This window comes from Moschus berezovskii, chromosome X (assembly GCF_049115385.1).
Source record: "Moschus berezovskii isolate FMDL1 chromosome X, NW_MosBer_1.0, whole genome shotgun sequence".
NCBI classification, from domain to species: Eukaryota; Metazoa; Chordata; class Mammalia; order Artiodactyla; family Moschidae; genus Moschus; species Moschus berezovskii.
The window spans coordinates 43,723,755-43,795,843 of record NC_142488.1 but is presented as its reverse complement, the minus strand read 5'-3'; the positions used below and the strand labels follow the sequence as shown (position 1 = coordinate 43,795,843).

The 72,089-nt window shown below is 39.4% G+C and overlaps 1 long non-coding RNA gene across 1 annotated transcript; it reads left to right on the top strand.

Moving 5' to 3' along the window:
* The first annotated feature begins 12,715 nt into the window (after positions 1-12,715).
* LOC129564436 (uncharacterized) lies at positions 12,716-41,996 on the top strand. Its single transcript, XR_008687489.2, has 3 exons — positions 12,716-13,761; positions 13,900-14,068; positions 35,452-41,996. It is a non-coding gene; the product is annotated as an uncharacterized LOC129564436 (long non-coding RNA).
* Positions 41,997-72,089: the final 30,093 nt, after the last annotated feature.

Sequence of the window (72,089 nt, the reverse complement as noted above, 5' to 3'; positions counted from 1 at the left end):
GTTGGGAAGATCCCCTGGGGAAGGGCATGGCAACCCACTCAAATGTTCCCCTTAAGTTTCGGAAGAGAATACTAAACTCAGACCATGGAGGATGAAAAGTCCTGAGGCGAGCAGACATATAATTTATTGATTAAGTCTCTGCCTTATCCTAAAATGTCAAGGTTGTATTTCAATCTTCACTAGATGTCTGTGTTTCCAAATTAAAACAATTTAAAAATTATTTTTGCTGAGTTACATTATTTATTGTCCTCAAATTTTGGAGTACAGTTGATGTCTCTGGTTTTGCAAATTCCCGAGAGGGTCCTCATATTACTTCTAATTTTTTTGTTGTTCAGTTTTAAATTCCAAGATTGAGATGATGACTTTGTAGTAAACATTGCACATAGCAATTCACTTTACCCTCCCAGTAACCCTATGAAATAGGTACTGTTGGTTCCCTTCAATTTACAGACAAGAAAGCAGACATAGGGATGTTCAATGAATTGCCCAAAGTTACCCAGTCTGTAAATGGTGGAGCTGAGACTTGGCCCCGGGCAGTGTGGCTCCGAAGTCTGTGGTCTTAACCTCATTCTGCTGTCCGTCTCTAGAGGCAGTTAATTCAGGTAAACCAATTAATTTTTTAAAAGTTGTTGATAATGGAATTGATAATGGAATTTTGGTGCTGCTTTTCACAGCCACTACCTGACTCACAGCTTTTTTGCAATAAACTTTAGTGTCATTTGCGGATAACTAATTTTTCTAGAGCTCCAGAAGTTCAATGGTTGGGCTTAATGTCTTCTGTTACCAAGAACTTGGTCAGCCTCAGTTTATGGCCACAGAGAGACTCTATCTGATGACTACCAACTCGTCAGCTTGTGAGAGATGCTACACAGCTAGTACCTCAAATTGGGGTGATCGGTGTTGCTGAGCACACAACTGAGCACACATGCACACATCCCCTTCCAGCCACTGTGCCATTTTCTTTGAAAGTGTTGTCCTTATTTGCTACTGCAAATACCTCTCTTTCCGTGCTCCATTGTCTCCACTCCAGCTACACTTCGTGTCCCTACCCACTGTAGCCCCAAAATGGCTCCCATCAAGCGCTCCCAGACCTCTTCATTTCAAATTCACTGATGAGTCCCCACTCATCTTCTTCAGCCTGCCAGCAGGATTTGACCCAGCTGCTCCTGCCATCTTCCTTGAAATCATTCCCTTCCCTTGGCTTCCCTGAGGCCACACTTGGTGCTCTGCCTTCCCAAAGGGTGCTCCTTGCCAGTCTTCTTTGCTGAATCCTTCTAGCATCGCTCCAACCGCTTCTTATTCAAGTGCCTCAGTTCTACCACTTCTCTGTCTGTCCTCACTCCCAGAGTCAAATTAATCTCTTGGCTTTCAGTACCACTTAAACGCAAATGATTTCATCTTGGAACTCTTCACTCAATTTCAGATTCATTTCTGCTTGGATGTCTACTCGGCATCTCAAACCTAGCATATCTAAAACCCAACTCTTTATCCCCCTCTCCACACCTCCCTAACCCCAGCCATACCCAGCCTGCCTCTTTTGGGGAAATAGCAGTTTTGTTCTTTCAATTGTCCAGGCCAGAAACCCTGGAGTACTCAGTGACTCCTCTCTTTAGCCCATCAGTGGGCTTCCCTGGTGGCTCAGACAGTAAAGAATCCTCCCGCAATGTGAGAGACCTGGTTTCAATCCCTGGATCGGGAAGACCCGCTGGAGGAGGCCATGGCAACCCACTCCAGCATTTTGGAGAATCCCATGGACAGAGGAACCTGGTGGGCTACATAGGGTCGCAAAGTGTCGGACATGACTGAAGCAACTTAGCTTGCACGCCCCCATCAGCAAATCCTGTCTGCTCTTCCTTTAAAATGTATCCAGAATCTGACCGGTCACCTTTATCTCCCACCGATATCACTTAGGCCAGGCCGCTGGCATCTCATCTGGGTTAATCAACTAAAGCACTCTGTTCCATCCTTGCCTCAGGTGGTACCTCTTCGATCTTTCCACTCTTCCCGATCCAAAGCCTCCCAGGTATTTATTTTTCTCAGACTAAAGACCATAGTCCTTGAAAGATAATGGCCTAGAAAGCTCTATGTCATCTGCTCCCCTCATTCCTGCTCATCTGAATCAGTGTCATCTCCTTTCTCCCTTGCCCATTCTGCTGTAATGCCATGGCCTCTTTGCTATCCCTTAACTGACCAGGTATAATCCTATATCAGTGACCTTGTTCAAGTTCTCTCCTCTGCCTTGCCCTCTCTTCTGTTGCTTAGGTCTCCATGGAACCCACTTCTTCCCTTTGCTCAGAACTTTGTTCAAATGCCTGCTTGATCTGAGAGGACTTTATTCACTGATCACCCTAAACAAAATAAGAGTCACCCACACACTCCCACCCCCACCTGCACCCCAGGATTGTTGGTCCTCTGTATCCTACCAGAGATCTCATCACCTGCTGGCATATTTTGCATTTATTTGATTGTCTGTTCTTTTCCTCTGGGCTGGAAACTCTGCAAGGTCAGAGACTTTTTCTCATGTTAATTGCTGTCCCTTGAACCTAGCCCAGTACCTGGAAGTTGAGTACTCAATAAGTTTTTTTTTTAATGAGCAAGTGAATTAATAATCTGAACAAGGTGGTCAGAAACAGGCTATGGGAAATGAGGATTTTCCCAGGCTGGAAGGAGACTGACAGCATCTACAAAATTTTATGTGTTCTAAGAGACCCCCTCTACCTACCTATCCTTCATATTTGACTGTTTCTAAAACTGTGCCATCTGCCATGCAGTGGTTATGATGCAGTTACTGTTGCCCACACATTTACAAAGTTGGCCATAGCTGTTCACATGGCCAACAACTTAGTTGAGTTGTCTTGTATATTGTTGGCTCTATATATGGCTGAGGGTACCTGTCATCTAATGCCCTTTCAATAAGAGTACACTTATTGTCCTTCAGATAAATGGATAAAGATGTACAATGGAATATTACTCAGTCATAAAAAAGAATGAGATGGTGCCATCTGCAGCAACATGGATGGACCTAGAGATTATCATACTAAGAGAAGTAAGCCAGAGGAAGACAAATGCTGTTTGTTATCACATACAATGATATATGTGGAATCTAAAAAATAAAACAAACTAGTGAGTATAACAAAAGGAAATAGACTCACCAATATAGAGAACAACTAGTAGTGTTTACTAGTGGGGAGAAGGACAGGGGAGAGGGGCAACATAGAGGTAGAGCATTAGGTACAAACTACTTTGTATAAAATAAATAAGCTACAGGGATACATTGTACAGCACGGGGAATATGGCCAGTATTTTAAAACAACGATAAATGGGGTATAACCTTTACATATTGTGAATCACTATGCTGAACACCAGAAACTTAACACATCAACCATGCCTCAAAAAGGAGGTTACACTTAATAAAATAAAATGTTATTGGCACTGAAACAAAATGTTATTGTGTACCCAGAAAGAAAAGGCATGAGAACAGCAGGGAGTAAATTTGATATTAGTGAAGCAAATGTTCATTGTTGGATAAATGACTGAAATCCCACATTTTCTTTCAAAGCAGCAACTAGGAAAATACAAGTAGTTGAAGCTGTGTTATTTGTTGCTGAGATCCATGCAGGAGGACTGCCAGTTACACGCCAAGCAGTGTAACTGAAGGCAGAAGAAATCGCCAAACCTCACAGAACAAAGCAATGAAAAGCTAGTTTGACTGTCACTCAGGACTGTGTTTAAGGGATTGTGTCATAGTTAATTGACAAAGTTTGTTTCTTACATAATAATGCATAGAAGAATTGAGTGTCTTACAATCAACGGCATGTCAGGTTGGATGAAATAGAGTGGGTCTGTTTTCTAGATCTTCAGTTTACAAAACCAATTTTTCTTTCTTTTGTCATTTATAGTTATTAGTTTACATTTTAGATTTTATGATGCCAAATTTACTCTTCCATATACATTAAACAAAAAGGGAGAAGCTTGGCTAGAAACGTGTTTTGGTTTCCTGGTTTTCCCCCTGAATGTTTTTTCTCCAGCATTAAGTAGAGAGCTAGCATCATTGGGAACAATTATCCAGAAATGAAATTTGACTTTGCTTGGTTATGATTGGCTTGGAGATAAATTTTTTCAGACAGTTGCATGTTTCTGGTTTTCAACTTTTTCATTTGAATTAATTACAAGCTCCCAAGAAGATAGAAAAATAATAGAGAGAGGGTTCTGAGTGTCTATCACCCAACTTCTTACCATGGTGACATCTTAGTTATCGTAACTATAGCATCAGTCAGTCAGTTCAGTCGCTCAGTCGTGTCCGACTCTCTGCGACCCCATGAATCACAGCACGCCAGGCCTCCCTGTCCATCACCAACTCCCGGAGTTAGTTCACTCAAACTCATCTCCATCGAGTTGGTGATGCTATCCAGCCATCTCATTCTCTGTCGTCCCCTTCTCCTACCGCCCCCAATCCTTCCAAGATCAGAGTCTTTTCCAGTGAGTCAACTTGGCGCATGAGGTGGCCAAAGTATTGGAGTTTCAGCTTTAGCATCGGTCCTTCCAATGAACACCCAAACTATAGCATAGCTACAGTTAAAACAAAATTGTTTTTATTTTATATTGAAGTATAGTTGATTAACAGTGTTGTGTTATTTTCAAGTGTACAGCAAAGTGATTCATTTATATGTACCCATTCTTTTTCAAATTCTTTTCCCATTTAGATTATTACAGAATATTGAGTTCCCTGTGCTATACAGTAGGTCCTCGTTGGTTATTTATTTTAAGTATATCTGTGTGTACACGTCAGTCCCAAACTCCCAATCTGTTCCTTCCTCTTCACCTTCCCCCCAGACCCAGAACCATAAGTTCATTCTTTAAGTCTGTTAGTCTGTTTCTGTTTTGTAAATAAATTCACTTTTGTCATTGTTTCAGATTCTATGCATAAGTGACATCATGTGATATTTGTCTTTCTCTGTCTGACTTACTTCATTTACTATGAGAATCTCCAGGTTCATCAATGTTGCTGTTAATGGCATTATTTCAATTCTTTTTAATGCACAGCCACATTTTTTAATGGATCATCTTGCACTCTTCCAGTGATCTGCTGGGGAAGGAAAAGAGAGGAAAAGTAGCTTTGTCATACTGTACAACCACTTAAGGAGTGGTCCTGGTCACAGGAGGTGAGACCGGAGGAGCAATGTTCTAGAGAGAGTCATACATTGATGATTACCTCGTAGAGGAAGTCATCAGGTTAAATTAATTTGTGAGCTAAAACTCTCCAACAGAGAAGGTCATCATCAATTTGTTTTATTTTCAGTGCAAGGTTTCTTTTACGGAAATTGTTTTAAAGCAATTTAAAATGCTCTATAAAACTCTTGAAAGAGCAACTTGGAATTCTAGAATCAGTCAGAAGGGACTTCTGGTCACCCACTGACTGGTTAAGTAAGGTGACTTCCCCTTTACCATCCCTGACAGGTTCCTAGTCCAGCTCTTCTGAAGGCTTCTTTCTGCTTAGGGCCTCCTTCCAGCTTCCATATGATAGGGCTTTATTTTTTTTAGGACACATCACACCACAGACAGTTACTTCAGTGCTTTCTCTCCTTCCTTCCGCTTAATCAGCCTCAATCCTTTAATACTGGAGTAGTTTAAGCAGTTTCCCTCATTACCCTTCACAGGCTGCAGTTTTTTGAGAGCTTGGCCACATCCTGGAGAGAAGATGATGATGGAACAGATAAATTAGAGCTAAGAGATTCATTTTTGGAAAAATAACGACAAAGAGGATTTAGTACTAGATTGGAAACAAAAGCTCACTATTAAAATCATGCTTTTCACATAAAACGGTGTCCTCCTTTTCTTGTTTCTCTTTCCCATGTCTATTATTTGTTCCTCTTTCACAAGCTAGGGGGTCGTCTGCAGTTTGAGGGGTCCCAACAGCCCCTTCTCCCCAGCCTGAGCCTCCTACTCACTTCCTGTTTTCTGCCTCACTGACTCCGTGACCTTATCACCTCCCAGTCAAGACCACCACCAGCACCTTCACCTCCACCTCCACCTCCACCCCTGACCTTGCCTGGATGCCTGACTTCCAAGTTTATTTCAGTGCTGTTTTTCGTTTTTCTTCCCTATTGTTAGATGAGAACCAGGTCACCTCAGTATAGTTGATGATTGATTTACAAAGTCTTAAGTTCACTTACCGGAGAAGGCAATGGCAAGCCACTCCAGTACTATTGCCTAGAAAATCCCATGGACGGAGGAGCCTGGTAGGCTGCAGTCCGTGGGGTCGCTGAGGGCCGGACATGACTGAGCGACTTCACTTTCACTTTTCACCTTGACACATTGGAGAAGGAAATGGCAACCCACTCCAGTGTTCTTGCCTGGAGAATCCCAGGGAAGGGGGAGCCTGGTGGGCTTCCGTCTATGGGGTCACACAGAGTCGGACACGACTGAAGTGACTTAGCAGCAGCAGTAGCAGCAAGTTCACTTACACTTAGCATCAATTATGCCTTTGAAAATTGTTTCTTTCCATGAAAAACATCAGAATAGTAACCACCCCATCTCCAGTCTCACCCCAAACATTTTGGTATATTAAGGAGCAGAAAAAACCCATGTAGAGTACTCCAAGGACTCTTCTTTTCAGAGGACTGAAACTCTGAGAATTAATAGGACCTCTTTTTCAATGTCTTCTCCTGCAATTACTGTGTGTGTTCAGTCGCTCAGTCATGTCTGACCTTTTGTGACCCCCATGGATTATAGCCCGCCAGGCTCCTCTGTCCATGGGATTCTCCAGGCAAGTATACTGGAGTGGGTTACCTTTTCCTCCTCCAGGGGATCTTCCTGACTCAGGGATCGAACCTGTGTCTCAAGTGTCTCCTGCATTGCAGGTGGATTCTTTACCACTTGAGCCATCAGAGAAGCCCTGATCAGTTACTATTTAGATCATTTAAAGAGAGAGGACTAAAATATGAATTGGCAGTTTATGGACACTTTTTCCCTTGCAATAGACACAGGTCAGGGTGTGAGAAAACTAGATTTGGGAATATTATTTCTACTACATGAGAAAGTAAAGATTTTAATTAGGAACAGTACTGACTTGAAAGTCAAATACTGCGACATAGTGAGCTTGACTGGAGTCAGGTGGCAGGGAACTTGAAGGCCGAGGAGTAGAAAGCCAAGTCACCAAGTCTGAAAACCAATCTAGCTCAGTTTATATTGACCCAGTGTTGATATATTTTTGTAGATATGTAAATAGACCTAGAATAAAATCTCTAAAATGCTCCTTTATATAAACAGATTTGGAGATACGTAAAATTGGGCATACCAACTGTCATCCCTAAAGAGTTTGTCATTACAGATGAAAATTTCCAAATTGAGAAACACATAGACATGGAAAAGTTATTAATAAAAGCTTTTGCCTATTCAGAGTGGTCCTGAAAGAATTTATTTGGTGACCTTATGAAAGGTTGTGCTAGAACAAAAACACTGTCCCATAAATAGAAATGAACTTTGGAAAACTTGACAGTGTGATAAAGACACTGCTCTCCTTGAGCTCCTGTGTGTGGAATATTCTATAAAGGTCCTAAATCCATTGGGAGCATTTGCCTATCTACAGAATGTCCATACCTATGTTTAAAAGGGGGGAAAAAACCCACCATGGATAGATAACCCAAAGGAACAATGCATTTTAGCTCATTGTTGTAGGAAAATATGTAAATTTGTCAGTAAAGTTCAAAATATGCCCGCTTGACTTCCTAAAGCATAGACCTACCCTGGAATAGGAAATATTCGATCACTGGAGCCTTTTTTTTTTTTTTTTTAGGTAGGCAATTTTCCCCATGGTAATATTTATATTCCACAAATTACTAAACAGATTGGGTTAAAAATATGGCAGAAAAGGAAGTGCCTTTCTTGTAAGTCTGGTTAGATATGCACCCTGATTGTAAATAGCTGAGCTATGTCCTTACTCTCCATGTAAATTAAAAAAAAAAAAAGCAACCTGATTTCATATGTTTCCATCAGCCTTCTTCTCCATATCACTCTTAATAAATTCTTACAAGGATGAGGATCCACTTATTTCAGCATAGGACAGTTTGGAAGTTTCATATGACAACTCTTTTCTCACCAAAAAGTAGTATTATGAAAGGAATGCCCACTTTGCCCCACAGGTTTGTTGTTGCTTACAGCCTTCCCATCGGTGTGCTCTTGAAAGGTTAAACTCACGTCTGAGTGATTGTTTTCATAAACTCAGAATTTTGCTTCCAGTCCTCGTGGCTCGATAGTATGTAACCTGGTCTCTACTCAGTATTAGCCACGTTGTTTTCACGTTTATCTCTAAGGGCCAAAGATTATCTCACAGAAGCTCCGAAATAATTCCTGTGTCTGCAATGCATGTGTAAAAGGAAATTTTTCAAGGGAAGAGGGTGAGAATCAAGTTCAAACTCTTGAGAAATTTTGTGAAGGATTATATTGATTAGCAAAAGCTCTCCGGCATCTTCTGGTAGACATGTGAGAGAAAGCAGTGATTGTAATTAATTTTTAGTGAGTGCTGCATATTTGATAATTGCTCTGATTCATGCTATTATATTCCTCTTCCTTCACCCACAGCAAAACAAGCTTAATTTGATTCATACCCTTAGGAAGAGGAAAAAAAAGCCTGAGATTACTCACATGGCTGTGATTCAGCTCTTGGCTCTTACCCCCACCTCCCCCTCCACCTCCCCTCTTTCTCCCACCCTGCCCACTCCCATATTCACTCCCACCCAGTGGCGTTGCCATCAAAAACTGAGTCAGTTCATTCTTTAAAATGGGTGGGGAAAAGAAGACAACTAATGAAAACTTTTCTGAGCAAAGTGTACTGCTTAGATCTGAAATCATTGCAGGAAGACGGGCAGAGTGGCTGCTTATATAATAGGAAAAGCATGGAACAAAGGGCAACTCTCATAAAGAAATGTTAAGAGTGTCTTATATAATTCTAGACATAGTTCACGTGCATGTTAGTAGAAGTAGACACATCGCCACATAGGCAGGCATCTATGAACATTTTCTTATTTTGGGAATTTTATATACACTGGGTATAAAACTGATCTTCTCATCTCAAAGTATATTTCTTTGCTATAATCAAAAAGTGAATCTAGCCATTATCCAAAGATTTTTCTAAATTGAAGTATAGTTGATTTACAAGGTTGTATTAATTTCTGCTGTAAAGTGATTCAGTTATGCATGTATATATACATTCTTTTTTTATATTCTTTTCCATTATGGCTTATCACAGGATATAGAATATATAGTTCCCTGCGCTATCCAGTAGGTCCTTGTTATTTATCCCAAAGATTTATTTTTAATTGAAGGATAATTGCTTTACAGTATTGTGTTGGTTTCTGCCAGATATGAACATGAATCTAAAGATATTTGATCATTGTAAAACATAAGTTAGAAAGTCATTTTGTCAGCCTTCAAATGAACAGTGTGACTTAGAATCCTAAGATTGTTGAGTTCCCTCCCAACTGAGGAGTTGGAAGATTGGCACTGGGGGTGATAAGCTCCCCTTTAGTGAGCTGATGATTATGGCACATATTACGGATGCAGTGATTTCTGTTCCTTCCTCGTATTTTCTCAGTTATTCCCATTCTCCAGATGAAACCAAAGCTGTGAGAAAAATGAAATCACTTTCCTAAGTCCCCACAGGTTATAGTCCCAGAGCCAGTATTAGAACTCAGGCTGTCTGGCTGCATCCTGACCTGTAGTTCCAGTTTGTGGGTATCTGACACAATTAGATCATTTGGTGTTTTAGAGATTGCCTGGTGATAGGAGCAGTGACCAAGAGGAAGCTCTGTGCCCGAGCTCCAAACCTGGCCTTAACTAAACTGTTGAATCAGGTCTCTGTGTGTCTTCCTCCATGGAGGGGAATGGAATCAAGCCTTCCCCCAAACACTCATTTGTAATCCTAATCACCTTCTCTCCATTTTTGCTGGCTTTCCCCCCATTCTGTTACCATCTGTCTCAGAAACACTGCCTGGATAAAGACAAGTCTAAGCAGTTGCTCACCCTCCAACAAAACATAGAATTATTTCTCTTTTCCCCCAGAGCAGTGCCGAACACCATATTTGAGGAGTTCCATATTTATAAAACTTGCCTGCATCTCAGCGATGTCTGGTTGCTGTCCATTTTATCATTCTTCAAATATGTTCTATGCTGGCTGGAAACGATTAGCTTTGTTACTGGAGGGTTTGTGGGATGCTTGAATTTCTTCACAGAGTTTTCAGATGGAAATCCATGTAGTTTTCTCCTTTAAGAAATGAAATTCCTTAATAAAAGACAGCATGGGAGAGAGTGCATGCTGAGGTTTCTTTTTGAACCCCCCACACACCCTCACCCCTTGGTTTCCCTGAGGGTAACTATGGTGGAGTCTTATGTCATGACCCTGCGGAGAGAATAAACAGTGAATCTCTTTTTCCTGGGTCTGAAACCACTTCCTTATGCCTCTGTTTGGGGGCCCTTTTTTGATGCCAAGGGTGGTGCTCCACGCCCACAGGACTGTAGTATTTCCCCATCTTTGACCCATTCACCTTCTTTCCTGGCCGATGAGTTTCCATGTCTTGACCCATCTGGGCTGACTGGAATGGAAATTCTTCTTGAATGTCCTTCCCAGCAGGTCCCAGCCTGATTCTGCACTGGCTTTTGGAAACTCCAAAACGTTTGGACAGAAAGGTCCCAGCAGATGTCAAATGTAAAACCAGACAAGTATTAAAATCACTGAAACTTTGGGAGGAAAATATGGATTGGCTAGGTGTTTGTCAAATGATTCTTTTAAGAGAAGTTATGGAATTGTATTTTTCTCATGCAGAAATGTTAAAATGACTATGTATTACTCTAAAATGATGGTGCGTAGAGGGCTGTTAAAGCGTAGCGATTGGATGACAATGATAACAAAACAGCCAATCCTTACATAGTACATACTGTCTGTCAGGCACTGTCCTCCGCTTGTACATGTATTTTTAACCCAGGTATCACAGCTAGGTATCAGCAGAGCCAGGATTCAAACCTTAGCAAGTCTGGCTCTAGGCTTTAAAAATATTATGGATTCTTTTGGTGCCCAAATTTTAGGCGTTCAATTTTATTAATATACTGTTTTCATAGTCTGTATTTATTTCCATTGAAAACCATGTAATTATATATTTTATGGTCTTTATATATTGTAGGAAGATAACTTTCTTTAAACCAATAAAATATTACTCAAAAAAAAAAGTCAGTGGCTAGATTAATACATCCCTATGGAAGTATAAGTTTTAAGAACCAAATGAGAAATATGTGCATATATTTAAAATAGAAAGGTTTCAAAAGTACAATTTGGAAATGTAATTTTAAATTGTTTTGTGTGGATTTGACTTCCGAAAGTCAGTTCTATCTATAAATTTAGTGTGGGATTTATTCCAGTAAAAGAGTACAGGGACTCTTTCTGTAATGTGAATAGTCAGCTCCTGAATCAACTGGATTTACAGGGAATACACCTTTTCTCTGCCTTCCTCTACCAATTTGAAAATGAGATATTTGATTATAACAAAATTAGTTCTCCATCAAGGCATAATCAGCAATGCATGTCAAGCCTTGGTCAGAAGAGTCTGACCAAGTCTGACCAACTCTGTCAGGCTTAAAGGAAGTATGCTGAAAGTAGATAACTGAAGTTAAACTGCTCAGACCGAGGCTTCCAGATTTTTTGTGTGGGGACTTGCACTCCTTATTACTGCATTCTTCCTGTCTGTGTAATACCTGGGAACAATTTAGTCCATGTAATCCCACCCCCATCTTGGTAGTAAACTTTTTTTTTTTTTGCTGAAGAGGAAGACTTTCAGGTATGCCAATGTATTTAATCAGAATTTTCTCAGATGACATTGGAAGATCTTCAGGTTTTTATTTTGCAGCTTGTAGGCAGGTGTGTGTGTGAGAGAGAGAGATGTGGTTATCTGCATATGTGTGTGAGTGGCTCAGATTAGAACGGGAACTGTAGTAAATGCAAAAGTGAAAGTTGTAACATGGCTCTCATGCCCCTAGCCACTTCCGAAAGAACATGCCACGTGGGCTGCAGACTTACAGACTTAAACATGGATCCACAGGACAAAAAGAGTCCTAGTCCTCCATGATAAAAGCTTCCAATAGATCTAAAATTATAAAACCTGTTTACTGCTGTTCGTGTGAACTCAAACGCTCAGTTGCCTCAGTTGCAAAATTTTCAACAAATAATTAGGATGGTTTAAATATTTGGGACTAGAACCAGAGCCTCACCATACCTTCAAAATAATCTTGCAACTTTCTCCTTTACATAATCCAGTTCTTTGAAACCATTTATAATCTGCCTTGTGGTCCTGAAATGTACAAGTTATAAAAGAAAAAAATGTGAGCTTGTCAGATTAACTACAATCACCAGTCTAATAAAACTGAGTCATATCCAAATGGGCTGCACTTACGCTACCCTCCCATTCTAGGGAAAACGTGGCTGGGGGAGGCAGTCTGAGTCATCACCTGGTTTGTTTGACATACGCTTCCTTCCATAAATTGGGAATGGCAAGCAGCACAGTGTTCCCGGCTTGCCTCAGAGAAGGAGCTCTTGCAGCCTTGCACAATCAAAATAGGGCCTTTTAGGTTTGAAGGTTGAAGCTCTGTCCATATTTTGGCTTCAGATGTCTAGGGGAGAGGGAGAAACCGGACAGGCCCAAACAAAGAACAAATGTAAGTACCATTTTGAGTGGGGGATAATAAAATGGTAGGGTGTCCACTGTTGAATGTTTCCTAGGATATAAAAAATAATTGAGAACTACATTGGGGGTGTTAGATAAATTAGTAGCTGGCTCACTAAGCGGGGGGGCTCATTTACTTAACGAGAATGTTCTCAATGTGAACAGTCCAAAATGATTACATGAGAGACAGTGAGAGAAAGAAAGGGGTGGGGGGAGACTGATGATTTGGTCGTTACGGTACAAATTGGTCCTGACGGTGTTTAATTTTGCCTGAACTATGCAACCATTTTGAGATAAATGTATTTAAGAAACTTTTTCACAGCAGACTTTGAATCTCCTTTAGTGGTATTTGGAGGGGCTGAAAAGCGCCGGGGCTCTTGTGTCTCACCCATTTTTCCTGCAGCCGCTGTGCGGAAGCTCACCGGAGCTTTTTAGAATAAAGAAGTTAAGAATGCAAAATCGTTGGGGAGACTGAAGAGGAAGGGGAAGGAGGAGTAGATTTATAGCTGAAGTGGGTTTGTAAACTCAGCCTCAGCTTAGGGATTATTTTTTAATATGTGCCAGGCACTCCTCTGATTTCCATCCTGGCTTGCTGGTGGCTTTTTGTCTGTCTGTGTGAGGCTCGGGTGTTCCCTATTTTAAAGCCGGAGTTGTCACAGCCTGGGCGTTTTCTGTTTCGGCTTATGGCTTTTTTTTCCCCCTTTTTTCCTGAATGAGTGTCCTTTGTGTAACCCCAGTAATTCAGAAATCCTGCAGTCATAGGGACTGCCCTGTCATGTGACTTAGGTACTAGGTGCTGCCTGCGATTGGTCAGCAGCTAATTGGCGGTCCCTATAAGAAGTCCCGCTTTGGGCGACCAGTCACTCTCCTGCCTGGGCTGCTGCTCAACAGGGGCTGGGGGTGGGAGGGGAGGAGAGTGGGTGGTGACGGGTGTCCAGTGATTCAGCCACATGTGATAGATGACCGAGGGACCACTTCCTTGGGGTCTGTACATCAGTGGAAGACACCCAAATTGGTTGTGGCTGCCTTGATCAAACTCTGGCTCCCTGAACTGGTAACTGTCACTTTAATGTAGCTTACTGATTAAACTCAGAAAAATGCAGCTAAAAATCTTTGCCAGGAACTTGTGTGGACTTACTCCCTGTTCCCCCCCCCACCCCCCACCCCCTTGTTCTTATTCGTTTTGTCACAGGAATGAAATGCAGATAACTCTTTAGACAACTTTCATAGGAAAAAAGCGCCTCGTGTGATCTGGAACAAAGACATTTTCTAATCAGATTTATCAAGCTGTGAAGAGGGAGTTTTAGCGAACGGAAGCAGCAGCATTCTGTCACCAGGAAATACTGCTTTATCCAGAATTGGTAAGTGAAAAGTGGCATTGCTCCCTAATAGATATCATATGCTGTGTGTGGGAATTGTAAAATTGTTCACAGACCCCTAACAACTGTGTTGAACTAAAGAACATATAAACAGAGTGAGGAAATCTAAAAAGGAACAGCTCGAGAATATAGCATAAAGGCTGAGATGAAGCCAGGTAATTAACAAAGATGAGCTGAGCATTACCAGTTTAGCCAAATATGAGAGAAAAGAAAATAAAAACGAATTCTTTGGTAGAATTGTGGCATTAGCATTCCATGGATATAGATTTCCATTTAGTCTGAACAGTATATGTGATAGATACTTGAAGAGATGCTTTCAGAATTAGTCAACTTGCCCTCCTTCTACCCCAGGATGTCCAGAATTTAGTTAGAATTCTATAAAATTAAAGTTTAAGTAATGCATTCAAAAAATTTCCTGCAGATTATGAAGGGCAGATGGTAATAGATTTTTTTTTACATTTGTGTCATGAATTTTAAGACTGTTTCATTTGATTACATTAATACAGTGAAAGAGTGGTTATTTCTATGTGGTTTATTTTTGAGAGACGTTTTTGAGAAATCATGATTAGCAGTTCTTACTGGTGTGCCTGTGTCTCTCTCTGAAACTTCAAATTCACTTTTCTAATCTTAAACCTGAGTGGCCCTTATGTTTAAATTTCCAGAGAAATACAATAATGCTTTGAATAACTATTTATACACAATAGTTTCTTGTTCATGAACCATAAGGAAACACAATTTTACATTAAGCCTGAGTGTCTAGGTTCTTGATTTGGCTTCTTAGGATGACTCTGTTGGAAAAGTTGAATAAAATAAGAAAATAAATCCAGAATGGTTGGTGGCTCTCTGATTTTACCTGTTTCTTATTGGTCAATAGAAGTAATCATGTGGTGTCCACTTATAGAATCAGATGGAAAAAAATTTTGTCCTTTAACTGCCAGTAAACATGTAGGTTATTTTGGTGATCTCCCTTTATGAATGTGAATATGTATAATAAAACTATTAGTGACAGAATTGTAAGTTTGGGGTTATAGAGAATACAATATTATTAATTTACTTCTCAAAAATACCTTATTTCAAAATGAAAATTGAATCTGCATTTCTGACTTTGGGTTTTCACCTTCAAAATCTTGAAATCCTTTCAAAGGGGGAAAATGTGTAATAAAAAGCAGGATAGCAGTTCTGCAGTTTCTCTTGTTGGCACTAGAGTGAGGTGAGAGTGGAAGGGAGAAGGATGAATCTAATGGGATCTGTTAATTGGTCTTTTTTTTTTTCCTGCTAATACTTTAAGGGTTTTTAAGATCATTTTTCTCAGACTAGTAGCTCTCAAGACTTCTGTAGAAGTATTTTCAAAGAAATAGAAAAGGCAAGGTAAGCGTGGTCATTAAGGGCAGGTCTTCCAATAAATCAGACTGCTGATCCAAACTTGTTAATATTACAGCTTATTTGACTTAATTAAAGTGTGGTTGAGGATATGGAAAAATGCTACTGCTTCTCTTGAAGTACATGGATTTGTAGGTTTCAAAGTCTTGGAGACAGAGAAGTGGTGACAAGACATTAAGATATTTACAGGTAATTTATATCTGACTGCTAGCTTGTGTTTAATGATTCACAATTATTTTCAGCTCTGTGTTTCATGTAAACACTTGGAAGAAACATGATGATTTAATAATCTGTCTAAATACTGCTGTGCTTAATGGAAAGAAAGCCTCTATATAATTTTTAGGTTTTACTCATCCATTTAGAAGCCATTGTTTTGAATGACAAAAATATGACAGAAGCAGGTTGAAACAGTAAATGCTAGAAAGTGTATTCAGAATCTTTTCTTTAAATTTTCATGTTTTTAATTCTGTGTGCTCTTCTCTGTTAGCATTTATTAATTTTAAAAAATACATGTAAAATAAATAACAGAACATTGCCCTGAATTCTCTGCTGGGATTATGGAGAGTATTAAAATTTTTGTATATCTTGTTAAAAGATATTAATTGTACACACATGTCTCTTTGTGGGTATGTGAAGTTGTAAACTGAAGGGATTCAGGTCAAGGGACAGACTTCAAGATAGTTTCTCTCAAATAGTATTGATATTTGCAAATCCAGGAATATAAACTCTTTCCCTTTCGGCTTGTATTTTACATTTTTGGTGTGGTATACAGTCCTACCCAACTTAATGTTTTGAGGTATGAATATGTATGTGTGTATATATTTGATTGGAGGGGGGGAACTTTAATCACTAGCAGAACAAGTGACTGTTTGTCAGAACCTAGATAAGCCTCATAGTGTTGTTCCTATGACAACTGAGGGGCTGGGTGTTGAAATGTAACTTTTAAGTTCTCGGTTTGCAAATGTCATTCAGACCTCCCACTACAGTCTATCTGAGTAGGAGGATAATGAGAAGGGGGAAAAAACATGAAGCAACATAAGTATCTCCGTTCGTTCCATGTCTTCCTGACTTGCCTTTGTGTACCGATCGCCATGGGAGTGGTAAACAGAAGTCTTGAACAAAGCAATACTTGAGTATAAAATAAGTGGAAAAGGGTCAGAGAAGTTGGGAAGGATAAATAACAACATATGGGGGTAACAAAGAGGCAAGAGAAACCAGTTTCCATGCGTTTGTGCAAATCCTTTTTCCAGTGCTGACCAGCAGTGGGAACATCTTGAACCAGTTATCGTATAGCTCTTCAAGAGCTGCAAATATTTCTTTAAATGCAACGTGGAGAAAATTCCTTTGGTAGCAGGATAGTTTACCTCTTTGGTGTAACGTTTACTCGTTTCCCCTAGACTAACTACAGAGCATCCTGTAGTCTTTGAAGGTCTCTGTTTTTAAGTCAGTTTTTAAAATCATTTAATAGCTTTCCTTTTTTCCATAGGAAAGATAGGGTTGTACTATTAAAATAGTGGTAAAATGTAAGTATATTAACCTAAGCCCAAGACCTGTTGTTTGTGGAAATAAATTGGTTGACAGAGAAGCTTATGGCACACTCTGTTGGAGGGGTGAAAGATTGTTTAGATTATATTTCAGTTCAGTTCAGTTCAGTCGCTCGGTCGTGTCCGACTCTTTGCGACCCCATGAATTGCAGCACGCCAGGCCTCCCTGTCCATCACCAACTCCCGGAGTTCACTCAAACAACCCATGTCCATTGTGTCGGTGATGCCATCCAACCATCTCATCCTCTGTCGTCCCCTTCTCCTCCTGCCTTCAATCTTTCCCAGCATCAGGGTCTTTTCAAATGAGTCAGTTCTTCGCATCAGGTGGCCAAAGTATTGGAGTTTCAACTTCAGCATCAGTCCTTCCAATGAATATTCTGGACTGATTTCCTGAATTATATTTAGCATAGATTAATTGTGCAGTCGTGGATTTCCCATGCCTGAAGGGCTTCCTATTTTCTGCTCCTATATGGTTTTGACTATTTATTAGGTCATTAGCGTGTCCAGACCTGGGTTCGATCTTTGGGTTGGGAAGATCCCCTGGAGAAGGGAATGGCAACCCACTCCAGTATTCTTGCGTGGAGAATCCCAGGGACAGAGGAGCCTGGTGGGCTACAGTCCATGGGATCACAAAGAGTCAGTCATGACTGAGTGACTAAGCACAGCACAGCGCACGCAAACACATATGGCCCAGATTTATCCACTGAGAGAACATAGAAGCAGTGACACCTTGGCAGCAATGAGCATACCTAGTTTCCAGGTCTTTGTTTCTAAGTGGACAGAGTAGTCTGGTGAGCTACAGTCCATAGGGTTGCACAGTGTCAGACATGACTGAACAACTAACACTTTCACACACAGCAAATCCAGAAGTTAGAAAGGAAAAGCAGATTTCAATGGGTTTTGCCCCTTACATACTATATAGGTCCACCATTGCTTCTGAAATCCAAAAACATCTGACAAGCAAAAGATTTGAATGTAAAAATTTTGGTAGCAAATCCTGACCTAAACTGGCATAAAGCTATTTATAGTCTTTATTTATCCTACTTAGTATAATGTTTGTATGTTTTACTGTAGAAATTATTAATGCGTTTGGTCATGAAGTACTGGGATTTAAATTCACCATCATCATAATCAATCTGAGAGTCAGATAAGGGTTTGTAGACTTCTCATTACTGGTATACATTGAGCTCACATTGTATGCCAGGCACTGGCATCTAGAACAGTGTCTGGCACATGGCAGATGCTCAGTAGATGTGTTTTGGTGTAAAATGCTTTCACCTATTAACTAATGTAATCCTCACAAAAACTGAAGAGAGCCGTTAGGGCTGTTATTCCCACTGTACATGGAGAAACAAGGTGAAACAACTTACCCAAAGTGTCCCAGCCAGGAAGTGATTAGAGCCAAGATCGGAAAGCAAGCAGTCTAGCTACAGTCTGCTCTTAATGAATCCACTTCAGGTATGTGGGAGGCCTAAAGATATGGCACTGGACCTATCCAGTGAGTTACATGGGCGTTTCGGATGTTTATTCCTGGTCACCCTGCGCCTGGTATCATTGGCAGCTGATGACATCACCATCATGGTAATTACCAAGGGCCTGCTGTGGAATGGTTTTCCTGGGTGGGAGGATGGGCATTCCAGGGCTCTGAGAGGCTCTTAATCTCATTGCAGGCTTCCCAATAGGCTCTCCATCAGCAGTCAGCCTGACTTCTTTATCTTGAAAAATGGAGGTGCACAGAATAACTCTTTCCTCCACCCCCAAGAAAATGATCTTGAAAAGTGGGAAAAGTCTTTTTGGAGACATTTCTTGGGCCCTTAATCCAGCTCTGAGAAGGGCATGGATCACCTCAGAGGGAATGAGCTCCTTGGCATGGGAGCCACACTGGACACAGCACGGGTCCCTATGGACCTTGAGCTGCAGGACCCTGTATCCACAAAAGGATGCTTTTAACAATACTTCTCAAAGAAGTGGTATAAGGTGTCTTTCCAATACCTCTGTGTTTCTGGTGTTAAAAATCCATTCCAAGGTGATAGCAACCTCCCCCTCTACTTCCTAACTTGCCTATCCCACTGTCTTGCTTAATTTCCCTCTGAACACTTGCCTCTGACATGCTATATTTGTGCTTATTTATTGGTTTGGCCTTTCAGTCAAGCACTAGCAGTTATGTTATCTTGGAAGAAATCTAAGGGTCCTAGATTTATTTCTCTTTGATGTCCTTACTCAAGCTCACTCCTCCTGTCAGTCTCAGACTGTTAGAAATAGTGGAATTTTTTTCTGCTCATTGGATTTTTCTTACTATTACCATTTTTATATTCACAACCATGAGAATTTCTTTTTCTTAAACTGTTTTGATTGTGCAATCAAAATTTAGAGAACCTGTGTCTTCATTCAGGAGAGGAAACTTAAACAAATTTGAATATAATCATTATTTTAAAAATCAAGACAATTTTAAATTACTAAGGAGAAGTAATTAATTTTATATTTTATGAACTACTTTCAATTTGGATAAGGAACTGGAGAACTGTACATATTCCAGGGAAAGCATCTTAAACTTGCCTACTTGCTATTCCTGAAAAAAAATTTTTTTAATTAATATAGAATAATCATTCTACATATTAAAGGATGTAAATGATTTAATTTTGGACGCTTCCTGCCTCAAGTTCTTAAGTTCTCAACTGTGTAACCTATTGTCTTCCAGTCTTATATTTATTCTAGTTTATATGTTCCCAAGTATTTAGGATAGTCTAAAATATAAAATTAAAAAATACATAGATATTATTAACTGCAAATAATGTTGTCATATATATATATATATACACCATTAGAGCTCTCATGGAATTGATTTTCTTAAATTTTTTTCTTTAAATTCTTAAAGGGACAGATAGATATGTATAAAAGTTGAATATAAAATACTCTTGTAAGTCAATATAATTAAGACCTTTTGTTTTTCTTAGCTATATTTTAATAGCAAAATAGTTTCTAGTGCTTTCTTTTAAATGGTCAATCAACCAACTTGCTTAAAAGCAAAATATAACTGATTAAGGTAGAAGATGGAGTCATTTATTATGGAAAGCAAGCTAAGGTTTTATTTTAAATCATCTTCCCTTTCTGTCTTGGAAGAGTTTAATTCTCCTTTAGCATCTGTTCTACTGAAAGCCCATGGCTGGTGGTAGTATTGGAAGAAAGCTTAGTTTTCCCACCTTTCTTAAAGCAGATGGACACAGATATTTCAAGTGAGAACCCATTGACTTCTCTCAATTAGGATTTGTGTGAGATATATAAAGTGAGATTAGAGTTCGTAATAATGAGAGAAACTGAGTGATTTTATACAGGCCCAGTGAAATATTACAAGATTCTTTCAAAATTCTGATTACCTGAAAAAATCTCCATGCATCCATACACATTCCAGTGGATATCAAGTACATGACAGTGGTGCCCATAACCCCAAGAAGGTGCCTGTTCACAGCAGCCATTGATGTGTTTGCTTGCTAAGCGACCCAGGTTTTGGAAGCAAATAGACTTGTGCTTTAAGCTTACTTGGCCCCTTGCTGGCTGAATGAGGGGTCAGATTCCCATTTCTGTTCCTAAGCCCCAGAGAGTGGATTTAGCTCCCATGACTGTGACATAAGAGAACATACATAAAGCATATGTGGTGGTTCCTGGAATGATGGTACTTCACACACTTGAGTTCCTTCCCAAATCCTTTTAGGACCAGACTTTAGTTTAGTCTCAAAGCCTATGGATCCATTCTAAGTGATATGTTTTTCTTCACATCAGATGAAGTGAAACAGTGATGATAAAGGTGGCTGCCATTTCTGGCACACTTCGAATGTTTGGGGTAGGCACAGTTATGAGGACTCTGCCCACACTGACTTGTTTAGTTCTCTTGACCACCTCTTGGTGCAATTCTTATGACCATTTCATAGATGAAGACATTAAGACACAGAGAGGTAAAGGAAGGTGCTTAGGACCACTCAGCTGATAAGCTGTGGGACCAAAATCTATATCCAAATGGTGTCACTAGTATAGATGGTAAGTACTTTAGACAGAAAGCAGAATGAAAGTTGACTGAACCTGAAAGTCTCAGAAATGGTCTTCTCATCTCTCTTCTGCAAAGTGTCACATCTTCCAGGCCTGGCCCTCTCAATATTGAAATACAAAATTGACTTTTTCTGCTGCTCATTTCGCAAATCAATGGGAGCAGTTTTAGTCACTTGTGTTTTATGAGTTTTAATTAGGCCACTGAAGTCCAAGAGGGGAATTCCTTGTTTTCAGTTGATCTCATGCACTAACACACTTACTCATGTAACTTCCCCTATTTTTTCTCTAATGTTTTCACTTGAAAGTGGGGGTGGAAGGGAGAAGTGTGAGAGCATTTGGGTCCTCAGGATGCACTTTCATCAACCTTTCTGGAGACTCTTTTATCTGGTATAGCATTCATCCATAGAAAATAAAATGAGTAAGAATCAGTAATTACTAGTATTTTCTCTTTTATCTTCATCTCATTCTGGGAATGATCTAGAGGGGCAAAATTTCTAAGTAAAGATTTATAAGAAGCCATCTATGTGCATAAAGCCCCATGTTTGGATGAGGAGTTAATTTTCAGAATATGGGAAAGGAGTTTCACCTTGAGAATTTCCTCCTTCTTCAAATGTAGGTTGAGAATTTGGTTTAGAAGGCAAGGGCAGGCTGCCCTACCCTGTGGGTTCAGCATGCTTAGAAATTTCTTTAAAAATTATCCTGGCCTTGGTCTGAGCCTGCCTGTAAGAGGATATATTAAAGCATACCTGTCTTTATTCTTTCATTTGTTCACTCACTCATTCATTCACCTGTATTCTCAGCTAACTCATTCAGTCCCTACCTGCAGACAGATGAAAGAAAGGACAGGGTGAGGTCCATTAGGAGAAAGAAGAGGAGTAACTGCTAACTCACTCTTTATTCCTTTCACCTCAATGACTACATCTTTTTTTTGATCCTTTGCCATCTTGGAGACAAGGCACATTTCACAGACTGACAGTCATCAAAATCTCTAAGCATCTTCCTTTGGCAGCTGGACTTCTTTTTTAAAGTAAGGGGAAGAAGGGGCTCCTGACAGGAAAATAATGCAGATAAATTATTTTTTTTTCCTTCTTTAATGGTGGTGGGAAAAGGGCTCATGGTAGGAAATCCGTCAGTAAGTCCAGTCTAAGAATTCCCCTGGGTTTTTGACTCATTTCTCTGAAGAAAATTATGAGACAACAAAGGATTCCACAATGGTGTCTTGGAAAATAGTATTAAAATAGAATTTAAATCAATTTCGAGGTCAGAAGTCCTGTCCTGCCCTCAATTAAATATAGGTGTGACTATAGCAAGAAAGGCAATGAAATTGCTTTGTATCTTTCAGCATAACATGCAAAGTCTGCATCAGCAGCAGATGTATATAGCCCAATGGAAGGAAATGTTTAATGTGAATTTAAAAACAAAATCATTCAGCCTCTAAAAGGATGGCTCATGATCTCAGGGCTCTTCTCTCTGAGCTAGATCAACTAAGGACTGTTGGGACAAGTTGGTAAAGATAGTAAATTTATACCTTTTCCTCCATCCTGTTTGGCAGTGATACTCGAAAAGATTTTCACGTATCTTCTACCCTTGGATGGCAGGGAGACTATAAAGAAACTGTTCTTTCTCCCACAACCTCTGCACAATTTCTCTTCAGGCTGGGAAAAAAACTTCACTATAGCTCCTATCCACCTGGCCCTTGAAGTATGGGGTATTTGTAAGATGTTAACAAAAATTGTCCCAGGTGCCAACCAAACCCTGTAAAGCTTGTAGCAGAACAGTTGACAAAGCTGTCAGATGGGAAATGTTCATTTTACCAAAATGTATTGCACACCTACCATATATCAGATGGTGTTCCTGGTCTGGGAATATGGCAGTGAATAAGCTCCCTGATTGCATGGACGGGGCAGGCTGACAGTGATTGAACAAATAAGTAGACGCCGGGCATTAAAAGGTGCTAGAGAGAAAAAACAAAGCCTACTCCAACAGAGAGGGAGTACTCATGGGTCTGAGGAAGAGCTACTTTATTCAGAGCTGACAGGAAAGTTCTTTCTGATGTTGCAATATTTGTGCAGACTTATCTGTGGGAAGTGAGGAGAGAGCCATGTGTGAATCTGGGAGAAGAGGATTCTAGGCAGAGAAAACAAAACCATTGCATTGGAGGAGGGAGCAAGCTTGGTGTGTTAAGGACAATAAAGAGGTCAGTGTGGAGCAGCAAGCAAGGGGGAAAGTAGTAGATGAGTTCAGTTCAGTTCAGTCGCTCAGTCGTGTCCGACTCCTTGCGACCCCATGAACCACAGCACGCCAGGCCTCCCTGTCCATCACCAACTCCCGGAGTTCACTCAAACTCATGTCCATCGAGTCGGTGATGCCATCCAGCCATCTCATTCTCTGTCGTCCCCGTCTCCTCTCACCCCCAATCCCTCCCAGCATCAGAGTCTTTTCCAGTGAGTCAACTCGTCGCATGAGGTGGCCAAAGTATTGCAGTTTCAGCTTTAGCATCAGTCCTTCCAATGAACACCCAGGATTGATCTCCTTTAGAATGGACTGGTTGGATCTCCTTGCAGTCCAAGGGACTCTCAAGAGTCTTCTCCAACACCACACAGTTCAAAAGCATCAATTCTTCGGCGATCAGCTTTCTTCACAGTCCAACTCTCACATCCATACATGACCATGGGAAAAACCGTAGCCTTAACTAGACGGACTTTGGTTGGCAAAGTAATGTCTCTGCTTTTTAATATGCTATCTAGGTTGGTCATAACTTTCCTTCCAAGAAGTAAGCGTCTTTTAATTTCCTAGCTGCAATCCGCATCTGCAGTGATTTTGGAGCCCAAAAAAATAAAGTCTGACACTGTTTCCACTGTTTTTCCATCTATTTCCCATGAAATGATGGGACCAGATGCCATGATCTTCATTTTCTGAATGTTGAGATGAAGAGTGGGAGGTAGTAAGTTGCAGATCATGTAGGGCCCTGTTGGCCGTAGTAAGAAGCTGCAAGAAAGTTGTTCTTGTTGTTTAGTTGCTGAGTCGTTTCTGACTCTGCGCCCCATAGACGGTAGCCCTCCAGGCTCCTCTGTCCATGAGATTTCCCAGGCAAGAATACTGGAGTGGGTTGCCATTCCCTTCTCCAGGGGATCTTCCTGACCCAGGGATTGAACCCACGTCTCCTGCTTGGCAGGTGGATTCTTTACCACTGAGCCACTTGCGAAGCTACAAGATAGGAAATGGTAACTGAAGAGAAGGAAGATGGTGTTCCAAAGGGACAGGTGACTTCTGTAAAGATCCTGGAGAGCCTAGCCCATTGTGCCTCATAACCAGAGTGTGTAGAAGTTGTGTAGGGCACTCTTTTGGGAAATGCTACTTTTGTCATTTAAATTGTGATGATATGAAAACCCTGGTAGAGAAAGATAAAGTTAAGCTATCAACTCCTTATCAGTTAAAGATCCAAAAGTGGATAATTTTTTCCTGTCACATCTATTCCTCAGAGGCATGGAGTACTCAGTTTTCTAGCAGTGAGATGTTTCAATTCCATTTACACTTAGCCCAGACTCACTTTTCCAAGGGACCTATCTTTGCTTATTTTACAGTCAATGATAAATAGTTCAGACTTTTGAACTGCATGGTTTTTAATTAATTCTACGTTCAAAGTGATTTATATAGCTCCTACTTTTCAGTTCAACCAATTGATAGTTTACCTCTTAGAAATCTGTATGAAAATTTACTGTTTGACATAGGTTAGAAAGTCATGTCACACGTTCATTTTACAGTTGGAGACAGAAAGGGATTGTGGGAAAATCATACCAGTTGACCAGTTGAGAAGAAGGGGATTCTGTCTACATTTTTTTTCTTTAAATTTGTGTTAAAAACACTTGTAGTTTCTTTAAAATAGCGTTGACTGCTGTAAATGAGTTGCATCCCCTTGTCATTCTTTTATTTTCCTCATCTGATACTGAAGTTCTACCTTTTGCATGAGGTAGACACAATTTCTGTTTTCTGGGACTGTGTATGTTAAGAGGCATGAAGTGAGATGAGATATAGAGTATGTATAGAGGTCGCCTTATCAGCACTGGACCATGTAACCAGGCCTGATAACACCCAGGGCTTAGCAGATGCACTTGGTAGCTATTTGGAGGTATTGTCCAGGTTTATCTTATTTTACACCACCTGAGATTTCACATCTAAATTTTATCCTCTAGCCCTACTAGTTAGTTATGCATCTAGGTTATCATTCATATTCTTGTAGCCAGGGACCCACCTGCAGGAAAGAGTTACTGCTTTTGTCATTTATAGTTTAGTTCAGCTGGACCGGATTTCCTTACTGCCTCTGGCTTAAACTGACTGAGAGAATGACAGTTTCCCTTGTAGGGAGGAGAAATCAGTAATTTGGGAACATAGAGTGTTTTGTGGAGGAGGGCCTAGTGTTCTCCTTTCCATCCTGCCCGTTAAGTAGGAACTGCTTTGAGAGAGGGAGTGAGAATTCGCAGATCACGAGGAAGCTGACCCAGCTGGATGGACCACATTGAGAGCTGAGAGAGAAAGAAGTAGAAATAAATAACGAAGGATGGAGGTGAACCTTAGAGTACCAGCACATCTCTGGTCCTAAGCGCTGGTGTCCTTGGGCCCTGACCTGACTTCTTTCTGGCATCCCTGCTAGGATTCCATTCCTGCTCATCTCCTTAGAGACGAGGGGCAGGCTCCTAACTTCCTGAGCAAGGAATTCCAGAATGGGCATTCAAGACACTATCTTCCTGCAGATTCTCCCGCACATATCTCTCTTAACTGAATCTACTTTCTAGGTGCACTATAGAGAGCTAGACATTCAGGTCCTTTTTTCACCAGCCTCTGACTTTAAGCTTTGAGGGTAACACCTATATTGCCCATGAAGTCATGTGTTCTGTTTAGTTTTTCCCCTCAGGCTGGTCACGTCTTGATGGTCTCCTAGGGCTTGAGCCGTTTCATCCCATGTGCCCTGGGATTTTCCCCTCTCTCCCCCCATGTAAAGAGACAATTTGTTGCCTGTGTTCTGAGACCTCGCTATTTCTGCTTTTGACTGGAGTCTATTCTGGTACGATTGTGTGGTAGCTGGGCACTGCAAAATGAGTCAGTTCCTGCAGTTTGGTTACAAGTTCTCAAAAAGTATTTCAGAATGTGGATGTGGTCAGCAGAGTCATTTTCCAGGCATCTAAAAGGAAACCCACATCAACTGTAACAATTGAGCTGCGAACTGATGCCCTGCACAGCAGAACTGGGCTTGCTTTTCCTCAAAGGAAAGCCCATAGCAGCCCTCAAATCTTGCCTATTCTACAGACCTTAAAGGAGAATTCATCTTCATGCTTGCAAATCACATTTTAGCTGTGGCTGCTGGCATAGTGTGACAGAGGTTTTGGCCTTTGTCACTTTTTGAATGTAGGCACACATTTGAGATAAAAACATTATTTCTGAGAAGTAGAATCTTACGATATTAGAACATAATTAGTACAAAGTATGAAATGCGGCTTTAAGACAAAATTTGGTGATTTTCAGCTAATGTATGAAGGAAGAACTAAGATGGTTTGTGTACTAGTAGAGTACATGGAAATGCGATTTTTTTAACTAAGTTGAACCTGTGTAGACTTAGCAGCAATACTAATAAAAAGAATAAGTTGTTTTCAAGCTTTAGAAGAATTTCAAGTTTGCCTTAACATTTAGAGAATGTTTTACTTCAGCATAGGCTTTAGGAAGTAATCATTGCGAAGTTTGTACCCTCTTGGGTACCCATGAATTATGTAAAATTTTGATTGAATTCTTAGTTACCAGTCTTGTACCAACTATTAAAAAAAAATGGAGTTTTTAATAATAAGGAAATGAACAACATAGAAAAAATGGGCAAATGGCTTGAACAAACACTTCACTAAAGAAGATACAAAAATGACAACACATGAAAAGATGTTCAGCATCATTGTGCTGTGCTTAGTCACTCAGTCCTGTCTGACTCTTTGCAACCCCATGGACTGTAGTCTGCCAGGCTCCTCTGTCCATGGGGGTTCTCCAGGCAAGAATACTGGAGTAGGTTGCCATTCCCTCCTCCAAGGGATCTTCCAAACACAGAGATTGAACCGTGGTCTCCCACACTGAAGGCAGATTCTTTACCAACTGAGCCACAAGGGAAGCCAAAAAAAAAAAATTAACCTCCGAAGAGACAAGCCTAAATCCAGCACTTTAGACTGGTCGGCCATGCTACCTGCATGCATTAGTCATTCAGTTCAGATTGGTTCAGTCGCTCAGTCCTGTTCTACTCTTTGCAGGCCCATGAACCACAGCACGCCAGGCCTCCCTGTCCATCACCAACTCTGGAAGTTTACCCAAACTAATGTCCATTGAGTCGATGATGCCATCCAACCATCTCATCCTCTGTCGTCCCCTTCTCCTCCTGCCCTCAATCTTTCCCAGCAAAAGGGTCTTTTCCAATGAGTCAGCTGTTTGCATCAGGTGGCCAAAGTATTGGAGTTTCAGCTTCAACATCAGTTCTTCCAATGAACACCCAGGATTGATCTCCTTTAGCATGGACTGGTTGGATCTCCTTGCAGTCCATGGGACTTTCAAGAGTCTTCTCCAACACCACAGTTCAAAAGCATTAATTCTTTGGCACTCAGCTTTCCTTATAGTCCAACTCTCACATCCATACATGACTACTGGAAAAACCATAGCCTTGACTAGATGGACCTTTGTTGACAAAGTAATGTCTCTGCTTTTTAATATGCTATCTAGGTTGGTCATCACTTTCCTTCCAAGGAGTAAGCATCTTTTAATTTCATGGCTGCAGTCACCATCTGCAGTGTATTTGGAGCCCCCAAAAATAAAGCCAGTCACTGTTTCCACTGTTTCCCCATCTATTTCCCATGAAGTGATGGGACCGGATGCCATGATCTTAGTTTTCTGAGTGTTGAACTTTAAGCCAACTTTTTCACTCTCCTCTTTCACTTTCATCAAGAGGCTCTTTAGTTCTTCTTCACTTTCTGCTTTAAGGTTGGTGTCATCTGCATATCTGAGGTTATTGACATTTCTCCTGGCAATCTTGATTCCAGCTTGTGCTTCTTCCAGCCCAGCGTTCCTCATGATATACTCCGCATATAAGTTCAATAAGGAGGGTGACAATATACAACCTTGACGTACTCCTTTTCCTATTTGGAACCAGTCTGTTGTTCCATGTCCAGTTCTAACTGTTGGCTTCCTGACCTGCATGCAGGTTTCTCAAGAGGCAGGTCACGTGGTCTGGTATTCCCATCTCTTTCAGAATTTTCCACAGTTTATTGTGATCCACACAGTCAAAGGCTTTGGCATAGTAATTAAAACAGAAAGAAATGTTTTTCTGGAACTCCCTTGCTTTTCTGATGATCCAGCATATTTTGGCAATTTGGTCTCTGGTTCCTCTGCCTTTTCTAAAACCAGCTTGAACATCTGGAAGTTCACAGTTCACATATTGCTGAAGCCTGGCTTGGAGAATTTTGAGCATTACTTTGCTAGCGTGTGAGATGAGTGCAATTGTGTGGTAGTTTGAGCATTCTTTGGCATTGCCTTTCTTTGAGATTGGAATGAAAATCGACCTTTTCCAGTCCTGTGGTCACTGGTGAGTTTTCCAAATTTGTTGGTATATTGAGTGCAGCACTTTCACAGCATCATCTTTCAGGATTTGAAATAGCTCCACTGGAATTCTATCACCTCCACTAACTTTGTTTGTAATGATGCTTCCTAAGGCCCACTTGACTTCGCATTCCAAGATGTCTGGCTCTAGGTGAGTGATCACACCATGGTGATTATCTGAGTCATGAAGATCTTTTTTGTACAGTTCTTCAGTGTATTGTTGTCACCTCTTAATATCTTCTGCTTCTGTTAGGTCCATACCATTTCTGTTCTTTATTGAGCCCATCTTTGCATGAAATGTTCATTACTCATTAGTTCGTTAGTCATTGCATGAAATGTTGCATTAGTCATTCAGTTCAGTTCAGTTCAGTTCAGTCACTCAGTCGTGTCCAACTCTTTGCGACCCCATGAACCGCAGCACGCCAGGCCTCCCTGTCCATCACCAACTCTGGGAGTTTACCCCAACTCATGTCCATTGAGTCAGTGATGCCATCCAACCATCTCATCCTCTGTTGTTCCCTTCTCCTCCCGTCTTCAATCTTTCCCAGCATTAGGGTCTTTTCAAATGAGTCAGCTCTTCGCATCAGGTGGCCAAAGTATTGGAGTTTCAGCATTAGTCATTAGGAACTTGCAAATGAAAAAGAAAATGAGATACTACACACCTGTTTGAATGGCTGCAGTTAAAAAGACTGATCATACCGAGTGTTGGCCAGGTTTTGGAGGATCTAGAATCCTTATAATACATGTAGGTCAAAATGTAAAAATGTACAAAAGTCTTAGAAAACAGTTTGATAGTTTCTTCAAAGGTTAAATGTACACCTACCACTCCATCCAGATATTCCACTCATAGACAAAATAAAGAATATGTCTCTATGAAGACTTGTACATGAATGTTTACAGCAGTTTTATAGATAATGGCTGAAAACTGGAAACAACCCTAACATACACCAGCAGATGAATGGATCAACCAATTGTGGTGTATCCACATGGTAGATTATACTCAATAATGAAAAGAAGTGAGCTATTGATATAGTGAACAACACAGATGACCTCACATGGGAAAAGTGGAATGAGAAATGAGAAAAGCAGAGCCCCCAAGGAACTACATGCTGCATAATTCCATTTATATAAAATTCTAGAATGTGCAAAGCAATCTCTAATGACAAAGCAGATCAGTGGTTGCTTGGAGTGGGGGAGTTGGTGGGGGCAAGTGGGAGTGATTACAAAAGGACACAAGGAAACTTTGAGGCTGGTGGATAATTTCAGTCTCTTGATGGTGGAAATCATTTCATGAGTGTAGACATATGCCAAAACTTATCAAATTGTATGCTTTAAATATGTGCAGTTTATTGTGTGTTAATTCTTCCTCAATTAAAAAAAAGGAGCAATCTTTATGGAGGGATTTAAAGATGCCCCTTACTTGATAAAATAAAAACGTGGCGTCTCTTAGAAGGAAACAAAACTGATGAAGTTTTAATGATTTGGGTATAGAAATATAACCTTTTAGTACAGATGAGAAACCAAAGTTAAACTGTGAACATAATAGTTGCCATCACTTTAATTCCTCCTGTTTACAAGGTATTGAAACAAGTGGTTCAGAAGGTATCTGGTCCAGCCCTGTGGGGACAGCTGCCTGTTTGGTTTATCAGCATTTGGACTTAAACACAAGTACGGTAGCACTCACTTTATGTTGAGGGCTAAAACATCGGAAGCAGGGTTCAGATTGTGAAGACAGGAAAGTGCTACCTTCGTATTCTACCTTTGTGAGAGACATAAAATCTCTTCTGTCTGCATCATGCATGAAAATCAGTAAGGTACTTTCATAAATTTCATTTTTGGGGTCATATCAATGATCCCATTATAGGTAGGATAAGTATTATCCGCAGTTGCTTGGGAGGCATACTGAGACTCAATGAAGCCAAGCTGTTTACCTGGATCACAGAGCCCCCATCTTCTTAGGCAGAGGTCACCATTCTCCCTGTGGCACCTTGCTGCTTCCCCAAACTCATGTCTTTGAATATTTGGCCAGGACTTTTTGCTCTTTAATTTGTCAGGCAGTTAGAGTCCCATCTATTTGTATATGAGGTGTTCATGGCTGTGATCCCATCTAATCCTGTTTCCCTATCTATAAATAGATAATAACACAACCACTGGCCTCACAAGGTTGTTATAAGAGTCAAAGACTCAGATGTGAAAGAGCTGTGATAGTCAGAGTACTGTACACACAGCGGGTGTTGACGTTTCCTACGTGATTGCCTTCATCTGGCCTGATTACTTTGGGCACAGTACTGAGCAAGTGGCTTTGTAAAACTATCAGGGAAGCACAAGAGCTTGATTCCTTTATTTGCACTGTGCCTTCCATCCAGATTGCCATGTTTCATAATAAATGAAATCTGGTACACTGGATTACTTTAATTTTAAATTCTTCTTTCCAAGGTCTCAGAAAGCATTCTTTTTGTCCCAGCCACAGAAACTGGTAGCTTTGAAAGGAGACAATACAGAGCTAAAGGCAGACAGGCTACAGTCCATGGGGTCGCAAAGAGTTGGACACGACTGAGTGATTAAGCACAGCACATGAGGGTTTACTTAGCCAGAAAGGCTGGTCCATGACTGGCACCCCCTTTCCCCCTGTTTGTGTTGACTGACATCTCTCCTTGCTCTCTGTCACTTTCAGTGGCCCTCTCTCTTCAGTATCCCTCTTCCTTTTCATATTCCTTGTTTGGGAGCAGCTGCCTTGGCACACGGAGAAGGCAATGGCAAGCCACTCCAGTACTCTTGCCTAGAAAATCCCATGGATGGAGGAGCCTGGTGGGCTGCAGTCTGTGGGGTCGCTAAGGGTCGGACACGACTGAGCGACTTCACTTTCACTTTTCACTTTCCACTTTCACACATTGGAGAAGGAAATGGCAACCCACTCCAGTGTTCTTGCCTGGAGAATCCCAGGGACAGGGGAGCCTGGTGGGCTTCCGTCTATGGGGTCACATATAGTTGGACACAACTGAAGTGACTTAGCAGCAGCAGCCTTGGCACAATTCTTGACAGACTTCTCCCCAGAGTAAGTGATAAACTGTGCGTGCGTGCTCAGTCGCTTCAGTCATGTCCTACTCTTTGCGACCCCATCAACTGTAGCCCACTAGGTTCTCTGCCCATGGGATTTCCCAGGCAAGAATACTGGGTTGGGTTGCTATGCCCTCCTCCAGGGGATCTTCCCAACCAAAGGATTGAACCCACATCTCCTGCAATACTGCTGAGGAAGTATACTTCCTCTGGGGAAGCTGGTGATAAACCGTGAGGCAACCAATATCAGCTTTAGTACTGTCTTGGATGGCATTTCACAAAACAGATTTTCTGGAGATCGGGAAAAAAATTCTATGGTCCAATAAGTTCATGAAAACTGGGTTGAACACCATTAAATAGGTTCGTTTCCTGTAGGACTTTTCAGAACCTTTCATGTTTGTATAGAAACTTCAAGAAGGGGCATATGGTACATCAACATTTGCCAAATCTGATTCCAAGAACTGTGGGGGGTTTTGTGAATCATCTCTTGGTTTGATACTCAAAAGAATACACTTTGAGTAATGCTGTTTGGTAACCTGTTATTTGATATATTGGTAAAATGACAATTTTCTTAAGAGTTTTCTGACTATCCCTACTGGCATATCTAAAACAAAACATGACATGTTTTCTTGACTGAGTCTCGAGAATTCCAGCTTCTCAATTTTGTATTCATGATTTTAAAATTCATTAAGATTCATTTAACTTTAGAAAAACTGGAGATATAAGAGCACACAAAGACTGTAAGGTTTCTTCTAATAATGAAACTCAATCTAGGAAATACCTTTTTGTTTTAATTTTTTTCCCCAAATCCTCTAGATTCTGCCCTTTGAAGTCCCTCCATTTATTCCATCCCTGATTCCATGGCCCATCCTGGCTTCCATAGGAGCAGACATGAAAGAAAAGGGGTGATGTATGTACCTAACAACTCTCTTCTATCAGCATAGGGTTTGCATTAACTTTTAGTGTTCCCAGTAGTAAGATAAGTTTTATTATCAGCATGAAAAAGATTATCGTGGTATGGATGTGTTCTTTTACAGTTTGTTCCCCAGACTAGAAAGTTCAATAATCAGGCTAGGACTTAAAAGAGAGTGGCAGAATGAATAGTAACTGTCAGTGAGAAATTTGAATAAGTTCGATACCATGGCCTACCAGCAAGGAATGGGAGGCAGGAGAATGAACATGGGGTTAGGGACATGGAGTCAGGAAAGGGAACAGGTAAATGGGGTTCATTTCTGGCAATATGTATGTGGTGCTTCTCAGGTGGCTCAGTGGTAAAGAATCTGCCTGCAATGCAGGAGATGAGGGTTCAATCCCTGGGTCAGGAAAATCCCCTGGAGAAGGGAATGGCAACCCATTCCAGTATTCTTGCCTGGAGAATCCCACAAACAGAGGAATCTGACTGGGCTACAGTCCAGAGGGTCGCAAAATAGTTGGACACAACTTAGTGACTAAACAACAACAACATGGCCATAGGCTATATAGCCACAGGCTAGATACTCCAGGAAAGCTTGGGCTTGTGGTTTGGATTGCTCATCAGACTCTGAGGTTGACCACTTTTTTAGAATTGCCATGTTGCATCTAGTGTGTTCTCATTAGACCTCCAGGGTTGCCCTTCATTTCTGAGCTCCTTTTGCCCCACCTTTTCTCTAAATGAGAGGCCTTTGCTATTCCTTTTTGACTGAAAATGACTTCTGTAGCACATCGCCACCTATACTCACCCAGATTACCATGTCCCCTGTACCCCACAACATACACACATCCTCTTGTCCTCTTTGAGCCAGTCCTTTCAAGGCTATACTATCCTTCAGTGCTAAGTACCTCTCCTAGTCTCTTTCTCCACTCATAGAAAAAGGAACCAGATTTCCCCTGCATTACTTACCATCAATATAAACAGTAGTTTTGTTTCTGTTATTTCCCCATTTCAACCTAGTGATAAAGTTTGCCACTGTTGCTCTCTCCACCCGACACAGGAAGAAAGACTTCCTTCCTTCATTGCTTGACTTTGCCCAGGCCTATAAATAATCTTCTCTTTCTCTTGGACTCCAGATGCTCACCTTTTCTTTAAAAAAAAAGTAAAACACCCGAGAGTCACTCCTCCTGAATCCTTCCAATTTTCTCCATCTGATAAACTTCCTCTTCTACCTAGTTCATCAAGGACACCTATGAAGCTATTGTCCCATTGATTGGTATCTCAGTGTTGTAGGTCAGTGTTGGGCTTCTCCTTTACCATCTTTTAGCTGTATTGACCTACATCTTTCCTCTGTGTCTATTTCCTCTCAGTGGCCCTCCTTCTTTGGTATCCCTTTGCCTTCTTCCACTCCAGACTATTTCTGTGACGGTCTCAAAAATCCAACTCCAGTTGTAATCTGAGAGCTTGATCTGTTGATATTTTCCTCTGTTATTTGTTTGATCTGACTTTTAATTAGATCGACAGTGTTTCTCTGAACACCTTCATTTGCTCTACAATACTGTCAAAGGCCCTGACAAAAACCCTTCATGGTGAGCATCAACTGATAAGAAGAGAAGAATGGGGGAGAAAAAATGTTGTCAGCAAGACTTCTATAGGCCCTTTGTTTGTAGTGAGTTATTACCACTGAAGCACTTTTGGTTTCCTAACCACCAGTTGGAGAAACTGGTCACACATCCACTGGGTGGTGACCACTCTGTGAGCAAATGCTTGATGTATAGGTTTGGACTTTGTACAGCTATCTTTCTTCCCTTCTCTAGAAGTTTGAAAATAGCCAATTACTCCCTTTTCCTTTATTTAACACATATCAGAGAAGTCTTTATAAATCTCCACGTTCCCGTTTTCTCTTTGTTGCACAAGTAGCATTCACATTTTCATCCTGTTCTTTTTTGCTGACTGTCTCCTGGGTGTTGTAGCTGCTTGGTCATTAGATAGTATCAGTATGATATTTGCTACATTTAGCCTTCCACTATTTTCTTTCTTTTCTTTCTTTTTTTTTTTTTGGTCAACACATTAGATTTAAAAAAATCATTTTATTTTTTCTAGTTGAAGTATAACTGATTTGCAATGTTGTGTTAATTTCTGCTGTACAGTAAAGTGACTCAGTTACATATATACATTCTTTGTAATACTCCTCTCCATTATGGTCTATCTCAGGATATTGAGTATAGTTCCCTGTGCTACACAGTAGGACCTTGTTGTTTATGCATTCTATGTATAATAGTTTGCATTTGCTAATCCCAAGCTCCCAGTCTATCCGTTCCCCTCTCCCCCTGTTCTCTATGTCTGTGAGTCTATTTCTGTTTCGTAGATAGGTTCATTTGTGTCATATTTTAGATTCCACATATAAATGGTATTCTATGGTTTTTATCTTTTTCTGACTGACTTCACTTAGCATGATAATCTCTAGTTGCACTCCACCATTTTCTAATCATTTGTATTAGCCCTTCCACATCTTTACACTTATCTAATCTCTCCTTCTCTTCCTTTGTGGTATGAACCATTTATACAAACCACATAATTTTAAAAATCAATGTGCTACCATACACTTCATAATAATTAAAGCTCAGTTTTAACTGCTGATAGACATGTATGATTTTTGAAAGAGGCTTCATTTGCTAACAGTATACTTCATTTCATAGCCATCACAAGCAAAAGAAATCGCAACCTCTGGGTGTTCCCTTTGTTCTTCCTTCTATCCTCTTCTCCCATCCTGTGCCATTACCTATTCAATTGTCTCAATTTTTTCATTTCATCAGGGTCTGCTTGTCCTATGGAATGAAGACAGAATCGCATTCCTGAGCCCCAAGGACTCTTCTGTGCTACAAGGTTATTCTCCTTGTGCTACAAGGGATTGTGGCTTCTCTGGTGGCTCAGATGGTAAAGAATCTGCCTGCAATACAGGAGACCTGGGTTTGATCCCTGGGTGGGGAAGATCCCCTGGAGAAGGGAATGACAACCCACTCCGGTATTCTTGCCTGGAGAATTCCATGCACAGAGGACCCTGTCAAGGGTTACAAGAGTCAGACCCAACTGAGCAACGAACACAAACACAAGGGATTGTATAGAAACGTTCACCTTGAGCTACACCCTTCACTAGTTCACACTTCTCTCCAGAAAATATCCTCCTTTACAAAGAACTCAATCCTATAGGCACCCACAGATAGAAAAGTACCATAAAACTAAGCTAGGAAGTGAATGATGTTAAAGGATAAAAAAAATAGAAGAATTTTCCTGAAATGGAGATGGTCTCCTTTTGTTTCATGATTATTTTGTTTTTTAAAGAGCATCAGTACAGGTACCAGACGTTTCACTCGGATTTCTTTATTTGACAAATATTTATTGAAAGATGACTATGATCCAGTGCATCTGCTAATACTTCAGAATCTCGGAAGTATTACCCTCATGGAACTCATATTCTAATGAGGAGACATATTTCTAAATAAATAAGGAACCATTTGGCTTGTGTTTCTGCCTGAGACACAGACTGAGTGATGAGGGAGCTGGCCCTGAGTAACATGTAGCTAACTTTGCAGAGGACTCCAGAAAAGCCTTTTAGAATTCTTCTAGACTCTTCGAGAATCTCTTTGAGCTGGGCCCAGTGGAGGGAGAAAGAGGAGTTGGGCAAGCAGTACGCAGAGGTCAAGGATTTGCTTCTCCTTACTCCACCTGAACTGAGTGAAACTTGATGTGAAGAGTCAAGGAAGACCAAATGAAGAATTTGTGCCATGAGAACTTTCGTGACAAAAGTTCTGTATAATGGTGAAAGCAGAGGCTTGGTGGAGATTTGATTACAAATGAAGTATTAGGTATATGTGATGTTGATGCCTTTATAAAATAGCACAAGGCTTAGAAATGAGGGCAAATTTAGGAAGACTCCAGTAATGGCATAGAATAGTGATGGGTTAACTGTGATTAAAAGTCTATGTCAGAGATTCTGAAAAACAAGAGAACTTCTCTCTATTATTTACAGATTCAGAAAACAATCACCTTACTTCGATACTATTTTTTTTAACTTACCGTTGACAGGGTGCAAATTATTTAACTTCTTTTTTTTTTCAGCGATAAGAATTCCTCACCATTATTGCACCCCACCAACAATTGTATGAAGAGAATTTAGAAGTTTCTTTCAAAGAGAGGGAGAGTGACAGAGAGATATTTGCACATGGATTTAGAGCAATTAATTTCTGGAACTTGTCCTTAAAAAGGCAGTTACTTTGGTGAAAACTATTCTTTTCCTCTGAGTGCTTCTAATGAGTAAAATGATTCATGTTTTCATCGAATGGTTGTTTAAAAGAATTTGGTTTTCGTTGAGAAGGATTAAAGGCATGTTCCTAATTGCTAAATATTATTTTTAAAAAACTCGTCTGAGTCTGTCTTTATGGGCTGTGAGTGGTTTCGTCTTTAGAAGCTTGTTTTAGGATCTCATGCCAAAACAGGCCTGTTCAGACTAGAATTATCTGGCAGGGAATTTTTTTATGTCTTGAGCAGGAACATCAGAAAATGTTCACTGCAATCTCCAAGTTGACTTGCTGAGCAATTTACTAAATAAGAGATATGAAAATCAAGTGACCATTAGCTGGTCTAAATGTTTTTGGTCAGTGTAGTCACAAGACCTCAGGTATGCAAGACTTGGACGGGCTGCAACCATGTGCTGGTTATGGTGAGACCCTGGCTTCAGTCCTCAAATGTAACACAAAAGGAATCCGAGTTCACAAAAACATACTTTAATTAGACACCTGTATTTAAAAGGTTGGGATTTTCCTCAGGCGTAGTTTCACCCTGTGCCTTTCTTTCCTGGGCTACAGTTAGAGTTAATTCAACTTTTTGTTCTTAACCACGTGGGAGGCAGTTTGATTGTTTTTTGTAAACAGCTTCATTGATATACAGAGAACCACACATATGTAATGCGTGTAGCTTGATGAGTTTACATATGCAAACACCCATTGCCATCACTACAATCCAGGTAAGAGACGTATCTAACACCTAAAATATCTTCCTTCTGTCTTTTTTAAATGTGTGCGTGGTAAGAACACTTACCATGGGATCTACACCATGGGAGGCAATTTTTGTTTACTTTTGAAGTAAACTCTGTTCAAGTAACATACTGGTGTGTGCTTTGTAAAATCCATAAATATGCTGTAGTAATTGACTATCTTCCTATTTAGTTCCAGAAAGCTGTTAGTGCATGTGCTGCTGCTGCTAAGTCACTTCAGTCGTGTCCAACTCTGTGTGATCCCATAGATAGAAGCCCACCAGGCTCCCCCGTCCCTGGGATTCTCCAGGAAAGAACACTGAAGTGGGTTGCCATTTCCTTCTCCAATGTATGAAAGTGAAAAGTGAAAGTGAAGTCGCTCAGTCGTGTCCGACCCTTAGCGACCCCACGGACTGCAGCCTACTGGGCTCCTCCATCCATGGGATTTTTTAGGCAAGAGTACTGGAGTGGCTTGCCATTGCCTAAAATACATGAAAAATCATGGATGAGGATTGTCCCCACCAAACTTATAGCCAAATTTTACAGTTTTTGACGTGGTAAAGCTAATATTCTAACAGTGCTATGAAATTGTTCGTCCCTCTTCATTTACTACCTGTACATACAGTGTTTAGGGTCAAAATTTCTTTCCCCAAATTATAATTTGTAAATTTAGGGATACTTTGGGGAGGCAAAGTAGAGTCATCCAGATAATCCCTCAAAAAACAGGAAAGTCTGCTCTTCTTTTTGTTGACTAACCCATGAAGCAGCACTTCATTCATTTCCAGGGAAACTTTGAATGTCAGCTTGGCGTTAAACATCAGTGGGTGTCTTTAACTCTTGGTTGGATTTATAGGTTGCCCCTGGTCTCAAATCCTAGGTTAACATTTCAAGAAATGATCTTTATCCCTGTTCTGGGCAGGCTTTCCAACAGCAGGTGGCAGGCTTAACTTTTAATAAGTCTTTTCCTCCCTTTTAACTGTCTTTCCCATTATGTGTACCTCAAATAAATGGTCTTCAGCCAGGATAGATAGGTTGTTGTTTATGACTGTCTTTGTTTTATTTCTTTGCACTGTGAATAGAACTTGAATGGTGACTAACTTGGTTATAGTTCTGTTACTCATCCCTGAGGTTTAGTTGTCTTCTTAATTGTTAGATAATAGAATTGTATAATTTGCCATTATTAGTTTGAATTATTTATAAACTTATAAAATGTATTATTGGTTGATAGTCTATACTATAGTATATTCCTTATATATTCTAGTCCCTGTATTTTAATAATCTTTAAAATGTGTATTATTGGTTAGTGGTTGACACTAATGTATAGAGCTTCCCTGGTGGCTCAGACAGTTAAGAGTCTGCCTGCAGTGTGGGAGATCCTGGTTCGATCTCTGGTTGGGAAGATCCCCTGGAGAAGGAAATGGCAACCCGCTCGAGTATTCTTGCCTGGAAAATCCCATGGATAGAGGAGCCTGGCAGGCTGCAGTCCATGGGTTTGCAAATTGAGTGACTTCACTTCATTTCTAAAATATAGAGCAGCCTTCCGTAAGATTTTATCTACAGTTTTTCTTTTTCCTTTTTGTATTACCTAGATAAACTTAAAAGTTGAGGGAAAAGACCATCTTAACTTTATAGTTCTTTAGACTTAGGAAGATTTGGAGAATAGTGTGAGCTTTGAGAATTAAAAATACCATTCTTCTAATCTAAATATACACCAAAATTTATAAAAGATAATCCTTTGAATTTTGGTGGTAAAACTAACCAAACTAAACCCTTGCCTCACTTTGTTAGTCTTCTCATTCATAAAGATAGTTATGAACATTTAGTTTTAGTGGTTTATGAAAGGTAAGTTTGTGTGTTCTATAAATGCTTTATTTTATATTGAAGGTAAGATTCAGCCAAACTCATACAAGCAATTTGTTTTTCTTACTTTGGTACGTATGCCCAGGCTTTTTAGGTAATGACAAAATATACTTCATAGATAGAGCTGTTTTTAATTTATTTAAAAAGAAAACAAAACAATCAAAACAAAAACCTATTTCACTTTATAAATTCCATCCTTCTTTCCTAAGAGCTAACCACCTGGTGAAACACTATCATTATAACTTGGCAAGTGGATTTGCTCTTAAAATTAGACATCTGTGATTACATAGTTAAATCATTCCCTTGAAACTGACATATTTAGAGTTCTCAGAAAACCAGTCATCTTATACCTAACACATTTTTTATTTTCTAATTGTTATTTTATATTGGAGTAGAGTTTGGCCACCTCATGCGATGAGTTGACTCACTGGAAAAGACTCTGATGATGGGAAAGGTTGGGGGCGGGAGGAGAAGGGGACGACAGAGAATGAGATGGCTGGATGGCATCACCGACTCTGTGGACATGAGTTTGAGTGAACTCCGGGAGTTGGTGATGGACAGGGAGGCCTGGCGTGCTGTGATTCATGGGGTCGCGGAGAGTCGGACACGACTGAGCGACTGACCTGAACTGAGAGTTGATTTACAATGGTGCCTAACATATTTTTAAAGCTACCTTTTTTAAGCAATAAACATTTGTATTCTGTCCACTCAAATTGTACTAATGTAAAGTTCTAAGTATAGTCTTTCTTCCAGATGATGATAACTTTTCTAAATCTTTTCCAAGTGATAGTCAAAGCATTTTAAATTCATAAGAAGGTCAGATTCTAAAACGTGTACTTGGACCAAAGCTGCATAGTCATTTACTTTCTACAAAAATCCCAAAGTCAGAAATAATAATTGGCTACAGTGGTCATGTGCTGATATAAGAACACCTTCTCCAAGACATCAGGCTTCTTCCCACTTTAGGGCCTTTGTTCTGAATCTTGCCTCTCTCTGTGATGTTATCTCACTGCAGGTGTGTACACAGTTCTCCTTCAAGAATCTGCTCAAATGTCATACCTGCAATGAGGTTTTCTGTGACTACCTTCTGAACGTTCTTCTTCGCTCTGTTGCTTTACTTTATGGAAATGATCATCCATACTTGAGTTTCTTTTTTGTCTTTCCCGACCCTAAATATTCAGCTGTCAGTTCCATGAGTGCAGGATCTTGGTTCAGTGTCACATCTTCAGAGCCTGGAAGAAATTAACGAGAAAGCAGTCGGTAGGCATTTCTGGGGTGAATGAATGAATCAATCAATCAATGAGGAGGACACCTATCCTCTAACTGTTTATACCTACATGGTATTATTGGAGGAGGGGCTTCTCTGGTGGCTCAGATGGTTAAGAATCTCCTGCAATGCAGGAGACCTGGGTTCAATCCCTGGGTCGGGAAGATCCCCTGGAGAAGGGGATGGCCCACTCCAGTATTCTTGCCTGAGAAATCACATGGACAGAGGAGCCTGCCTACAGTCCATGGGGTTGCAAAGAGCTGGACATGACTAAGTGACTGCTGCTGCTGCTGCTGCATCACTTCAGTCATGTCCAACTCTGTGTGACCCCATAGACAGCAGCCAGCCAGGCTCCCCCGTCCCTGAGATTCTCCAGGCAAGAACACTGGAGTGGGTTGCCATTTCCTTCTCCAGTGCATGAAAGTGAAGTCGCTCAGTCGTGTCCAACTCTTAGTGACCCCATGGATTGCAGCCTACCAGGCTCCTCCATCCATGGGATTTTCCAGGCAAGAGTACTGGAGTGGGGTGCCATTGCCCTCTCCAACTGAGTGACTAATACTTTCATTATGGGAGGAAAGCTGGGAACCGACATACTAGTGAGCTGCTCCTTTGAATACTTTGTAACATATCTTCTTTGCAGTTTTCATTGTTGTTTTAGGTGTTTGGTGGAAATAACTATCATCCTATATAGAGGAAGTGATATTATTTTTCCTGCAATTTATTGTACGTATGTGCATCGTTGCTAGATTAAAGTGGTGTAAGGCAAATTAAAATTCTCCAAGACCACAATGAAATGGTGGATTGAGTTTCTGTTTATTAATTCATTTGTTTTTCATATATTCATATATATATCTTTTTCCATGTTATATATGTAAATATTTTGCATTTATACACACACGCATACATTTTACTGCAAAAACGTGCCACATAAGTGTAGATTTTTCTCACAAGCAATCATGCATGCTCTAAAAGGGCAGGGAGTTTCATCTTTTTATTTTGTTTGTTGCTGATTCTCACCTAAGAGACTATCTGGCACTTTCCTCAATATCACTCAATATACATTGAGTAAGTAAATAAACCTAGAGACTGTTAAATTGCATGCGTGGAATTAGTGTCAGTCAGACTGCCGATAAAGAAAATATGCAATTGAAACCTCCTGATACCATTTCCACATAAGTTTCCAGTACTAATGTCTTCTCTTTCCTTCCACAGAGCCCCACCCTGAAGGCTGCATATCATCTAGCTGCTGGAATGTGTAGGTACCCTCAATGGCTCAGTAGCCAGTGTAGATCCTGTCTTTTGTAATCAGTAGCTACATCTGGCTACTGGGTCTCTGATGGCATCTTCTACCTTCTACCTTACTGTTTCCTGAGTGAGATTATTGAGAAGTCCTCAATAATAAAGCTTTACCTTGATTTATACATACATATACACACAGAGTTAGGTTCTGGGGTGACTGGTAAGTCTTCCCTTATTAGCTGCAGTGTGGGAACCATCAAGCTTTCATGAATGATAAAGTCTATTGAATTTCAACACCACAAAGGGGAGGAATATGGATAGTTTATCCATAGATTGTTTATATATCTTTTTTTCTCTCTCTCCCATGTGCTTCCATCATTTGGTCACAAGACTATCAAACATCTATCAATCTATCAATCAAATCAATCTATCTATCATTCATCCATTTGCCTACTACCTATCTTACCTATCCATCTAGCTTATCCATCCATCCATCCATTTCCTCTCTTGACTTTTAAATGACATTCTCAAAATAACATGGTAATTTTATTTTAAGAAAGTTTCACCTGTAGTAGATACATCCCAGCAGTGCATTTGTGACTTGTGGTTGCCTTTTCCCTTTGTTAGAGAAGATAAATGCCAGAAATCTTGAATGCAGCAGGCAATTCTATTGAAATCATATGTGGGAAGTCTTACAGGCCCAACATCCAGGTCTAGGGCATGAACCTGGCATACAATGTAGATTTCTGTGTTTGTTGAGCAACAGCTACATTGTCTGCTGGGTTTCAGGCTACCTGGAAACACGTTCTTCATGGCTGTTTTCATCAATGCTTCACCTATACTGTTTTGGAATAACTTTTGCAGGCAGCATAAACCACTGGGCTTAATCATTGGACAGAGTGCAGTGAAAGGACTCCAAGAAAGCTGATGATTTTAGCAAAACGTGATTTTGTTGTGATTTCACCAAGATGGTCACACATCAGCCTGGGAAGCTCAGTGAACCAGAGACCAGCTGTAATGCTACCCTTCCTTCTCTCTGCCTCAGCTCTCAAGGATTGGTCACCTACATGTTATTAGTATTATTATTTGATTTCTATTCCTATTTACTATCAGAAGGCATAGCCTTCATGGACTTCATCACTCTGCCCTGCTACCTCACCATTCCTCCTCGTTTTGACCTCTTGACCACCTGCAGGAGCCCAGTTTCTTTTTATTCTTTTTCCACAGCCCCATAATTTTTTTGAATGACTTTCAGTCTCACCAGAATCTGTATCTCTCTTCCCCAACATCCCACCCCATCATTTGCTCCCTGACGTGAACTCTAAAGTGGGTTTTTTGTTTTTGTTTTTTTGCCACTATTCACCATCTCTTACGAAACCGGAAGAAGAACAGCTTTCTTATGGAGTGAAAAAGAACTTGTAAAGATAAACCACCATTTTTCAGGAGAAAAAGAAGAAAAGAATGTTGGAAATAGTTTCTGGAAAACATTTTTTCATTATGTTTTGTTTGTCTGTTCCTGGTAAATAAATGTAAATCTCTCAGTGTTAAAAAAAGAGATCAATCTAAACCATTAAATTCTCAGTAATAAAGGAATATAAATTTTAAAGGAGATATTATAAACTCTTGGTTAGATGAACTGGAGACTTTTACTAAGAAAATATGAATTTTAAATGAATACAAGTTAACAGATTTAAAGCAGAAAATGAATATAAGGAACATGAAGACAAATGTCTGTATGTAATAGTCAGTTGTAATGATATAATGTATTTTTTTCACCCTGTGCTGAATCAGTAAAAATAAAGTCAATGACTTGGAGCTTTTAAAATATAGTGTATGTTTGTATATCTTTTGACTTCCAATCCATTGTCTATTTTTTACCTAAGTCGCTGGCCTTTGTGCCCTGCTAAGAGAAAGTCATTCTACTTGAGCTACTTGATAGCCTTTGAAGAGTGAGAAAAGTTTCTGGGACATATGATTATGTTTATTAAATTATAATTGTCAAGGACAGTTTTCTTTCTCCTCTCTTCACTCTTACACTTGTGATGTTCTGAGTCCCTTTGACTATCCTTAAACAAAACAACGTTGACAGTGGAGCCTATTGTGAAGAACTCCCTAGTTACATGGTCAAGTTTTCATTTCCCTCTCAAGTTCGATGGGCCAGTATTGAATTGAACCCCAAAGCAAGAATAAAAGTGCGAATAACCAAGAACTCGTTTTCTCATTTTTTCTCAGCTTTTATTCTGGGTCCCAAGAAAGGATGGATATTGGTATGTTTCTTCCTAGAGAAGGCATAGCACCCACTATATGATTATTTTTTAGCTTTCCATTTTGAAACAATTTCACACTTTAAGAAAGCCTAAAAATGTAAAGACAGTGCTGGTGGGAGTTTAAATGCAACTGTTTTGGAAAAGTTTCACAGTTCCTCAAAAAAGTTAAAACAGTCACCATACATATGACCAAGCATGTCCACTCCTAGGTACATACGCAGAATTGAAGACAGATACTTACACAAATACGTGTTGACGGCAGCACTATTCCTATTCATAATAGCCAAAAGATGGGAACAACCCAAATGCCCATCAACTGATGAATGAATCAACAAAAGGTGATCTATCCATACAATGAAATATTATTCAGCCATAAAAAGAAATGAGGTACTGATAGCTGCTACAATATTGAATGAAACATGAAAACATCACACTAAGTGGAAGAAGCCCCCCACCAAAAAAAGCTGAATATTGTATGAATCCATTGTATGAAATTTCTAGAATAGGCAAGTTTAGAGAGATGGACAGTAGGTGAATGGTTGCCAGGGGCTAAGGGAAGAAGGGCATGGGGAGTGACTTCTAATGAGTAGAGGGTTTATCTTTGGAGTGATGAAACTTCTCAAATTCATATCCAAGTAATGGTTGCACAGCTTTGTAAATATACTGAAGACTACTGGATTGGATACTTTAAAAGGATGAGTTTTATGGTATGTAAATCTCAAAAATACAGACACTCACGTACCCCTTTTCAATTTCCCAGGTGTTAATATGTAACTACAGATATAAAAATTAGTAAAAAAAAAATCAATATGATAAAATAATCACACCTTATTCAGCTCTCATAATTTGTCTCATCATTGTCCTCTTTCTGGTTCAAGATCCAATCTAAGATGACATGATTAGTTGTCCTGTCTCTAGTTTCCTTTAACCCAGGACACTTGCTCAACCTCCCCTTTGTCTTTCATGGCTTTGACACTTTTGAAGAGTACAAGCCTGTTATCTTATAGATGTTCCCTCAATTTGGATTTTTCTGATAGTTCCTTCTAAATTCGAGTTATGTGTGTTTGGCAGGAATACTACACACAAGTGACATTGTGTCCTTGGTGCACCATATCAGAAGGCACGTTATGTCAGTTTGTCCCACTACTGATGATGTTAACTTTGATAATTTGGTTAAGTTGGTGTCTGATCCTGGCTATTTGCATTTTTTCTTTCTTGCTTTAAAAATATTTCCTTTTATCACCATCCTGTACTCCCATTTTCCTTCACTCCCCCCCAAAGTTAACTATGTTTAATACGCATCATTTAATTTGTATATATTCTTGAAAATATATCTTTTTTGGCATTCTGGTATTTTTAATTTACATGAGTGGTTCTTTTTTAAATTAAGCACAATGTTTTTAAGGTCAGTCCACTTTGCTGTCTAATTTGTTGCTTCTAATTCTGTATAACACTCTATGATGTTGCAACTAACACATCTATACCATTTCCAGTTCAGTTCAGTTCAGTCATGTCCGACTCTCCGCGACCCCATGAATCACAGCACGCCAGGCCTCCCTGTCCATCACCAACTCCCGGAATTCACTCAAACTCATGTCCACAGAGTCGGTGATGCCATCCAGCCATCTCATTCTCTGTCGTCCCCTTCTTCTCCCACCCCCAACCTTTCTCAGCATCAGAGTCTTTTTCCAATGAGTCAACTCGACGCATGAGGTGGCCAAAGTATTGCAGTTTCAGCTTTAGCATCAGTCCTTCCAATGAACACCCAGGATTGATCTCCTTTAGAATGGACTGGTTGGATCTCCTAGCAGTCCAAGGGACTCTCAAGAGTCTTCTCCAACACCACAGTTCAAAAGCATCAATTCTTCGGCAATCAGCTTTCTTCACAGTCCAACTCTCACATCCATACATGACCACGGGAAAAACCATAGCCTTGACTAGACGGACCTTGGTTGGCAAAGTAATGTCTCTGCTTTTTAATATACTATCTAGGTTGGTCATAACTTTCCTTCCAAGGAGGAAGCGTCTTTTAATTTCATGGATGCAATCAGCATCTGCAGTGATTTTGGAGCCCAAAAAAATAAAGTCTGACACTGTTTCCACTGTTTTTCCATCTATTTCCCATGAAGTGATGGGACCAGATGCCATGATCTTTGTTTTCTGAATGTTGAGCTTCAAGCCAAACTTTTCACTCTCCTCTTTCACTTTCATCAGGAGACTTTTGAGTTCCTCTTCACTTTCTGCCATAAGGGTAGTGTTGTCTGCATATCTGAGGTTATTGATATTTCTCCCGGCAATCTTGATTCCAGCTTGTGCTTCTTCCAGCCCAGCATTCCTCATGATGTACTCTGCATATAAGTTAAATAAGCAAGGTGACAATATACAGCCTTGACGTACTCCTTTTCCTATTTGGAACCAGTCTGTTGTTCCATGTACAGTTCTGACTTGCTTCCCGACCTGCATACAGGTTTCTCAAGAGGCAGGTCAGGTGGTCTGGTATTCCCATCTCTTTCAGAATGTTTCAAAGTTTAGTGTGACCATTTCCAGTAAAGGACACCAAATGGGAACCAATTTCTTGTCACCACAAACATTATAATACATACACACCTGGGGCAGATTAATGTCAATGTATGGCAAAACCAATACAATAATATAAAGTAATTAGCCTCCAATTTAAATAAATTTTTAAAAATACCAAACTTCCCCCCTAAAAAAATAAACATTCTAATACATGTCTCCTGGATCTGTGTAGGAAATTATTTGGAATATATAGTGAGTTGTTTGATCATAATAGATACACAGACACACACACACACGTACATAAAACATATCCCTCAGAATGGCCTGATCTGTCTGCTCCCTACATCAATGAATGAGACGTTTTGTGCATATCCCTGCCAAAAATTGATTCACTGAAGATATTTTTCCAGGCTGAAAGGTGTAAAGTGATAATGTTTCAGTTTGCATTTCTCTAGTTGCTAATGATTATGAACATTTTTCATATGCATTTGAGTTTTGGGAGTTTAATATAAATTTCTTGTTCATATCTTTTCCCATTTAAAAAGTTTTTAAATTCTGCAATACAGCATGCATATGGGAAAATGCACATAAAATAAGAGAACAATTCATTGAACAGATGTGTGTAACCATCACCCGGGTCAAGAAATGTGATATTGTCAGTATCTCAGAAACACTATTCCAATATGTCCATCCCACTCACCATCGCTTCCCCTCCCCAAAGGAAACATATCCTAAAATCTAAAAGTATAGCTTAGTTTTGCTTGCTAATGAAGTTTCTATAAATGGAATTTTAAGTATGTAGTCTCTTGTGTTTGACTTATTTTTCTCAAAAAGTGTGAGATTTATCCATGCTTTATGTAGATGTAGTTTGTTCATTTTCATTGCTGCATTTTAGTCCATGTTAGTAAGCATTTGGATATTTCCAGTTGTGCATCCAGTAACCTTGCTATGAATGTTCTTTTACTTACAGCCTGATGGCACTTGTACACTCATTCTATTGGAGAATACTTAGGAATAGAAGTGTTAGGTCATGGAGTTTGGATGAGTCAGTTTTAGTAGCAGCAGCCAGTGTTACGTGGTGATTGTTAGACTTTACATTTCAACCAACCATGTGTGGGAATTTCTATTGCTCCACACACTCATCAACACAGTATTGTAAGTCTTAATTTTAACCACTCTGCTAGGTATTTAGTGGTATTTATGGTCCATTTAGCATGATGATTAATGAGATAGAGCAGATTTTTGTATGTTCATTGGCCATTTATACCTCCATTTAGGTAAGGTACGAGTTCAAATCTTGTGCTCATTTTTATGTTGGGTTGAGTTTCTTGTTGACTTGTAGGAGTTCTTCATATATCCTGGATGTGAGTCTTTTGTTATTTTATTACAAATATATTTTACTCTGGTTTCTCTTTCATTTTTTCAGTGGTTCAAACAAAAATCTTTTATGTTATTCAATCTATAAATCTTTTCTTTCATAATAATTGCTGGGTTTTTTGTACCTGGTTAAAATCTTTCCCTTACCACATTGTCTTTTTTTACTAAGCTATGTAAGTTTTTATATCCACTAGAATTGTTCTTTGATATTGCTTGGGATATTTGTTTTAGGCATTTCACATTTGCATTATACAATTTAAGAATCCATTATAAATTTTGACAAACAGTTTAGGATTTTAGTTGAAATTGTAGTTAGTTTGGGGAGAATTGACATTTATACTTTACTGAATATTCTGATACATGAGTATTGGAATTTCTCCATTGGTTCAGGTCTTCTTTACTTTCTTAGAGTGTTTCATAGTTTTCCACATAGAGCTCTTGTATATCATATATTAGATTCAGAGCTAACTGATCTTTTGTGAGGCTATTATAAGTGGCATATTCTTAAAATTTCACTTTGTAGTGGATCATTGCTGGTATATAAAAATGCAGTGTTTTTTGTTTTGTTTTTGCTTTGTATCCAGCAACATTGCTAAACTTAGCTGTTAATCCCAAAATTAACTGTAGATTCTTTTGAAGTTTTCTATACATACAAACATATCTGTGAATAAATTTTCTTTATAATCTTTACCCTTCTTGTTTTTGTTTACTAATTGTACTGGCTAGGACATATAGTACAATGTTGAATAGAAGAGTAGATTGAGGTTATCCTTGTCTTAGTATCAAAGGGAAAGCTTTCAACATTTAGTTTCTTTGTAGAGTGGACCTCTTTTAATACAGTTTACTTCTCTTCCAAGGTGGTTAATTTTTTTATGATGAATAGGTATTGAATTTTATCAAATGCTTTTTCTACATTTATTGAGATGGTTATCTAATTTTTGTCTTCTTCATTTAGTTAATGTGGTGAATTACACTAATTTTTTTAAAGTCACATTTAATGAGGTCTAATTTGCGTATGTTAAAATGAAACCATCTTAATTATATAGCTTGAAGAATTTTGATAAATATATATACCCATTAACAACCATTACAATCAAGATATAAAATATTCTGTGTTGAATACACACACTGTGTGTGTGTGTGTGTGTGTAAGTCGCTCAGTTGTTTCCAACTCTGTGACCCCATGGACTGTAGACCACCAGACTCCGCTGTCTGTGGAATTCTCCAAGCAAGAACACGAGTGGGTTGCCATTCCTTTCTCTAGGGGATCTTCCCAACCCAGGGGTTGAACCTGGATCTTCTTCATTGCAGGCAGATTCTTTACCCTCTGAGCCACCAGGGAAGCCCATAAAACCTATTACCTCCAAAATCCTCCTTGTACTTCTCTTAAGTCAATTCCTATCTTTGTCACATACACAAGGCACACACTGATTGGCTTTCTATCACTGTACATTTTGTTGCCCTTCCTAAAGATTTATGTAAATAGAATTATGCAATATGTAGTCCTGTGAGTTAAGCTTTTTTGCATGTATGTATGTTCCTCCTTATTGCTGAGTAGTATTGTAGGAATATCACACATTTATTTATCCATTTACATGTAGACGGACATTTGAGTTCTTGTCAGTTTTTTTTTCTTGCCATTATAAACAAAGTTTTATGAATATTCAATCTTTGTATGGATATATATTTTCTTTTCTCTTGGGAAAATAGCTATAAGTCATAGGTAGTTGTATTTTTAATTTTACAACTTATGAGTTACATTAGCTTTATATCCTTGCTAACCCTTAGTGTTGGCAGTCCTTTTTTAATTTCAGCTACACTTACGGGTTTTATTTCATTATGTTTACACTGACAGTAGTATTTCTTTATGGTTTTATTTTTTTTTATTGGAGGCTAATTACTTTACAGTATTATATTGGTTGGTTTTGTCATACATTGACATGAATCCGCCCCGGGTGTACATGTGTTCCCCTTCTTGAACCCCCCTCCCACCTCCCTCCTCCCCTTATCCTCCCTCTGGGTCATCCCCGTGCACCAGCCCCGAGCATCCTGTATCATGCGTTGAACCTGGACTGGTGATTCGTTTCACATATGATAATATACCTGTTTCAATGGCATTCTCCCAAATCATCCCACCCTCACCCTCTCCCACAGAGTCCAAAAGACTGTTCTATACACCTGTGTCTCTTTTGCTGTCTCCTATACAGGGTTATCATTACCATCTTCCTAAATTCCATATACATGCATTAGTATACTGTATTGGTGTTTTTCTTTCTGGCTTACTTCACTCTGTATAATAGGCTCCAGTTTCATTCACCTCATTAGAACTGATTCAAATGTATTCTTTTTCTTTATGGTTTTAAATTGTACCTTTTTTTTAGGTAAAAATACATTTTATTTTATTATTTTTTATTTTACAATATTATATTGGTTGGTTTTGCCATACATTGACATGAATCTGCCCCGGGTGTACATGAGTTCCCCTTCCTGAACCCGCCTCCCACCTCCCTCCTCCCCTTATCTTCCCTCTGAGTCATCCCCGTGCACCAGCCCTGAGCATCCTGTAACATGTACTTTTCTAATGACTAGAGATGTTGACTTTATTTTCATGTGTTTATCTGCCATTCATATATATTCATTTTCATTTAATTTGTCTCTCATTATTGAGTTTTAAGAGTTCTTTATATATTCTGGTTATATATCTTTTATTAGATATATAAAATATACATATATTTATTAGATATATGTTTTGCTAATATTTTATCCCAGTCTGACTCTGTTGCATGCCTTTTCATTTTCTTAAGAGTATTATTGTTGAAAGTACATTTTTAATTGTAACATCTGATTTATACATTTTCCTTTCAAAATTACTGTGCTTTTAATGGCTTATTGAAGAAATCTTTGCCTATCCCACAGTTAGGAAAATATTTTTGTTGTATTTCCATGCAGAATATTCATAATTTTAGCTTTTGTATTTAGGTTTATTATCCTTTTCAAGTTAATTTTTATATATGGTTTCTAGTAAAGACAACATTTTTTTTCCATGTAGATTTCCAACTATTTGAGCACCATTTGCTGAGAAGCCTATTTTATCCCCATTTAATTACATTGTCTACATTTTAGGCAATCAATTAACCATACATGTGTGGGTCTATTTCTATGCTTTCTATTCTTTTCTGTTAAGTATATCTGTCTTCATGTCAATACCACTGTGTCTTGAGAGCAGAAGCTTTATTGTAAGACCGAAAATCAGTAGTTTTTGTCCATCAACTTTATTCTTCTTCAAATCATATTTGGTTATTTTAGATCCTTTGCATTTCCATACAACTTTTAAAATCATTCTTTTTGTTTTCTACAAAGCAACGAAGTGGAATTTTGACTGAGATTTCATAAAATCTATAGATATATTTGGGGAGAATTGTTATCTTAACAATGTTGAGTTTTTTTGATGCATCACCGTGGTACAGATATTTCCTTTAGGGCTTTAAAATTTTTTCTCAGCAATGATTCACACTTTGCAAGAGTAGGGATCTTGTCCATATTTTGTTAAATTTATTCCAAATATTTTATATTTTATCAGTGCTACTGCAACTGGTCTTTTTATAAAAATACCTATGTTTTTATAATTTTTACTTATTATTTTTGGCTGCTCTAGATCCTTGTTGTCTGCACGAGCTTTACCTAGTTGTGGGGAGCAGGTTCTATTTGTTTTGGTCTGCAGGCTTCCCATTGTGGTGGCCTTTCATTATGAAGCACAGGCTTTACAGGCTCTTGGTATGCAGGCTTCAGTAGTTGCAACATGTGGACTCTAGGGCTTATGGGCTTCAGTAGTTGTGGCTTATGGGCTCAAGAGTGCGGGCTCAGCTGTTGTAGTGCATGAGCCTAGTTGCTCCACAGCATGTGGAATCTTCCCGGACCAGGTATCAAACCCATGTCCCGTGCATTGGCAGACAAATTCTTAACCACTGTGCCACCAGGGAAGTCCTGAAATTGATCTTTTTAATATTGGTTTCCAATTCTACTATCTAAATATATAAAATGCTATTTGTTTTTGTATATTTACCTCATTTCCTGTGACATTACTAAACTTATACATCTGTCCTAGTCTGTCTGGGGTGCTATAACAGAATACCATAGACTATGTGGTTTATAAACAGAATAAATTTATTCCATATATGTATAGTGTTCAGTTCAGCCGCTCAGTCGTGTCCGACTCTTTGCGACCCCATGAATTGCAGCACGCCAGGCCTCCCTGTCCATCACCAACTCCCGGAGTTCACTCAAACTCATGTCCATCAAGTCAGTGATGCCATCCAGCCATCTCATCTTCTGTTGTCCCCTTCTCCTCCTCCCCATAATCCCTCCCAGCATCAGGGTCTTTTCCAGTGAGTCAGCTCTTTGCATGGGGTGGCCAAAGTATTGGAGTTTCAGCTTTAGCATCAGTCCTTCCAATGAACACCCAGGACTGATCTCCTTTAGAATGGACTGATTGGATCTCCTTGCAGTCCAAGGGACTCTCAAGAGTCTTCTCCAGCACCACAGTTCAAAATCATCAATTCTTCGGTGCTCAGCTTTCCTTATAGTCCAACTCTCACATCCACACATGACCACTAGAAAAACCATAGCCTTGACTAGATGGACCTTTGTTGATGAAGTCATGTCTCTGCTTTTTAATATGCTGTCTAGGTTGGTCATAACTTTCCTTCCAAGGAGTAAGCGTCTTTTAATTTCCTGGCTGCAATCAGCATCTGCAGTGATTTTGGAGCCCCAAAAAATTAAGTCCGACACTGTTTCCACTGTTTCCCCATCTATTTCCCATGAAGTGATGGGACCACATGCCATGATCTTAGTTTTCTGAATGTTGAGCTTCAAGCCAACTTTTTCACTCTCCTCTTTCACTTTCATCAAGAGGCTTTTGAGTTCCTCTTCACTTTCTGCCATAAGGGTGGTGTCATCTGCATATCTGAGGTTATTGATATTTCTCCCAGCAATCTTGATTCCAGCTTGTGCTTCCTCTAGCCCAGTGTTTCTCACCTTCTAATACTGTCACATTGGGGATTAAGATTTCAGTATGAATTTTGGTTTTGTGGGTGACACAAGCATTCAGTTCAATGCAGTATTCTTGTAGCTTTTTGTAGATAATCTCAGGATTTTTAAAAATAACAAACATGACCATGTTATTAGCACATGATGATGGTTTTGCTTATATATATATATATCTTTATTTCTTGACCTATTACCCTGGGTAAGACTTTAAGTACAATGTTGAATACATGTTGTGAGAACAAGGATACTTTTTCTCTTTTTTCCTTGTATTAAGATGATTATATGGCCTATCATTTTTAGTCTTAAGACAAATTACATTGAATGAATTTTCAAATATTACATCAACTTTGCGTTCCTGCTATATACACTCTACTTGGTCAAAATGCATAATCCTTGTTAGTATTTTGTTGGCAATGTCTGCAGGTATGTTCATGAGGGATATTGGTCTATAGTTTTATTTTTCTTTTCTGACTTTCACATCAGGATTATGCTGACCTCATAAAATGAGTTGGGAAGTATTTCTTCTTTTAATTTCTTAAATAGTTTGTATAAGATTAGCAGTATTTCTTTTTTAAAATATTTGATAAAATTCACTACTGAAATAATCTGAGACTGGAGTTTTCTTTATGGGAAGATTTTAAGTTAAGAAGTTAACTTCTTTAATAGATACCGGTCAAGATTTTCTGTGTTCTTGATTCAGTTTTTATATTTGTATGTTCCAAAGAATTTGTGTCTTTTCATTTTTTTTTTCTTGATTTGGTTCCAACATTTTTCTTTCAGTAATTGATAGAACGAGAATACAAAAAATTAATGAGGATATAGAAAACTTGGTTAACACTATCAACCAACCTAACCTAATTGACATTTGTAGAATATTCCATTCAACAATATGATACACATTCTTTCCAAATACACATGGAACATTCACCAAGATAGACCATATTCTGGGCCATAAAACATGTTTCCATATATTTTAAAGGGTTGAAAGTATATAGAGTATGTTTTCTAGCATGACAAAATTACATTAGAAATAAACAAGAGCTATTTGGAAAAACACCAAGTATTTGGAAGTTAATATTCATCTAAGTGATCCAGGGATAAAAAGGAAATTAGAAAATATTTTGAGATGAATAAAAATAAAAATATAGTGTATCAAATTTGTGGGAGGACTTACCTGGATAAGAATCTGCCTTCCAATGCAGGGGACCTGGGTTCAATCCCTGGTCGAGGAACTAAGATTCCACATGCCACAGGGCAACTAAGCCTGTGTGCCACAAATACTGAGCCTGCATGCTCTACAGCCCACATGGTACAGCTGGAGAGAAACCTGAACAACACAATTAAAAATCCCATGTACTGCACTGAAAGATCCCCCATGCTGCAACAAAAGATAATACATGCTGCAAAAAAGATCCTATGTGCCACTACTAAGACCGGATGCAGCCAAATAAATAAATATTTTAAAAGTGTTGGATACAGTTAAAAGCAGTGTTGAGTTAGTAATGTATAATTTTAAATATTTATATTAGAAAAGATGATGATCCAATGTCAGTTTATCTTAAAATTCTACCTAAGAAGCTAGAAAAGGAAGAGCAAAGCAAATCCATAAGTAGATCGCTAGAAATGAAAAAACGAGCAGAAGGTAATACAATAGAAAATGGACAAACAATACAAAGAATCAAATTTTGGTGTAATACATTACATCAAAATCTAGCTTTTGAAAAGACCACTAAAATGGGAAAATCTCCAGCTAGATTGATCAAACAAAGACACCACCAGAAAATTACTAAAGCTAATCAATGAATATAGAAACTTGCAGGATATAAAATTAACACACAGAAATCCCTTGCATTTCTATACACTAAACAATAAGAAAACAGAAAGAGAGATTAAGGAAATAATTCCATTAGCCATTGTAATGAAAAAAATAAAATACTTAGGAAGAAATCTACCTAAAGAAACAAAAGACCTAGATATAGAAAACTATAAAACACCGATGAAAGAAATCAAAGATGACACAAATAGATGGAGAAATATACCATGTTCATGGATCGGAAGAATCAATATTGTGAAAATCAGTATACTACCCAAAGCAGTCATAGATTCAATGCAATCCCTATCAATCTACCAACGGTAATTTTCACAGAACTAGAACAAATAATTTCACAATTCATATGGAAATACAAAAAACCTCAAATAGCCAAAGCAATCTTGAGAAAGAAGAATGGAACTGGAGGAATCAACCTGACTGTATTCAGACTATACTACAAAGCTACAGTCATCAAGACAGTATGGTACTGGCACAAAGACAGAAATATATATAAATGGAACAAAATAGAAAGCCCAGAGATAAATCCATGAACCTATGGACACCTTATCTTTGACAAAGGAAGCAAGAATATACAACAGAGAAAAGACAATTTCTTTAACAAGTGGTGCTGGGAAAACTGGTCAACCACTTGTAAAAGAAAAAAAACTAGAACACTTTCAAACACCATACACAGAAATAAACTCAAAATGGATTAAAGATCTAAATGTAGGACCAGAAACTATAAAACTCTTAGAGGAAAACATAGGCATAACTCTCGCTGACGTAAATCACAGCAGGATCCTCTATGACCCACCTCCCAGAGTATTGGAAATAAAAGCAAAAATAAACAAATGGGACCTAATTAAACTTAAAAGCTTTTGCACAACAAAGGAAACTATAAGCAAGGTGAAAAGACAGCCTTCAGAATGGGAGAAAATAGTAGCAAATGAAGCAACTGACAATTAATCTCAAAAATATACAAGCAGCTCATGCAGCTCAATCCCAGAAAAATAAATGACCCAGGCAAAATATGGGCCAAAGAACTAAACAGACATTTCTCCAAAGAAGACATACAGATGGCTAACAAACACATGAAAAGATGCTCAACATCATTCATTATCAGAGAAATGCAAATCAAAACCACAGTGAGGTACCATCTCACACCAGTCAGAATGGCTGCTATCAAAAAGGCTGCAAACAATAAATGCTGGAGAGGGTGTGCTGAAAAGGGAACCCTTTTATACTGTTGGTGGGAATGCAAACTAGTACAGCCACTATGGAGAACAGTGTGGAGATTCCTTAAAAAACTGGAAATAGAACTGCCATATGACTGAGCAATCCCACTGCTGGGCATACACACTGAGGAAACCAGAATTGAAAGAAACATGTGTCCCCCAGTGTTCATCTCAGCACTATTTACAATAGCTAGGACATGGAAGCAACCTAGATGTCCATTGGCAGATGAGTGGATAAGAAAGCAGTGGTATGTATACACAATGGAATATTACTCAGCTATTAAAAAGAATGCATTTGAGTTAGTTCTAATGAGGTGGATGAAACTGGAGCCTGTTATACAAAGTGAAGTAAGTCAGAAATAAAAACACCAATATAATATATTAATGCATATATATGGAATTTAGAAAGATGGTAATGATGACCCTATATGCGAGACAGCAAAAGAGACACAGATATAAAGAAGAGACTTTTGGATTCTGTGGGAGAAGGTGAGGGTGGGATGATTTGAGAGAATAGCATTGAAACATGTATATTACCATATGTGAAACAGATTGCCAGTCCAGGTTTGATGCATGAAACAGGGTGCTCAGGGCCGATTCCCTGGGACAACCCAGAGGGATGGGATGGGGAGGAAGGTGGAAGGGGGATTCAGGATGGGGGACACATGTTCACCCATGGCTGATTCATGTGAATGTATGGCAAAAACCTCTACAATATTGTAAAGTAATTAGCTCTCAATTAAATAAAGCCACAAATTAAATGAAAAATGTAAGGAGACATCACTGCAGATCATGTAGATATTCAATTCATAGTTTAGTTCAGTCACTCAGTCTTGTCCAACTCGTTGTGACTCCATGGACTCCAGCACACGAGGCTTCCCTGTCCATCTCCAACTCCCAGAGCTTCCTCAAGCTCGTGTCCATCGAGTCAGCAATGCCATCCAACCATCTCATCCTCTGTTGTCCCCTTCTCCTCCTGCTTTCAATCTTTCCCAGCATCACAGTCTTTTCCAGTGAGTCAGTTCTTCGCATCAGGGGGCCAAAGTATTGGAGCTTCAGCTTTGGCACTAGTCCTTCCAGTAAACATTCAGGACTGATTTCCTTTAGGATGGACTGGTTGGATCTCCTTGCAGTCCACGGGAGTATCAAGAGCCTTCTCCAACACCAGTTCAAAAGCATCAATTCTTCGGCACTCAGTTTTCTTTATAGTCCATCTCTCACATCCACACATGACTACTGAAAAACCATATCCTTGACTAGACAGACCTTTGTTGGCAAAGTAATGTCTCTGCTTTTTAATATGCTGTCTAAGTTGGTCATAGGTTTTCTTCCAAGGAGCAAGCGTCTTTTAAGTTCATGCCCGCAGTCACCATCTGCAGTGATTTTGGAGCCCAAAAAATAAAGTCAGCCACTGTTTCCATTGTTTTGCTGTTTATTTGCCATGAAGTGATGGAACAGAATGCCATGATCTTAGTTTTCTGAATTTGAGCTTTAAACCAACTTTTCACTCTTCTCTTTCACTTTCATTAAGAGGCTCTTTAGTTCTTCTTCACTTTCTGCCATAAGGGTGGTGTCATCTGCATATCTGAGGTTATTGATATTTCTCCCTGCAGTCTTGATTCCAGCTTGTGCTTCCTCCAGCCTAGCATTTCTCATGATGTACTCTGCATATAACTTAAATAAGCAGGGTGACAATATACAACACTGACGTACTCCTTTTCCTATTTGGAACCAGTCTGCTGTTCCATGTCCAGTTCTAACTGTTGCTTCTTGACCTGCACACAGATTTCTCAAGAGGCAGGTCAGGTGGTCTGGTATTCCCATCTCTTTCAGAATTGTGATTCACACAGTAAAAAGTTTTTGCATAGTCAATAAAGCAGAAGTAGATGTTTTTCTGGAACTCTCTTGCTTTCTCCATGATCCAGTGGATGTTGGCAATCTGATCTCTGGTTCCTCTGCCTTTTCTAAAACTAGCTTGAACATCTGGAAGTTCATGGTTCATTTACTGTTGAAGCTTTGTTTGGAGAATTTTGAGCATTGCTTTACTAGCGTGGGAGATGAGTGCAATTGTGCCGTAGTTTGAGCATTCTTTTGCATTGCCTTTCTTACAGATTGGAATGAAAACTGACCTTTTCCAGTCCTATGGCCACTGCTGAGTTTTCCAAATTTGCTGGCATATTGAGTGCAGCACTTTCCCAGCATCATCTTTCAAGATTTGAAATAACTCAACTGAAATTCCATCACCTCCACTAGCTTTGTTCATAGTGATACTTCGTAAGGCCCATTTGACTTCACATTCCAGGATGTCTGGCTCTAGGTGAGTGATCACACCATCGTGGTTATCTGGGTCATGAAGATCTTTTTTGTACAGTTCTTCTGTGTATTCTTGCCACCTCTTCTTAATATCTTCTGCTTCTGTTAGGTCCATACCATTTCTGTCCTTTATTGTGCCATCTTTGCATGAAATGTTTCCTTGGTATCTCTGATTTTCTTAAAGAAATCTCTAGAGATGGCAGATTTTTACCATTCACATATTAATAGAAATCTCACCTGAAATAAAACACAGTGTTGAATAATTATGGCTTTGTAATAAAGGCTAGTCACAGACAAGCCATGAGGTATATAAATGACTACTTTTTTTCTTACTGCATAACTTTTGTTTTCCCTGGAATAAATAATTTTCCTCTCTCTTTTGTTTGTTTTGTTTTCTATGTACCTAGAAACACTTCACCTTCAGATTCTTCTCTATCCTTCCTCTCAATAAGTTTGAGTACATTATCTCTTCTTTCAGTTTATTCTTTTTCCAGAGGAATCTCTCCCATGATCTGCTTAAATATAGACAGCTTGCTTCTTATATCTGCTGAAAACCATCATCTTAGAATCTCCCTTTTTTGTCTTCTTGACTTGGTTCTCCTATTGCCTTTTCTTGTATCTTCCTCTTTTGTATTTATTGTTTTGTTTTTTGATGAGTACATCCTCCAGTAGTTTACCAAGAAAGAGGGTATGAGAGATAAAACTGTTGAGACTATAGGTGTTTTACTTTGCCCTCATACTTATTTCTTAGTTTCACTGAATGTAGAATTCTAGCTGGAAAATTATTTTTTCCTTCAAGCTTTTATGGCATTGTTCCATTGTTTTGTAGCTTCCAGGGTTGCTGTGGAAAAATAAAATGCCATAATGATTCATGATCCTTTATATGCAGGAACTTTTTTTTCTTCTCTTTTTCTCTGGGGAGATTTTTTTTTTTTTTTGTCTCAAGTGATTAAAACTCTGCCTTGATGTGGATCTAGTTTTCTCTTTAGTGATGAGCTCTTTTGAACTGGAAATTCAAGTCTTTCAATTTTGAGAAATGTTCTGAAATTATTTTGTTGATGATGTATTCTCGTCTGTTTTTCCTTGCCCTGTGTTTGTGGAAGACAGGAATGCAAAAGAGAGACTGCTATTACTCTTCTCTGTAAGCCTTATAGAATTATTTGCCTCTTAAACTATGTACATTGCTCTGCAACTTTTATAAAATTAAGCTATAATTAAGAAAAACAACTAAAACTTTTAAAAGGAACAGTTTGTAAAACTTAAGAACTCATTAGAATACTTCAGCAAATGATTTAAATTACTTTAATTTCCTTCTACAAAAGTAACTCAGCTTATTCAAATTTGGATCTTCTAAAGTGATCCTTTACTTATTTTCTCTGATTTTTAATCTCACGCGTTTTGCTTTCTTTTCTGAGATTTTCTCAACTTTATATTCCAAATCTTTTATTGAATTTTAATTTTATTTCCAATAGCTCTTCAGCTCTGTGTATTCTGAATGTTCTTTTCTCATATCATCGCATTCTTGTTTTATGGATATAGTATCTTACCTCTCTGTGACTATATATCCTTTATAAAAGTTTTCCTCTTTCTGCAAAGTTTGTACCCTACTTTTTTGTTTGGTTTTTTTGTTTACTTTGTTTCATATTTCTCATATCTGATGACCCTTGACTGTCTGAATACATTATAAATCTTTGTTCATGTGATTAGGTTTTTCAACTGTGGAAGCATTATATAAGATGATCTATGTGATCTATTTATTTCATTAGGAAATCTCCAGCGATAATATATTTTCCCCCTTGAACTGGTCGGATTCTCAAGAGAGGACCCTATCCACTCTCCAGCATTTGGAAATCTGATTGTGAAAAGAAAGCTGGCATCAATATTTAACGTGTAAAGTATCCTTTATTCTCCATATGTGCATTATAGTATCTCTTTCATCTGCTGTATTCGATGTCCCCAAGTTCAGAAACTTGCTGTCCTTCTCATCTACTAAAATGAATAAAACTTCAGTCTTTTGCTAGGATGAGGTAAGATCTGTCTCTTTTCTGTTTGCAGTGGAGGGACAGTTTGGGATCTAACTTCTTACACAGATTTCTAATGAAACCTCCTGTTTTTAGCCAAATTCTCCAAGCCAGGCTTCAGCAATATGTGAACCGTGAACTCCCAGATGTTCAAGCAAGTTTTAGAAAAGGCAGAGGCACCAGAGATCAAATTGCCAACATCCGCTGGATCATGGAGAAAGCAAGAGAGTTCCAGAAAAACATCTACTTCTGCTTTATTGACTATGCCAAAGCCTTTGACTGTGTCGATCACCATAAACTGTGGAAAATTCTGAAAGAGATGGGAATACCAGACCACCTGACCTGCCTCTTGAGAAACCTGTATGCAGGTCAGGAAGCTACAGTTAGAACTGTACGTGGAACAACAGACTGATTCCAAATAGGAGAAGGAGTACGTCAAGGCTGTATATTGTCACCTTGCTTATTTAACTTATATGCAGAGTACATCATGAGGAACGCTGGGCTGGAAGAAGCACAAGCTGGAATCAAGATTGCTGGGAGAAATATCAATAATCTCAGATATGCAGATGACACCACCCTTATGGCAGAAAGTGAAGAGGAACACAAAAGCCTCTTGATGAAGGTGAAAGAGGAGAGTGAAAAGGTTGGCTTGAAGGTCAATATTCAGAAAACAAAGATCATGGCATATGGTCCCATCACTTCATGGGAAATAGATGGGAAAAACAGTGGAAACAGTGTCAGACTTTATTTTTTGGGCTCCAAAATCACTGTGGATGCTGATTGCATCCATGAAATTAAAAGACGCTTACTCCTTGGAAGGAAAGTTATGACCAACCTTGATAGTATATTAAAAAGCAGAGACATGACTTTGCCAACCAAGGTCCGTCTAGTCAAGGCTATGGTTTTTCCAGTGGTCATATATGGATGTGAGAGTTGGGCTGTGAGAAGGCTGATCGCTGAAGAATTGATGCTTCTGAACTGTGGTGCTGGAGAAGACTCTTGAGAGTCCCTTGGATTGCAAGGAGATCCAACCAGTCCATTCTAAAGGAGATCAGTCCTGGGTGTTCATTGGAAGGGCTGATGCTGAGGCTGAAATTGCAATACTTTGGCCACCTCATGCGATGAGTTGACTCACTCAAAAAGACTCTAATGCTGGGAAGGATTGGGGGTGGGAGGAGAAGGGGACGACAGAGAATGAAGATGGCTGGATGGCATCACCGACTCGATGGACATGAGTTTGAGTGAACTCCGGGAGTTGGTGATGGACAGGGAGGCCTGGAGTGCTGTGATTCATGGGGTTGCAAAGAGTCGGACATGACTGAACGACTGAACTGAACTGATCTACCTCATCTACATATACCATAAATCACTCAGCTCTTAGGAAATTCTGGGGTGCAAAATGGATTATTTCTTGGCCTTCCCATTGCTGGCTTATAATACAGCTGAATTGAGCCTCTTAAGTCAGTTACCATTTATCAATTTGTTATCCTCCTTCCTTCATTTTATTGCTGTTGTCTTCTCTCTCTTTTCTTTGTTCTCATGGCTCTATGGCAGATGTAATAATGTGTGTGTTTGCCAAAATAAACTCAAAATGGATTAGAGAGCTAAATGTAAGACCAGAAACTATAAAACTCCTAGAGGAGAACGTAGGCAAAACACTCTCCGACATAAATCACAGCAGGATCCTCCATGACCCACCTCCCAGAATATTGGAAATAAAAGCAAAAATAAACAAATGGGACCTAATAAAAATCAAAAGCTTCTGCACAGCAAAGGAAACTATAAGTAAGGTGAAAAGACAGCCTTCAGAATGGGAGAAAATAATAGCAAATGAAGCAACTGATAAAGGATTAATCTCCAAATTATACAAGCAGCTCCTGCAGCTCAATTCCAGAAAAATAAATGACCCAATCAAAAAATGGGCCAAAGAACTAAACAGACATTTCTCCAAAGAAGACATAAAGATGGCTAACAAACACATGAAAAAATGCTCAACATCCCTCATCATCAGAGAGATGCAAATCAAAACCACAATGAGATACCATTTCACACCAGTCAGAATGGCTGCTATCCAAAAGTCTACATGCAATAAATGCTGGAGAGGATGTGGAGAGAAAGGAACCCTCTTACACTGTTGGTGGGAATGCAAACTAGTACAGCCACTATGGAGAACAGTGTGGAGATTCCTCAAAAAATTGGAAATAGAACTGCCATATGATCCAGCAATCGCACTCCTGGGCATACACACCGAGGAAACCAGAATTGAAAGAGACACGTGTACTCCAATGTTCACTGCAGCACTGTTTATAATAGCCAGGACATGGAAGCAACCTAGATGTCCATCTGCAGACGAATGGATAAGAAAGCTTTGGTACATATACACAATGGAGTATTATTCAGCCATTAAAAAGAATACATTTGAATCAGTTCTAATGAGGTGGATGAAACTGGAGCCTATTATACAGAATGAAGTAAGCCAGAAAGAAAAACACCAATACAGTATACTAACACATATATATGGAATTTAGAAAGATGCAAATGATAACCCTGTATACGAGACAGCAAAAGAGACACAGATGTATAGAACAGTCTTTGGGACTCTATGGGAGAGGGTGAGGGTGGGATGATTTGGGAGAATGGCATTGAAACACATATGTTGTCATATGTGAAACGAATCACTAGTTCAGGGTCAATGCATGTTATAGGATGCTCGGGGCTGGCATGCGGGGATGACCCAGAGGGAGGATAAAGGGAGGAGGGAGGTGGGAGGGGGGTTCAGGAGGGGGAACTTATATAAACCCGGGGCGAATTCATGTCAATGTATGGCAAAACCAACCAATATAATATTGTAAAATAATTTGCCTCCAATAAAAAATAAATTAATTACCTAAAAAAAAATAATGTGTGTGTTTGGTTGGTCATCATTATTCAAAACAGAACCCTCCTTTAAGTCGAATTCAGTATAATATTCTTGTGCTTTTCTGATACATTTATTTCCTCACATTGATCCCACCATCGCTCTCTCCCCTAAATCTCGCCATATGTTCAAATGTTAGACCTCATTCATGCTGCACACATAAGGTTCTGAATGACAGTTGCAGATTTCAGTGCAACTGTTGGAAGAAACCAAATGTGTTTGAGTGTACATGGGTATATGCAGACACACACACATTATGATTAGGTTAAACTCCTATTGTATTTAGGGAAGAACAAAGAATCATCTTGGAAGCAAGTTTGCCAAACAGGACAAAGGCAGTTCAGATATCTTGTAACTCTGTCCTTCCAGTCTCCACCCCAGCACCCCTTGGAAGCTACAGGTGACACTGAACTTGCAAAATTGAAGTGTTTAGTTTGATTTCTTTTTTGACTTGAGAAACTCATTTTTAATAAACCACACAACAGTACCATTGAAGAAGAGTTTATGCTTTTAAAGGGAAATATTTAGAGCTATCCTAGGAAAAGCAGAGACAACACTTTGCCAACAAAGATCCGTATGGTCAAAACTACAGTTTTTCCAGTAATCATGTACAGATATAAGAGTTGGACCATAAAGAAGGCTATGCCCCCAAAGAATTGATGCTTTCGAATTGTGATGCTGGAGAAGACTCTTGAGAGTCGCTTGGACAGCAAGGAGCTCAAACCAGTCAAACCTAAAGGAAATCAACTCTGAATATTCTTTGGAAGGACTGATGCTGAAGCTCCAATACCTTGACCACTTGATGTGAAGAGTCGACTCACTGGAAAAGACACTGATGCTGGGAAAGAGTGAAGGCAGGAGGAGAAGGGGGAGATCGAGGATGAGATGGTTAGATAGCATCACCAACTCAGTGGACGTGAGTTTGAGCAAACTTTGGGAGATAGTGAAGGGCAGGGAAGCCTGGAGTGCTGCAGTCCGTAGGGTAGCAGAGTCAGATACAACTTAGTGAAGGAAAAACAGCAACAATCCTAGACCATTAAAAGACAACCTGGAAGGTAGATGGGCAAGTGATTCTTGAGGAAACTCAGCATCAGCAAGACCCTATGCTCATTTAAAGGAAAATACAGAGTGTGAAGGTTTCCATAGACATTCTCTTTATCCATCTTCCCAGGCTCCTGGAAAGCCTGTTTCCCTACAGTCTGTCCCCGGGCTTCAACAGAATACTCCTTTTGCGGGAGTGGCTCTGATCCTATGTTTGGTCAAAAGATCATCCAGCATTAAATTTTAAAACAATCTCCCAAATGTTTGACTTTAGTGTTTGTGGAATACAGCAGTGTTAATATCCAAATGAGTTTTTCAAAGCAAAAGCCATTTATTATTCTTGCAACCAGTAATATTATTGTTAAAATCACACTTTTTTAGTTCTAAGCAATCCCTGATCCACATAAATGATACAGAAACTTGCAATTTTAGAGAGTTTGTCCTCTCACTTTGCATATGGTCTTTCTCCCAGTAATACGTTTTGTTTCTTTGTAATGGAACACAATAGGAGTCTGTATAGTACAGATTGGTTTAGTTCTAGAAGCTTTAAAGACTTATAAGGTGCTCAAGACCTTCATGTAGCCTTGTGGTGGATGCTACAAGGACCATAGTGCTTGGTGCAAGTCTGTTTGTAGAGAATACTTTTTTAGCCTCTAAATGGGAAACATAACTGAGTTCAAAAGACCAATAACTGGAAACAGAGTGATAGCATGTCATCAAGGTATAAATAACTAAATAATTCATTTCATTTGTAAAATATAATATGTGACCAAAAGGAGTAAGCTGAATATTCTCGATTTTTTAAGCTGCCACTCCAAATTGCTATTTAAACAAAGACTTTTGTGGGTACAGAGGAAATAAACCCAGAAATTTTTACCCAGCAGACCTGGTGAGCTCTAGCTATTATGATAGTTGCCACCAAAGAGGATTTTCACCCATAAGCCAAGGAAGGCTTAGCTCATATGCCCCAAATTTTACTCCTTGCCCTGAAAATGCCTTTAACAAGTTTAAATGTCCTGCATTTTTGGCAGTTGAGTCGAAGTTAAAAAAATCATCAGTTTTATGAGTTCTTCTTTGGTATTTACTCCTTTTGGCAAAATGGATTTTTCTCACTTGAACTCAGCTCACATGTAAGGAGTTGGTCTAAGTCTGAGTCCTCATATTAAGAAGTAAGCAAAGTTCATTCCCATTTTGTCCTTTCCTACAGCATGACTGTTATTAAGTTAATAGAATTCTTTCTTTAGTAATAGTATTGTATATTTTAGATTCTGGATCCGAAATGTAAGAAAATACCCTCAAATTCATTTTTTCAGACTTTTAAAAGATAGCAAACACAGATTCAAATTTCAAGTTAACATTTTTGAACAAACTGTACAAGCTACACTTTATGCTGTTTGGGAATGTAAGAGGATTTTTTTTGGTGGGGGGATGTTTGTTATGTGGCTTACACGGCCTCTGGTCAAAGTTACCATTTGGGCTTATGCTTGATCTCTTGTACAAATGTCCTTCTCTCCCCTTTCAATGACTGAATCTACATACAGCCCATGGTTCATTAGTATTCACATTTTAATCAGTCCCAAGACTAAACATAGAATTGAAAATTTTTGACCTGTAATATACATGCCTTAGTTGATGTTATGCATTTCTTAAGTTGCACATCACATTAAGAAAACACTTGAATGAAAGGGCAAATATGGAGTGTTTTAAAGTCCAAATCCTAATGCCACTTGTGGAAAGAGTTATAGCTAAAAAAAAAAATCCCTCCACAGGAATTTGACAATCAACATGCCCTCTGTTCTGCATCATGCATGCTTAAGATATGTTTAAAGTCTTTGGGCTACTTCCCAATGCTACAAGGAGAAGGGGGAGATCGAAGATGAGATGGTTAGATAGCATCACCAACTCAGTGGACGTGAGTTTGAGCAAACTTTGGGAGATAGTGAAGGGCAGGGAAGCCTGGAGTGCTGCAGTCCGTAGGGTAGCAGAGTCAGATACAACTTAGTGAAGGAAAAACAGCAACAATCCTAGACCATTAAAAGACAACCTGGAGGGTAGATGGTTTCTCTGTTTATTTTAAGGTCCAATTTTCAAAACAACCTCTTAGCTGGGAAGAAACTAAAAAATTAGAAAATTATCTTTAAAGCATATTTTGTAATTTCCTTTTAAAAATACTACCTTCTCAAGTTACAGAGATGCCAGCAACTCACAGATAGAGAACATTGCCCTCATTTTACAGAGTACTGAGATCTAGCTGGTAAGCCAAGATATGTATCTGCTTTTAGCAAAACAAATTTAAAGAATAGTGATAATAAACATGAGTGTTTCAAAATGATGTGAATTTTGAGTCTCTAATTTTGAGTATGTTGTTAACACATAATAAATGTGGAGAAAATAAAAATATTATATATACTATATAATTATAATATATAACTTAGTTGGGAGGATCCGCTGGAGATGGGATAGGCTACCTACTCCAGTATTCTTGGGCTTCCCTTGTGGCTCAGCTGGTAAAGAATCCGCCAGCAATATGGGAGACCTGGGGTCAGTCCCTGGGTTGGGAAGATCCCCTGGAGAAAGGGAAGGTTACCTACTCCAGTATTCTGGCCTGGAGAATTCCATGGACTGTACAAACCATGGGGTCACAAAGAGTCAGACACAACTGAGTGACTTTTACTTTCACATAATTATAATCAGTATAATATATGTTATATATGATATAATAATTATATATAATTATATCTGTTATATATAATTCTAGTATATATATCAACTATATATTATATATAGTTATATCTGCTACAATGTATATATGTGTGCACATATATGTGTGTGTATATATATATATATGTATGTATGTATATAATCAAGAGAGAGGCTAATTTGACTATTTGGATTCTGAACACTCCTAGTCTTCATTGTTAAGAATAATACGAAAAAATCAGGACTTCTTTCACAGTCCAGTGGTTAAAATTCCACAATTCCACTGCAGGGGCCGGAGGGGCCATCCTTGGTCAGGGAACTAAGATCCCACGTGCCATGCAGTGCAGCCAAAAAAAAAAAGAGAGAAGAATACTAAAAAATGAATATGAGGCTTGAGTGCTGCACGAATTTTGTAAAGAACTAGCTTTGAGAATTTGATTCAGTAGACATTTATTGATACCTGCTATGTGCAAGGCAGTGTGCCAGATGCTAAGGAAGTGTTGAATTTCCTTTATCAAACAATCTTCAAATTGCAGTAACTAAATACTTAAGTCACAGGCCCATGTAGTCACCAAGTGTTGGCATTATGATGGGGTGACCCAAGCTTTATGTAGTCTGTAGCTCCATGTGACAGACTGGCTGGATTCTCAAGAACCCAGCCTGGGTTGGAAATGGTAGAGTAAATTAGTCAGGGTAAGTTACGCATAGTGGTGTGCTGGAGTCAGTTCATTCATTTGCTAAACATTTACCAGCACAACTGGTTATATGATCTGCTTTTACAAATAATTCCGATATCTCAGTGAATTGACACAATCCATTTTTATTTCTTGCTCACATTGCCATATAATACCAGCTGACAAGGGTCTCCACTCCAGGCAAAAACCAGAGATCTTCACATGGCTTCACCATTACTCTGGGACATCTGCTTTATGGACAGGTGGAGAGAACACAGAGAAGGTCTGCTACCTCTTAATTTTTGATGCCTCACCCAAAAGTGACCCTCCTGTGCACTTCCAGTAATGAGAACTAATTACAAGGCCCCACTTAGAAGCAAGAGGGACAGCAAATGCTTGGCAGTGCAGGATAGCAGAGGAAGTGACATCTTAGAGTGATTGAATGGATGAACAATTTTTTTTTTTTCATGGATTCAGGAAGACCTGCCACCTTACGCGAAGAGTTGACTCATTGGAAAAGCCCCTGATGCTGGGAGGGATTGGGGGCAAGAGGAGAAGGGGATGACAGAGGATGAGATGGCTGGATGGCATCACCGACTTGATGGACATGAGTTTGAGTGAACTCTGGGAGTTGATGATGGACAGGGAGGCCTGGCGTGCTGCGATTCATGGGGTCACAAAGAGTCGGACACAACTGAGCGACTGAACTGAACTGACATCACATTGGACAAGCCTCAGTCATGGATGTAAATTTTACCATTCTATCGATCAAAACATGTCATAGGATTAGCCCATATTCAAGGGGAGAGGAAAGAAATGTCACCTCTTGAAGGGAAAAGCACCAAAGTCACAATGCAAAGGAGCATGTACACAGGAAGATGTGATTTTTAATAATCTGCCACAACATACTTCCATCAGGATTTAGACTGGCGTCTGTTCTTGAAGCTATTTTGTGACTTTGGCTATCTGTGATATTGGCCCTAGAGACTAATTTAAAGTAATTTGCCTAATCCTGCAAGACATGGGGAGAACCCCAAATTCTTGCCCAGCTTAAATCTTCCAACCCACTCTTAGGTTTCAATTTTTAGGGTGTTTTGTTTTCCAGCCATTTGTCTACTGGTCATTTCCTCTTTAATAGGCTTCTGACTTTTAAAAATTGAGGTATTGTTGATGTACAATATTAAGTTTCAAGTATACAACATAGTCCCCTTCATGGATCACTGCCGTGTCGTGGCAAAGGGGCTTGCGTAACTCAGTGAAATTATGAGCCACGCCACAAAGGGCCACCTGAGACAAACGGGTCATAGTGGAGAGTTCTTACAAAACGCGGTCTGCTGGAGTAGAGAATGGCAAACCATTCAAGTATACTTACTGCGAGAACCCCATGAACTATATAAAAAGGCAAAAAGATATGACACCGAAAGATGAGCTCCCTCTCAGGTCAGAAGGTGTCAACTGTGCTACTGGGGAAGAGTGGAGGGCAATTACCAATAGCTCCAGAAAGAAAGAAGCAGCAAAGTAGAAACGACACTCAGTTCGGGATGTGTCTGGTGATGAAAGTAAAATCTGTTGCTGTCAAGAACAGTATTGCATAGGAACCTAGAATGTTAGGTCCATGAATCAAGGTAAGTTGGACATGGTCAAGCAGGATATGGCAAGAGTAAACATTGACATCTGAGGAATCAGGGAACTAAAATGAACAGAATGGACAAATTTAATTCAGATGACCATTATAACTACTACAGTTCAGTTCAGTCACTCAGTGGTGTCCGACTCTTTGCGAACCCATGGACTGCAACATGCCAGGCCTCTCTGTCCAGCACCAACTCCTGGAGTTTACTCAAACTCATGTCCATTGAGTCGGTGATGCCATCCAACCATCTCATCCTCTGTCATCCCCTTCTCCTCCTCCCTTCAATCTTTCCCAGCATCAGGGTCTTTTCAAATGAATCAGCTCCTCGCATCAGATGTCCAAAGTATTGGAGTTTCAGCTTCAGCATCAGTCCTTCCAATGAATATTCAGGACTGATTTCCTGTAGGATGGACTGGTTGGATCTCCTTGCAGTCCAAGGGAACTCAAGAGTCTTCTCCAACACCACAGTTCAAAAACATCAATTCTTTGGTGCTTAGCTTTCTTTATAGTCCAACTCTCACATCCATACATGACTTCTGGAAAAACCACAGCCTTGACCAGACAGACCTTTGTTGGCAAAGTAATGTCTCTGCTTTTTAATATGCTGTCTAGGTTGGTCATAACTTTTCTTCGAAGAGTAAGCATCTTTTAATTTCATGGCTGTATTCACCATCTTGTAGTGATTTTGGAGCCCCCAAAAATAAAGTCATCCACTGTTTCCATTGTTTCCCCATCTGTTTGCCATGATGGGACCAGATGCCATGATCTTAGCTTTCTGAATGTTGAGCTTCAAGCCAACCTTTTCACTCTCCTCTTTCACTTTCATCAAGAGGCTCTTTAGTTCTTCTTCACTTTCTGCCATAAAGGTGATGTCATCTGCATATCTGAGGTTATTGATATTTCTCCCAGCAATCTTGATTCCAGCTTGTGCTTCCTCCAGCCCATCGTTTCTCATGATGTACTCTGCATGTAAGTTAAATAAGCAGGGTGACAATATACAGCCTTGACGTACTCCTTTTCCTATTTGGAACCAGTCTGTTGTTCCATGTCCAGTTCTAACTGTTGCTTCCTGACCTGCATACAGGTTTCTCAAGAGGCAGGTCAGGTGGTCTGGGATTCCCATCTCTTTCAGAATGTTCCACAGTTTATTGTGATCCACACAGGCAAAGGCTTTGGCATAGTCAATGAAGCAGAAATAGATGTTTTTCTGGAACTCTCTTGCTTTCTCCATGATCCAGCAGATGTTGGCAATTTGATCTCTGGTTCCTCTGCCTTTTCTAAAACCAGCTTGACCATCTGGAAGTTCACGGTTCACGTATTTTTGAAGCCTGGCTTGGAGAATTTTCAGCGTGTGAGATGAGTGCAATTGCGTCGTAGTTTGAGCATTCTTTGACATTCCCTTTCTTAGGGATTGGAATGAAAACTGACCTTTTCCAGTCCTATGGCCACTGCTGAGTTTTCCAAATTTGCTGGCATATTTAGAGCAGCACTTTCACAGCATCATCTTTCAGGATTTGAAATAGCTCAATTGGAATTCCATCACCTCCACTAGCTTTGTTCGTAGTGATGCTTCCTAAGGTCCATTTGACTTCACATTCCAGGATGTCTGGCTCTAGGTTAGTGATCACACCATGGTGATTATCTGCATCATGAAGATCTTTTTTGTATAGTTCTTCTGTGTATTCTTGCCACTTCTTCTTAATATCTTCTGCTTCTGTTAGGTCCCTACCTTTTCTGTCCTTTATCGAGCCCATCTTTGCATGAGATGTTCCCTTGGTATCTCTAATTTTCTTGAAGAGATCTCTAGTCTTTTCCATTCTCTTGTTTTCCTCTATTTCTTTGCAGTGATCCCTGAGGAAGGCTTTCTTATCTCTCCTTGCTGTTCTTTGGAACTCTGCATTCATATGCTTATATCTTTCCTTTTCTCCTTTGCTTTTCACTTCTCTTCTTTTCACAGCTCTTTGTAAGGCCTCCTCAGACAGCCATTTTGCTTTTTTGCATTTCTTTTTCTTGGGGATAGTCTTTCTCCCTGTCTCCTGTATAATATCACAAACCTCTGTCCATAGTTCATCAAGCACTCTATCAGATCTAGTCCCTTAAATCTATTTCTCACTTCCACTGTATAATCTTTAGGGATTTGATTTAGGTCATACCTGAATGGTCCAGTGGTTTTCCCTACTTTCTTCAATTTAAGTCTAAATTTGACAATAAGGAGTTCATGATCTGAGCCACAGTCAGCTCCCAGTCTTGTTTTTGCTGACGGTATAGAGCTTCTTCTCCATCTTTGGCTGCAAAGAATATCTACTACAGTGGGCAAGAATACCATAGAAGAAATGGAGTAGCCCTCATAGCCAACAAAAGAGTCCGAAATGCAGTACTTGGGTGTAACCTCAAAAGTGACAGAATGATATCGGTTTGTTTTCAAGGCAAACAATTCAACATCGCAGTGATCCAAGTCTGTGCCCCAACCACTGATGCCAAAGGAGCAGAAATTGACCAGTT